This window comes from Osmerus eperlanus, chromosome 20 (assembly GCF_963692335.1).
Source record: "Osmerus eperlanus chromosome 20, fOsmEpe2.1, whole genome shotgun sequence".
Taxonomy (NCBI): Eukaryota; Metazoa; Chordata; class Actinopteri; order Osmeriformes; family Osmeridae; genus Osmerus; species Osmerus eperlanus.
Genome location: NC_085037.1, coordinates 102,141 through 174,229, shown reverse-complemented (window position 1 = coordinate 174,229; position 72,089 = coordinate 102,141). Strand labels below are relative to the sequence as shown.

General features: G+C 41.7%; 1 protein-coding gene and 3 long non-coding RNA genes across 4 annotated transcripts; 2 read left to right on the top strand and 2 right to left on the bottom strand.

Annotated features, from left to right (window-relative positions):
• Positions 1-21,923: 21,923 nt before the first annotated feature.
• LOC134041035 (uncharacterized) lies at positions 21,924-23,400 on the top strand. Its single transcript, XR_009932939.1, has 2 exons — positions 21,924-22,260; positions 22,764-23,400. It is a non-coding gene; the product is annotated as an uncharacterized LOC134041035 (long non-coding RNA).
• A 3,829-nt stretch (positions 23,401-27,229) lies between these two features.
• Positions 27,230-28,706, bottom strand: LOC134041034 (uncharacterized). The gene is made up of 2 exons (XR_009932938.1): positions 28,370-28,706; positions 27,230-27,866 (listed from the first exon to the last, which is right to left on the bottom strand). It is a non-coding gene; the product is annotated as an uncharacterized LOC134041034 (long non-coding RNA).
• Positions 28,707-43,574: 14,868 nt separating this feature from the next.
• Positions 43,575-44,456, top strand: LOC134040830 (uncharacterized). The gene is made up of 2 exons (XM_062486958.1): positions 43,575-43,999; positions 44,107-44,456. The coding sequence occupies exons 1-2, from the start codon at positions 43,621-43,623 to the stop codon at positions 44,454-44,456; spliced, it is 729 nt and encodes a 242-aa protein (XP_062342942.1). The 5' UTR covers positions 43,575-43,620.
• A 5,421-nt stretch (positions 44,457-49,877) lies between these two features.
• LOC134040595 (uncharacterized) lies at positions 49,878-50,545 on the bottom strand. The gene is made up of 3 exons (XR_009932895.1): positions 50,358-50,545; positions 50,162-50,264; positions 49,878-49,972 (listed from the first exon to the last, which is right to left on the bottom strand). It is a non-coding gene; the product is annotated as an uncharacterized LOC134040595 (long non-coding RNA).
• Between the last annotated feature and the right edge of the window lie 21,544 nt (positions 50,546-72,089).

Below are 72,089 nucleotides of genomic sequence, written 5' to 3'. Positions count from 1 at the left end.
ACAATTGTGACGTGTAATGTACAATATAAGCTGATTTTATTAAGGAAGTACATCTACTTTCGGAAACAGTAGTCTACTATTTCACTGAAGTATTAGCATCATGACATTACACACTCTGTTGCCCGGGCAACACATACTGCAGTGGTCTATGATGCATCTGTTTTCAATCGTTAAAATAAACATTCCTCACAAATACATTTTCGTTGTAGGATTTATTATTACATTACAAGTAAACGATTTGTGGGTGAAATTATCATTACCTGTGGTTTCAAACCAGTGTTGCTCACTGAAACGCTGTAGCCTACGCGAGACACTACAAAAACATCTACACAGCTGTAGGAAGTGAAACGGCGACAGAACATGTTCGGCACTCCCCTTACTTAAATCAAAAATCTATCTAACTACTAACCTTAACTTCATTGCCACAGCCTAAACTTTGTCAATCTGTTCATGAAAATAATTAATTTAAGCCTAAACCGTACAACGGAACGTTAAATCAAATTCAACCAACGCAATCGCTACCAAGACGAACACAGCAGTAGTCTAGTACTGTACCGTAGTAGTACAATTTACCGGGGCAGCTTCTCCACACAGGGCTATATCGCACTTGGCGTTGTTACTGACAATGATCGCTACCAGTGAGCTTTTTATGAAAGCGATTTTCCACTAAATAAATGTCAAGCTTATTTAGGTTTTGGGGGGCATATTTTCAGTTAGCAGATGGTACTGTTTGAATCGCGATTCCATCTTCTACTGCCGGTAACGTCGTACAATAATCTTCAAAGGGGGTTCTTTATTCATGAATGAATGCAATATGAGTAGGCTAAATTCCTTAAAATATCACGAGAAGGGAAAAACTTAAAAGGACGTTTAAGTCATAGAGATTAGGTCAATTTTTACACCGGTCTGCCAAATTTATTCATTTTGATTCAACGATGAGGCTGCCTCTTGCAGGGGAAATGAGAAGACATCTATTTAATTCTACACTTCACTCGTATTTTCAGTTGTAAATGAGCAGCAAAAAAAAAAATGCTTTTAAATCTATGTAATCTTTATAAATAATAAGTATGCATTTTTATATAAAATATACAGAAATATCAGTTGTAAAAATGTCATTCAAAAACGGACCCCTGTGCAACCGATGCAAGCAAGCACACCCTACAATTTCCCCAGAAATTGTACCCTCTCTAGTTACATATTGGAATAGACACAAAATTTCAGTCCTTCAGTATGTGGAGAGCCTAGAGTGCTGACTGAAACGCTTAGAGTGGAGGGGAGCTTCGAAATCTTCTTCAAAAAATATTTATAGTTTGCCAGCATTGCCACAATTTTCACTCTTCATGCTTCGTTTTTGGATCAATGGATAGATAATTTTGTGCTGGTCGTAGACGGTTGTCTGTGGATTCCAACAGACTTACACATTTGTTCAGAGCCCCACCAGATTGAGACAAAGTCCAACTCTCGCCCCATAGAGACCAATGCAAATCTGGTGACACATCTCAGAGAAAGCAGAAGGAACACGTTTTTGAAACTGCCGGTAGAGTCGTATTTCTGACCGCACAGACATAAAGGATATCTGTGGGTTCGGCAGAGTCTTGGGTCTCGGAAAATATCCTTATTTTTTGGATTGGACGTATAGTTTTGCGTCTAGGTTAACTTGTTTGAGGTGTGGATGCTAGGTAAATGTATGTTATTCTCTCTGCCCAGCTCGTTAGCAATCACAGCTGCGCCATCACCGTGGCAACCAAACAGACAAGCACCAGGAAAACATAAGGAACACGTTTTTGAAACTGCAGGTAGAGTCGTATTTATGACCGCACAGACATATAACGTTAAAGGATATCTATGGTTTCGGCAGAGTCTTGGGTCTTGGAAAATATCATTATTTTTGGGATTTGACGAATAGTTTTGCGTCTAGGTTAACTTGAGGTGTGGATTCTAGGTAAATTTATGTTATTCTCTCGCCCTTAGCGCGTTAGCAATCATAGCTGCACTATCACCGTGGCAACCACACAGACACGCCACTCAGTCTCTTACACAGGTGATTGGTATTGACCTTATTCCGCCCCGCCCACTTTCTTCATCTTTTTGCACTTCCGTTGTATTGGCACTTCCTGTTTACCGGGGATATCATTCAATTCAATGGAGAACTGCCGAGAGGTCCCGCTGCTAAAATATTAAATAATTAGGTCGATTTGTGCCAGATGTGCTATGTTCGTGTGCTACAACAAGTCATCAATAGCCTACACCCTTTCACTGGATGGCTTGAAAACGACTTTTAAGTGTTTATATAATTTGTTTGCCGGTCAGATCGCTGCCCTGCGCTCTGCTGTGCTGCGATAAGTTAACTACATTAGCCACAAACATAAGATGTTCTAACGATTTCACTGCAGGGCATATGCATTTGTTATACTTTGTTTGAAAGCTTTGGTCCTCATTCAGTCGTTTGATTAATTTTACAGTCAGTACATGTATTTGAGATTCCCCCTCAAAACCGACCAGCTAACATTGTTAGCAGTAGAACGTTAGCTTCTTGTTTATCTACTTGAGGCTCTACTTTTTACATCAGGTCTCTGCTATTAGCCATAAACTGCAAATGTATGAGTGACAAATTATGCTGTAATAATAAATAGTATTTTTGTACTTTGGTACAAGCTTTATGCAATGTGTTAAAACTGTGCACTAGTAATCTTCCCTCCTATCTAATGGCAATTAGAAAGACTATTAAATCATTTTAATGCTACGTTGTTTCAAAAGCTTTACATTACATGTAGATGCACTTGCAGCAGTTGTTTTGCTCACAGCCATGCCCATACATTTGGTTATAATCTTGTATCTACTAATATCATACATATGTATGAGAATACAAAAATATAACCTAGCTAGTTTATCTCTTATTACACACTTGATGTTGCAAGTGATACGAGCAAAAGGAAACTTCGGTGGGTCTTTTAAATTCAGCGCCTTCAGCCAGGGACGCAGATCCTCAACTTTGGTTTGAGGTCGATGCAAAGTATGTCGGCCCACAACACTCGGACCTCTTCTTTCCATGGTCAAAACAATGATAATACAGGGTCTGATTCCGTTTTCTCCAGCTGTTATTGCAGCCACGAACTGCAGTTGACGCTGGGCATCTTTATTAGCCTTAAATTAGTACCAGAGCCTGTTTAAGACATTCTCTTTTAGTACCATTATAAAGCGGAAAGTATCTAAACCGGAAATGAGAATACGCGGATGGCCGCGCCCATCGTGACTTCCGGAATAAGGTTTTAAGTCTATAAGAATAGAGGGTTTTCAAGACGCGTCATCAAACCGGAAGTCACCATATTGGAGGCACTCCGCATCACAACAAAGCACAGGCACTGAAGTATATCCCGAACGTCGTCAAGGAAAATGGTTAATTATTGCCGTGTTTCAGGTTGTACCAATAGGACAGATCGAGAAAAACATTTGGAATATTATCGACTTCCAAAAGTTATTAAAAACCAGGGAGAGGAATGCCAGAGATTATCAGAGGAAAGGAGGCGCTTGGCTACACATTGAGTATCGCAATGATATCATACAGTTAAGGTTAGGTTGACTACTGTATCTGCTACAGCTTTTAGTATCCCAACTATAATTTCAGCTACTAAAACGAATATTCTACTTCTTCTACTACTAGTACAGTTTAACAGTTCAGCTTTCAGCTTCTCCCGCATTCAGACATCCCAACCTGCAGACTCATTTCCGGGAGGTGGCTTCTCCACCTTCTCCTCCCCCCCCCCCACGGGATGCAATCCGCACGCATGATGTACCCCCTCAACCTGTACACCCCCCCCCCCCCCCCCGCCCGGGACGCAATCAGGACGCGGGATATGCACTTGTTTTGACCAGAAATGACCATTGCACAGTCACGTGCACGCTCAAAATACAAAATCCCAGAATTCCGGGAGATTGTATAGCATTTCGTCCGGGAGCCGCTATTGAAATGCGGGAGACTTGGGATGTCTGCGCATTGTATTTCAGCTCTTAGCATTGTTAGATGCTGCAGTTCAGTTTCCACACTGCCTCTTATGTGTGACTCACACATTTTTGAAATTCATTTCCAGACATTCCACGTCTCCCGGAAGGTCCGGGAGTCTCCCGCATTTCAATAGCGGCTCCCTGACGCCCGCAAATGCTCTACAATCTCCCGGAAATCGGGGATTTTGTATTTAGAGCGAGCGAGAGCATATGGGGGGGGTGTACGTGCAGGTTAAGGGGGTACATCCGGATTGCGTCGGCGGGGTGGGGGGGGGGGGCGAGCCACCTCCCTGAAATGAGTCTCTGCAGGTTGGGATGTCGGCATTTCAGCTTGCGGGTATTTTCTAATTTCTGTATTTTCAGCAATTAAAAAAAATATATTTCAGCTTTCAGCATTCCAACGCATTTTCTGCAGGAAATGCACTTTCTAGTTATTATTGGGTGCATATATATTTCTTTATTATTAGGGTTCCTCCGGTAGGAGGAAACCTATTGTTTTTGTTAGTATTCTTATTAGGGTTCCTCCGGTAGGAGGAAACCTATTGTTTTTGTTAGTATTCTTATTAGGGTTCCTCCGGTAGGAAGAGGGAGGGTAATGGCGGTGAGGATGAGGGCAAATGGGGTGGATGGGGGAGGTAGGGGATGTGTGGCATGAAGGTGGGTGTGTGCATGGTAAGGGGGTGGTTGGAAGGTGAAGGGGGTAGCAAGGAGGGTAAGGGAGTAGGAGGTGGGAAAGGAGGGGGAAACGGATCCCTTTTCGACAGATGAGGTTTCTCTCGGGTCTGACAGTGTCAGGTTCTGACAATGTGACAATAGTGCAGGGAGCCCGCTGGCTAATGGAGAATATACTATCTGACCAGGTTAATTTGGGGTCCATTTAATTACTTTGTGAATTAGTGTGATGTCATAAATGATGACTGGGCAGGTAATGAAGAATTGGAAAGTTTGAAATAAATAAGATATGTTTGGTATCTTCTCAGGCAATGAAGCGCAAGAGTTGCAACAAATTAAGAGGGATTTCTTTATTGGGAGAAAATTGTGGAGACTCAGGGAGAAGAGGAGGAGATAAGGAAGGACCAAATTCTACTGGGGGAGGTTCTGTAATACTGAGATAGAGAAGGGGAAAAATGGGAGTGATAGGGGAAAGAGTCAGGTAAAAGGAGGGAGAAGGGATGAGAGATGTTGATAGAGAGCAGAAAGACTATGGAGGGAGATGAAAGTCGGCTAAATGAGTTGAAAAGGCCAGAGAGAAATATAAAAGAGAAAGACAAAAGGAAGAGTGAGATGGAGAACACAGACAGGGCGAGGGGATTGTAAGAGAATGACAGGGGAGGTAAAAGGAAAGGAGATTTCACCTTGCCTCACCTTATTTCCTCCTAACACCCTTCAGCCGGTGTACCAGACTCATTAATCTCACATGACAAAAGCTTCTTGATCTGCATGGCAAAAATGCAAGCCTTCCAAGTCATAACCAGAAATGAGAAAATACAATTTTTTTCCACCTCTCTCTCTCATCCCCCCTTTTCTTTTTGTTTTTACAAAGCGATATTGGGCAGAACATCTGATTGTGCTGGGCATGGCTCGTGATTATTGTTATTAGAGTTTTCATTGTTTAGTTACACTTGTTTGCGCACATCTCCCAATGAAAGAGACTTTAATTAAGATAATCATCTCTGCTATGTCTCCCACAGTGCTGTCTAGGGGCTCTTGAGTATTGTGGTCTGGCCCGCATCCTCCCCTGGCAATCTATCACAAGCCACATAGGGAAACTTGGTGATTAAGGTGATAAATAAACATCAAAACCAAAAGAGAAACTATGTCAAAGGAGTAGCCATGCCAAAATGTAACTTCATTCAACAAGATGGTATTATTTAGTGTGATGATGGATGTTACCTGGATAGGTGGTAGTCTGATATTATCAAGGAAGGGAGGGAGGGCTATTTAAATAAAATTCCACCAGGTCCCTGTCATGATGTGAAGAGTAGAGTGTAATCACCTTAGTTAAACCATCCCAAAGGGCACTGTAGATGATAATCTGTAACCATGGAATAACCCTGGAACATTGGAACGTAGAATCATTTGAATTTTAGGACCATGGAAACTTGCTATCTCTGATTTTATTAACCTTGTAACCTTGGATCCCACACCATGTCCTAACTAAATCCTAACCCTAACCCGTCCAACTATCGCGTTGCATCGGACGCTCAATGTCCACACTAAATGTGTCATATTCACTTATGTTACATCATGTAACATACCGCGTTCCTATGACAGCATGTGCTACAGAGCTTTCAACACAAGTGACTAAAAATAAATAGAAACAATGGTGTCTGACACAAAGTTCAGCCCAAACTTTGCGCCACGTCACACTGCTCAGCGTCACGTTGCTTTAGTCCAGTTAGGACATTCCAATTAAAAACAAGGTAATCTAACTGATTTTGTCGCTAGTATCGCATTCAGTTAAAGGGGTCATTGATTGCGAAACCGATTTTACCTTGTCATAGTTGAATAACGACAGTTCGGTGGGACATACAGTGAACCTCAAAGTCCATTGACACCTCTTTCCTATCTAAATCTCACAACTTGAAACTGCAGCTGTAAAACAATCGGTTTCGAAAAAGCGGAATTTGTGATACCTTTGTCATGCCCCAACATTTACATACAGACCAGCCCTCTGGTGTTCTGGCCCAGGATCTCAGACACTAGTTTAGCTCCGCGCTGCTCTGTGTACTTCCACGCGAACAACAAAGGAGAAAGTTTTTAAAGTATATTTGAAATGGACCATCGTAAATGCAGTGTTCCAGGCTGTACTGGGAATGCTGACACTTTTCATAATCTTCCCAAGGAACCAGACGGGCATGGCTGATGTTTTTCTATGAGCAGATCCCTGTGAAGTTCGACACTCATTTATTCATTTGCTCAAACCATTTCACCAAAGACAGCAGGGCTCAACATTAACATTTTTTGATCGGGCCAATGGGTTTGAAACTTACTGGCCCCAAGACAGTTTTTACTGGCCCCCCCTCCAAAAGTTGTAATTTATCATTGTTACAACAAAACCAAAGACTTATAAGTTGTGTTATTCTGTTAACATGTTTAACCATTTATTAAACACATCCTGGATATAAAAAGAACTAAAATGAAATCACATTTCTAGTGATAAAAAATTAAAAGGTAATAGTCAGCAAAACAATTGACTTTTAACCTCAAACATGATGTGCTCTCTTCCCTGCTGACAGCCATCTCTGCACAACTCTGGCTGGCTGAAACTGAAACCTCTGGTCCCTCAATGCTAATATATAAAAGCTTCCATAGCATTTCATCAGTATGATACTAGGTACCCAAGTCGACACCATTCTTCTGCTGCAGTTCAATAGCCTGGGGGAACGAGACGAACGGCTAGTCCATCTTAATTACGTGATATGCCGTTGTTATAAGTCGTGCAATAACACGATGGGCATCTACATTTAAATTCCTGACCACTGACCAGCATGGTCAACGGCCTCGAAGATGGATTGTCAACCATCCGCTTAGCTGTCACGCAAACCAGGTGCTGTCTGCTAGCATGGCTGGTCAGTTATTGTTTTCGAAAATTGTCAGTGCCTCTGTAAAAATATCCACTTTTGTCTGCTTTAGACGGGAACATACGACAGACGACACAGTGCATCTTCGTTCCATAAAAAAAGTTGCCTCCGTTTGAGCTCGTAGCTCTACTTTGCTGCCATCTTGACTTTATTGTCTCGCGCCAGTCTCGCGCCAGTTGTTAAAAAATGTATCGACATTAGAGAATTACAATTTGACAACCAGTCAAACCAGTGACAACTCACTACTCAACTCTTGATTTGCCAACTGTTCGCCCCACGAGCTGCAAAGTTATTTATGCATTTAGCAGATAGCAAAACATATGAAGGATGTTAACTTTTACAATGCAATTTTTTTTTTCAATCAATAATTTGCAGTGGCCCGATCGGGCCAGTGACTTGCTAGTTTAACTGTACCGACGTTACTTTTAACTGGCCCCGGGCCATCGGGCCATCGTTATTGTCGAGCCCTGCATCTCCTTCAGGAGACTGTTGATCTGGGGTGTTCAGGCGACTGAACCCTTCTCTGGTCCTCTCCTCAGACGCAGGCAAGACATCTGAGTGATCTTCAGGTTCAGGGAGCTTCACAGGACTATGCACATCATCAACTCCACATCGAGTCGCATCCGGCTGAACGGACACTTGAGTCTGAGTGTGCTCTGACGTGGCTCGACCTGTGGCCATAGAATGGACTGAACCGGAAGACCGGACAGAGGACATGGAGGCCAGACCGAGAAGACTGTGGCACATCTTGAACAGGAAGAAAATTCACCAGCATAAACAGATTACGATGGACAATCCGTTCACACCCTGTGACAGTGTCTTGTATCTTATATGTGTGCGTTTGAGGATTACTCTCAGTCACAGTATAAACAACAGACTCCCATTGGTCAGCAACTTTTCTCTTTCCCCTCTCTTTCCACATTAGTGGTACTTATTAGCCACAAGCACTCGGTCTCCAATTTCAATTGTCGGTCCTTTTGCTTTCCTATTATACAGTCTTGCCTGTCTGTTCTGTTCCTTTGTTACATGCTCTTGAGCAATCAACATGGCTTCCTTAAGGTCCCCAGACAGCTTTGTGACATATCTGCCAAAGTTAGTCACATCAGGGTCAGTCAAGATGTTTCCAAACAGGATATCTACTGGAAGACGGGGCACCCTTCCAAACATCAAATAAAACAGTGCGTATCCTGTAGTTTCATGGGCAGTGCAATTGTACATGAATGTGAGCGTTTGTAAGCGTCTCAGCCAGTCTTGCTTCGATTCTGAGGGAAGAGCTCTGGTCATATTGCCCAGTGTTCGATTAAAACGTTCAACATAGCCATTTCCCATCGGGTGGTACAGAGTAGTATGAGACTTTCGCACACCAGATAACAGTAGAAGTTCAGCAATCAACTCGCTTTCAAAACTCAGACCTTGGTCACTGTGAATCCTCTCCGGGAATCCATAGACGCAAAAATACTTCTCCCAGAGGACTTTTGCCACTTGTTTGGCTGATTGATCCCTGCAGGCAAAGGCCTGAGCCAGTCTGGTAAAATGGTCAGTCATTACTAAAACATCCACAGATTTGTTGTGCGAATCTTCAGCTGACCAGAAGTCAATGCACACAAGTTGCAGTGGTCGGGAGGTGACAATGCTTTTAAGAGGAGCTCTTCCTACAGGCTCGGCCATCTTGCTTACTGTACAACGCTGACAATGGCGAACGTACTCCCTCACATCTATCCATGTGCAGCCAAAAAAATCTCTGTCTGGCAATGCCCAGGGTCCTTGACTGACCCTGATGACCTGTACTGTCATGCACTCCTTTCAAGACTTCAGCCTTCAGGCAATCAGGAACGACAAACTGTTGGCGTCTCATCTTTGAAATCTGATCACGAGACACTCTGTATAAGACGTCATCACTCAGAACAAACTTTTCCCAATGTTTCAGAAGCCTCAAGACTTGACTCGACTCCTGTGCTCTTTCCCGTCTGGATGGTCTCCGGGACCTCCCCACAAAAAAACAGATGCGAGACAACGTACTATCTCCAAACTGTGCATCACAGAGATCTCCAACAGCAAAGGCAGGCAGGCTAGGCAGACCATCAGGAATGATCTTGGGTAGGTGGCCTACCAGGGCTGTCGCACAAGTTCTTGCTCCAGAGGTCCATTCAGTGTGTGACTGAATAACAGCAGTGACCTCCTGGGTGGACAAAGACTGAGATGACGTGTGGAGGGACTGAGCATTTGTAGCTGCAAGACGTGTTGGCCCCTCTGCCATTATAGACAGTCGGTGGATAGTCGGTGGATAGTCGGTGGATTCCCTGAAACAGCTGTGTCACACAAAACAGCAGCTTCTCTGACAAGTTCATGAAGTGGTTCGCTGACCAGTCTGCGACCGACACTTCTGCAAAAAGGGACACGGCTGAAAGCGTCAGCAACAATGTTCCTCGGGCCTGGCACATACTTTATATCAAAATTGTAACTGGCTAATTTTGACACCCATCGCTGCTCACAACAGTCAAGTTTAGGTTTAGTCATAATATGTGTCAGTGGATTATTGTCAGTCCACACAGTAAAATCATGGCCTTTCAACCAGTGGCTAAACTTGTCACATACTGACCACTTCAGTGCAAGAAACTCCAATCGATGGGCTGGATAGTTCTTCTGTGACCGAGTTAAAGACTTGCTAGCAAATGCAATTGGTCTAGCCACAGAGTCACCTTCATGCACTTGAGATAAAACGGCCCCAAGGCCATCCAATGAGGCGTCTGTGGACAGCAAAAATGGTCGACTAAAGTCTGGGTGAGCCAAAACAACGGAATCGATGAGGGCCTGTTTGAGTTCAGCAAATGCCCGGTCATGGTCAGCGGTCCAGTCGGTCGACTTTAGTTTGCGACCCACCACAGTACACTTCGGCTTTCGGCCTTTCTTCTGTCTCTGACCAGGCAGCAGCGAAAACAGGGGCTTCGCAAGAGCTGAGTATCCTGGGATGAAGTGCTGATAAAAATTTAGCATGCCAAAAAAGGACCGCACACGTTTCTCAGATGGCGTCACTCCGTCAGCATCCATCACATCAGTCACAGCCATACTGCTTATGCTCTCAACTTTGCCTGGGTCAGTCGAAACTCCATGCTCGTCAACGATGTGGCCAAGGAATTTGACAGACTTCCTCAAAAAGTAGCATTTCTTAGGAGCCAATTTCAAGTTGTGGGCACGGAGTCTGTTGAACACCATCTCAAGACGTGCAAAGGCAGAACTTTCATCAGGAGCAAAAAACAAAATATCATCTAGATAGCATAACAGACTTAGATAATTTTGATCACAAAAAATGCAAGTTATCATTCTCATAAAGCTCCCTGGACTGTTACAGAGCCCCTGTGGCAGTCTGTTGTATTCGTTGAGCCCCATAGGTGTAGTGAACGCTGAATACTTCCTATCCTCCTCATGTAAGGGGATGTTATAAAACCCTGATGTCAAATCCATTGTGCTGAACAGTGAATTACCACCAAGTGCTGCCAAGCAATCGGCTTGATGCGGCAGAGTGTGAGCGTCCTTCAAAGTCCTCTTGTTCAGCCACCTGAAGTCAGTACACACACGTAAATCACCATTCTTCTTCCAGATAAGGACTAATGGTGAGGCATATTCACTAGTTGACTTTCGAATGATCGCTTTTTCTTCCATTTCACTTAAGACTTGGCGCAGCTTTTGGTACTGGCTCGGTGGTACACGTCTGAAAGGAAGTCTGAATGGCTTTTGGTCAATCAGGTGGATTCTGTGAACAAATTCTTCTGCTTTGCCACAGTCAAGGTGGCTGCGTGAGAAGACATCCTGGTAACGAACAATAAGTTCGGACAACTTGTCTTTACATTCAGACGACGCATCACACCGGCTGATATCCAGCTCACTCAGGCCAATGGACTCCAGCTTCCCCCCAGCACATCCCAGATCAGGACAGACAGGGGTGTCAGGCACGGTGGAAGTGCTTCGATGACCACTGACCAGGTCTAAATCTTCCAAAGCGACACAGGGCACCAGATCAGCAAGCTTAGCGTTACGTCTCAAGAACAAAGGCTTTTCAGAGACATTCATCACTTTCAAGGGAACCCATCCATCTGCCCACAAGGGTGTGACAACTCTGGCGACCATGAGACCTTTGGGTGCAGACCGTTCTGACGTCGGCTCCGTCATTACTGCACTACCAGGAGACACGTGAGTGGGCTTTGTCAGTTTTCCCCACAAGAGATATTCACAGCCAGGCTGAAGGCAAGTGGCTGAGTTGCAACGTACTGTGCCTATCTTGTCAGGCATTTCACCATCACCCCATCTATGCAAGCCAGCCAGCATGGAGAGAAAATGTTCGGTTTCAGTATCGGTGGAGGACGGTGCTGAAACTGCTGTCCAGTACGCACTACACTTCTTCGGCTCACGCAGTATGTGTTTGATCACATTGGTTCCAATAATCATGTCATCATGTTGTCCTTCAACTACAATTGTCGGAACAATCATTTTGCAGTCATTAACTTCCATGTTAATGTAGAATGCTGACTTTGGATGCACTCGCCGACCTCCAACACCAATGAGAGTCACATCAGTGGAGAACCTATCTGCTTCACACACTGCTCCAGCAGAGAGCAGGTTACACATAGCAGTATCACTGACTGTGCATGCCATTGAGCCACTATCTAGCATACCCCCAAGGGTCACTTTGCCTCCCACCTTCACTTGTACGTAAAATAAGCTGTCACTGCCACCCACATTCTGAGTATTCTGATACACAACGTTTGCTGATTGAAATTGAGAAGAATTGGCAAAATCAAAAGCTGAATCAAAAATATCGAGCGACTGGGAGGATTCCTTACGACCTGTATTTCCTCCCTCTGAATACAGGTCAGCTAGTTTCCCAAGGCTGGGCTGAGTCAGGGTGGGGCATTGTTTGGACAGTTTTGCTTTGAGTGACCAGGGGCCAGACACTTGAAACAGAGACGGTCAGATTGGCAATGAGACATGGTGGAGTGATTAGCATCTCCACAAATTCCAAACGGCGGCGAGCTGAAAGGGCTGGAGTGCTGACTAAGTACGTAGCGCTGACTACGCTCAGGATTACGCTGCTCCACCCTGGCCAAGACTCTCTCAAGCATGCTCATCATGCGGCCGAGGACCCCATCATCAGGTTGCTGAGCACTCTGTAGCGGCAGGATGTGCTGCGGGCGCTGGACATGCTGCTGGACAAAAGCAGAGTCTGAGCAGGAGCTGGAAGTCACTGCATGAGAACATGGCGGATAAATTGACTGGGAGTCCCATGAGAATCAGAGTGTGCAAAAGCATGTGAATCATCGTCAAGCACAGCTGCAGGATAACTTTTCAGCTGTGGGACACTGTAAGACATCACAGACGCTCCCGATTCCCTTTGATACTCATCTATCCTGAGCTGGATGTCCTTAGAAGTCCATTCACGGCTTGCATTTGAAAATAGAGGAAAGCTGCGGATCAGTAAGTAAGTAAGTAAGTAAGACTTTATTTATATAGCACATTTCATACAAGAATTGTAGCTCAAGGTGCTTTACATAAAATCAATAAAAACGATAATACAAGTGATAAAAGTAATAATTAAAATAGCAAATTATAAAAACAGTAATATAACTAATAAAAGTAGTAAAACCCTTCTGAGATAAAATTACTTAAATGCTTCGGTAAAAAGGTAGGTTTTAAGCTGTCTTTTAAAAATGTCTAGCGTATTTGCTTCCCTAATATTTATGGGTAATTTGTTCCATAGTTTTGGGGCGTAATTGACAAAGGCCGAATCACCAGTCTTCTTATGACTGCTTCTGGTGATCTCTAATAGGCCTGCATTTGATGATCGCAGTGTTCTAGCTGGTGTGTAGTTTATAAGGGAGTTAGCAATGTAGCTAGGTCCTTGTCCATGTAGAGCTTTGTATGTGAGGAAAAGGACCTTAAAGTCAATTCTGAAGGTAACGGGGAGCCAGTGTAAAGTAGCTAGGACAGGACTAATGTGTTCTCTCCTTTTAGTTTTGGTTAATAATCTAGCTGCAGAATTGTGAATGAGCTGTAGTCTTTCAGTGGTTTTCTTGGGAAGACCAGTGAAAAGTGCGTTACAGTAGTCCAGCCGGCTGGATATAAAAGATTCAAATCTGAGTCCAGGATTACACCGAGACTCGTCACCTCTGGTTTAAGACAGGGGGTTAAGCCTCCTATATTCTTAGTAAGCATCTCTCTTTTGGATTTGGGGCCACATAGTAGGACTTCGGTTTTGTCTTCATTTAATTTAAGAAAGTTATCATTCATCCATTTGTTTATTGCCAACAGGCAGTTGGTAATGGAATTGATGGCCGTTGCATCGTTGGGTTCAGTGGATATATATAGTTGTGTGTCATCCGCATAGCTATGGAAATCTATGTTATGTTCTCTGATTATGTCGCCGAGTGGTAACATATAAAGAGAAAAAAGTAATGGACCTAAGCAGCTTCCTTGAGCAACCCCGTAGCAGTTCTCATGTTTCTTGGACCTATGGTCTCCTAAACTAACATAAAACTTCCTTCCTGTGATATATGATTTCATCCAGTTCAATACACTATCCGTGAACCCAATAAGCTTTTCCAGTCTATTGATTAGAATGTCGTGATCAATGGTATCAAATGCTGCACTGAGATCTAACAGGATAAGGATAGACTTTATTTGCATCAGCGTTTAGTCTGAGGTCGCTAATTATTTTGGTGAGAGCAGTTTCAGTACTGTGATATTTCCTGAAACCTGACTGCGAGACTTCCAGGATGTTATTTTCTTCAAGAAAGAAATTTAATTGGACTAAAACTATATTTGGGTGTGCTCAAGCCTTCGGCGAGAGCACAACCTTTGTTCTCTCACATATATATTTATTATTATTTATTTTTGCCCCCCTAAATCTTTGGCAATATTTGGCCTACATAGACAACCTAGGTGTCAAAAGTTTCGTCTTGGTAGCGATTGAGTTGCTTGTATTTTTATTTACGTTCCGTTGCATGGTTTAGGCTGAAGTTAAGTTTTGTGGCGAAAAGTGAAGCTAACGGTGGCTAATTTGCTAGCCACAGTCACTGACGTTACTAACGTCACTACGTCACTAACGTCACGAAAACACGCGTGACTACCTTTGGCAGAACATTCGTTTCGCATCTGTTAACTTGGGGAATAGCTAGGCTAACTATATCTTTACTGCAAGGCAGCTGCAGAAACGCCACAAGCAAAGAGGCCAGGGTGATAACTATTTACTCATTTTACTTTGTGATATGACACACAATTGTGATGTGTAATGTACAATATAAGATGATATTATTAAGGAAGTACATCTACTTTCGGAAACAGTAGTCTACTATTTCACTGAAGTATTAGTATCATGACATTAGCCTGTGTTGCCCGGGCAACACATACTACAGTGGTGTATGATGTATCTGTTTTCAATCGGTAAAATAAACATTCCTCACATATACATTTTCGTTGTAGGATTTATTCGTAAACGATTTGTTGGTGAAATTACCATTACCTGTGGTTTCAAACCAGTGTAGCTCACTGCAACGCTGTAGCTTACGCGAGACACACTACAAAAACATCTACAGTACACAGCTGTTTAGGAAGTCAAACGGCGACAGAACATGTTCGGCACTCCCCTTACTTAAATCAAAAGTCTATCTGACTACTAATCTGAACTTCATTGCCACAGCCTAAACGTTGTCAATCTGTTCATGAAAATAATTAATTTCAGCCTAAACCGTACAACGGAACGTTAAATCCAATTCAACCAACGCAATCGCTACCAAGACGAACACAGCAGTAGTCTACTATACTGTACTGTAGTAGTACAATTTACCGGGGCAGCTTCTCCACACAGGGCTATATCGCATTTTGCGTTGTTACTGACAATGATCGCTACCAGTGAGCTTTTTATGAATGAGCGATTTTCCACTAAATGAATGTCAAGCTTATTTACGTTTTTGGGGGCATATTTTCAGTTAGCAGATGGTACTGTTTGAATCGCGATTCCATCTTCTACTGCCGGGTAACGTCGTAGAATAATCTTCAAAGGGGGTTCTTTATTAATGAATGAATGCAATGAGTAGGCTAAATGTCTGAAAATATCATGAGAAGGGAAAAACTTAAAATGACGTTTAAGTCATAGAGATTAGGTCAATTTTTACACCGGTCTGCCAAATTTATTCGTTTTGATTCAACGATGAGGCTGCCTCTTGCAGGGGAAATGAGAAGACATCTATTTCATTCTACATTTCACTCGTATTTTCAGTTGTAAATGAGCAACAAAAAAAAAAAGCTTTTAAATCTATGTAATCTTTATAAATAATTTGTATGCATTTTTATATAAAATATACAGAAATATCAGTTCTAAAAATGTCGTTCAAAAACGGACCCCTGTGCAACCGACGAAAGCAAGCACACCCTACAATTTCCCCAGAAATTGTACCCTCTCTAGTTTGGTTTATTTCTTCTGGGCTAGGCCCATTGATGGAGACCCAAGTGTTCTCCTTGCAGCTTGTAGTGACGATGGAAAACATTGCAAGTGTCTTGCTCAGGACCCAAGGACGAGCAGTGCCTATGTAGGAAGATTTGTGCCTAAATTAAATAATTAAATAATGAAACCCTATAAAAGTGAAATATTACCTGAAATAATGTAATAATTTAATGTAACACATAATTATTTGTGTCCATATTGAATGATTTATTTCAGTAGACAACACTAGAAGTACAGACCCAGTGTTGTGCCATCAGATGCACGGCTGTCATGAAAGGCACCCCCTCGCGGGAGCGCGCACGAACCAGTCAAATCAAAAAGTGAAGGATTTCTTCTTGATATCGCAACATTGTAAAAAAACCTGGAACAATCTGGCAGGTGGGACGCCAGATTAAACCCATTAAATTACAGTACAAAAATTGTTTTCAATTAACATTAAGTAACCGTAAAATAATTTCAATTTTCCTGTACCATATTTACAAGATATATCTGTGATATTACATTACAGGCTGTTCTTTACCGGTAAATACTACTTTTATTAATTAAACTTCAATGTAAAAATACAGCATTTTTTATAAATACAAATATTCAATAAAGCCAAAACACGATATCACGATTTAACATGTTCATTCAAAACAAGTCGTGTGCACAACATACAGCATCCAGATGCTGTTACCAGAATCCAAACTGAACGAACACAACAACAAAACTCCAAACAATGCTTATCTAACTAAGCTTAAACCTTTAACTCTGTAGCTTTTCAGCTTGCCGCGGGGCATTCTGGGTAACAGGAGCGTTGCTGCTACACAACTATCTAATCAACTTTCCTTCGTCCTACTCTGGAGTCTTTACATTTATTCATTTAGCAGACACTTTTATCCAAAGCGACATCCAAGAGAGAGCTTTACTAAAAGTGCATTGGTCAATGATCATAAACGAGATAGCCCCAAAAAGGCTTTTGCAGGCTTTTGTAGTCTTTGATATTGACTCGTGCATGCTGGGATTGCATGACGTCAACTATCCGAGCTCAGTTCACAATTCAAGGTTCCTATGTCTAAACCAAAGAAGTTATTAAGAAGTTATTTGTCCTTGGGATGAAAGTAAATATCTGTAAAATAACTGTTAAAATAGCTAGTTTTGATAAAGTGAAATTATGTGTTTTACAGAACATTTTGGTGAAAATGTTATTAATATTTGTAAAAAAAACTTGTGTATTTTTAAGTAACAATATTTTGCTGTAATTTTAATGTAAATATATACATTTACATTATGCCATTGTCTTTCTATCTGTATTTCCTGTCATTCAGAAATACAGAAAAAAACGTACAATTTACAGAAAAAGTACTGTAATCTTTATTTTTTATTTTTTACAGTGTATGTTTTGGAAACTGCAAAGGCAGCTCGAGTCTAAGACGGATTCGAGAGACCGCAGATAGATTGCGACTAGTCTGGGTTGTTTTATGTTTTTTGTTTTTTATATATGGATAAGAGCGTCTGCTAAATGACTAAATGTAAATATATATATTGAGAAACCACAAAGACTGTGGCTCGAGATACCGCAAAAACTGTGGCTTATGTGTATTGGATTCCCGCAAAGACTGCAGCCTGTGATTTTGTATTTATATTGGGAAACCACAAAGACTGTGGCTCGAGATACCGCAAAGACTGTGTCTCAAGATACGGCAAAGACTGCAGCTTATGTGTTTTGATTCCCGCAAAGACTGCGGCCTATATATTTAGTTGAGTTACATTTACATTTTTTATTTATTTGTATTACTTTTATCACTTGTATTATTGTTTTTATTGATTTTATGTAAAGCACATTGAGCTGCAACTCTTGTATGAAATGTGCAATATAAATAATGTCTTATTATTATTATAACCGACCATTGTTGGTCAATTCCTTTGTTCTGGCTAGCAGAATACTGGCAAGGTTTAGCCATCTCTCTGCAGGGCGAGAGACGTTAGGTCTGGCATTGCTCCTCTGGGCTGGAGAGGTTGACCTCCCCCCCTTGTTTGTTTGGTTATGCCCTGCCCTGGGGCCCGTTCTTCGTACGTCACAAACTCAGTGAGCTGGATTTGATTGTTGACGATTTGTCATTATCTTGGATTGTTCGGTTCTTCGAAGCTTATTCTAGACTTGCTGTCATAACAACAAGTCCTTTAGCTTAAACCTGCTCGGGAGCAGGCTTATTTTATGTAAACAAGATTTGATTGAGGCTTTATAAGCAGAGGTGATACAGGAAGTCTGTCACAGCCATGTCTTGTCCGTTTTTACATTTACATTTAGTCATTTAGCAGACGCTCTTATCCAGAGCGACTTACAGTAAGTACAGGGACATTCTCCCTGAGGCAAGTATGGTAAAGTGCCTTGCCCAAGGACACAATGTCATTTTGCGTGGCCGGGAATCGAACCAACAACCTTCTGATTAATAGCCCGACTCCCTAACCGCTCAGCCATCTGACCCCCAACAGGTTGTTTACGACAACAACCTGTTGCAGAAGGTGCAAGAATAATGAGCAGAATTTAACATGAAGCCGAATTAATCGTGCATTGCGTGATAGATAGGGTTGGGTATCGTTTGGATTTTTACGATTCCGATGCCGAACCGGTACTTTTAAAACGATTACGATTCCTATTACGATTCTTGAAAAACTGAAAAATTACATAAAAGAAAGGCTCTTTATAGAGTTTTAAAAAATTTGAAAATTATTTAAGTTTAACAATATATTAACGTTTTAAAGTAGCCTACTTAATATATGATAAGTAAACCTAAGTCACCTAACACACAACTACAATAATTTAACAATAAATAACAGTTACACTATTAACAAGTAACAACAAAATAAATGTTGAGTTGGTATGCTAACTAAACCAGCTTCAAACTTTAGCAGTTCTTTTGCAGAAAAATTACCATATTTGCCTTCTCTGGCAAATATGGAGGCCTGTACACACAGATACCCCCCAGGACCAGGGACTGATGTCCGCAAGCTGTCGAACACGGTGCATCTCTCTGCTTTAAGAAGTATCCCATGTGCTGTTGCATGTTTCAATAAATTCGACATGCTTCCCCCTTTGCACGTAATCATTTTAAAAGCATTTGTTGCATTTTGCGATGTCGGAAGCCTTGGCTGTGAAATAGCCACACTTTCAACCGCTTCGCTTTAGACATTTTAAATGCACTAAAAGCTAGCTAACCAACGGTAGACTAGCAGAGCAAGTGTAATATGTTTACTAGCGATCACGTGCAGTGAATGGTTAATATGCTTTTACGTCTGTTTTGGTGAGCCCAGAGGGAAAATTTGGCATTTTAAAAGTAGCCTACATTTACGGTAGCTAGCTAGACTACAGAGAAAGTGTGATATTTTTACTTCCGTTTCAGAGCGACAGAGGGGAAATATTTCAGTCGACACATTCAGTGGAACCGGAATGAGGAACCGAAATTTGCGTTCTAATCCGGTCCGATTCCTACCGGTTGCGTAGGAACCGGTTCCATAGAACCGGGTTTCGGTACCCAACCCTAGTGATAGACAGATCCTTTAGCACAGCAAGACAGGCTACTATACTTTTTAGTTATTGGTTTTCTTGTGAGGGTGCCATTTACATCATTCATTTGTTGTAACCACATTAAATTATATGACAGTAAAGATGATAAACAAAGTAATGATGAAAATAAGAAAATACAAAAACAAATAGGCCTAGCCTACTGTAATAAGCGATAAAACATCTAACGTGGTCACTACTATACATTTAATTTGTCTGGTACTTTTTGCCAGCCCTTTCTCCTGGTTTTTACCAGACTTTGAGGTGTGCCGTTCTGATTAAATCTTCAAATTCAGAGTAACCTTCGAGCAAGCTCTTGCTGTTGTTATTGGCTCTGTTGCGGAAAAAAACGGGGCGCTCTTTTTGTCCATGGTGAGCAGCCAATAGCAGTGTTGCTGATCAAGGTTTCTACTATCAATACATACCCCCTTTTAGACCAATGCATATCTCAATCGAGCTATATTAATCATAAACAACAATGATTAGCTATACTAATCATAAAGAACCTAGCCAGATCATGATTAGCAAGATGATGTTATCTTGGATCTTGGTGTCATTTGATCTCGGATGTAATAAGCGACGTACGAAGAACGGACCCCGGGGGAACGTGTGCATTCCATAACGTTAAACTTTTGTTGCTGTATTATTTTAGTTGCAACCATGGCAGTGGCAAACGATCGTGGGAGCAAATAAAAAATTAATATAAAACCATAATTCAAAACGGTAACTAGCAGTAGGCAATACTTGCACATATTTTAAGGCCAACAAGTACAAGGCTGAATTGCCTGAGTCAGTCCCTTTTGTAGGATATTGGTATAGCTACAAAGGGCCTATAGAACAATGAAATTGAGGGGGTCCTCCTCCACAGGACTTCACTCCTGCTGAGGAGCTGGCCCTCTCCAGCTATCAGGGTCGCCCTATGATGGAAGGAGTGGAAGGGGGCATTTCTTCAGACCCTGGTGGCAGCAGCTCGGAAACCCAAGCATTTGTATGTTTCAAGTAATCTATGTGACCATGTTCATTCAACAATTATTTATGAATATTGTAGGAGTGAAATGTATTACTGTTCTCTGCAGTGACAGGAAATACAGTGGTGTTGCTGCCACCACCCACTGTTGTCCCACTGTGCCATACAGAGGTAACAGTGAAACTAATAGTCATACGCCAGTATGTATGCCATATGTGGTTGCTGAATATTGATAAAATATGCCATTTACTTTCTCAAGTGGAGGTCCTAGATGATCAGGAAACTGTGTCTGCCTGCTCAGAGAGCATGTTGGGGGTACACTTTTGAGTTTTATTTACCACTTGCAACACAGATGGTGAGAGTGTGTGAACGTGTGGCCTCCACTTCAAGGCCAAGACAAAGACACAAATTATAAGCAATGAACCTTGAAACACAGTAGTCAAATGGACACCTTCAACTTTCTCCAAGTGTGCCTTGCAAAGGGACAGTGTTCTTTATTTGTTTCAGGTTGGAGCAGACAATGTGAGGGCCCTGTATGAAAGAACCCTGGAGCTCGATATAGAGTATAAGATGCTCGATATAGAGTATAAGAGGCTTTTAATTTAAAAAACAAGGCTGGCTGTTCTGTGTTCCTAGGGAAGGGAGAACACATAAGGATGTATTTGTTAAACTTTTTTCAACGTTTTGGTCTTTTTATACCTTTTTGTGGCTTTTTGTTGTGCATTTTGAGTCTTTTGTGGGGGTTTTCACCATTTCTATCTTTCAATTTCTTATTTATTCTTTTTGAAAAATGCTATAAAAGTGAATGAAACATCCAAATTCAATGAAAGTAGTGAAATTATCATTTATTTAACTTGTGAAGAGCATTGTATGGTACCATACACATTGTTCTTTTTGGTTTGAAATGTTTTGGTTGAAAGAAACACACATTTCTGATATGGAAATTATTAGAAAAAGGCGCAAAGCAACCCAAGGACAACAGAATGGGTTAAGGGGAGACACCCCAGTGAATTATGGAGGACCAAACCTGCCAAAATTAAAAATAAATAAATAAATGTATTTATACATAAAAAAATGTAAATATATAAAAATAAATGTATGAAAACATCTTAATTACGTATTCATTTATTTACATGGCCATTTATTTCAGTATTTATTTATTTTTGTATTTATTTATTTCTGTGTACATTTATTTCTGTATTTATTTATTTCTGTGTACATTTATTTCTGTATTTCCTTGTCCTTAAGCTAATGAGGTAAGCTGTCAATCAATGTATGTCACGGTGTCACCTTAACCCCATTGGTTGATCGGTATCAGAGTGCGAAGATGGACTTTCCATGCCTGGGTTTGCTATGACTACCTTAGTAAACAAAAGACTGCACACACGCAATAGATAGCGAGATATGAGAGTTTTGGCTAGCTAACCTTGCAAAAAAAAAGTGCTAGTCAAGATGTTTAACTTTTTCGCGTTGAGGCTCTGGATACCAATTTGTACCATTTAGCTGCCTGCAGAGTCATAAAGAGAAAGAGTTGCGTCAATTGCCTTTACGTTCATGGTACTGTACTGTAGGCTAGTTAGAACTAGAGCGAGCTAGCATCAGTTTCAAACACAGCAGCATCGTCGTTGAGGAACAGTTGTACTGTACTGTATGATGGAGTTGTGCCAAGGTAAGAATGTGGAAGTTCTTGGCCCATTTTCTGGCATCTAGTACATTTAACATTTCAGTATCTTAAAGTGCCGAGATTTTTTGATGCTAGCTAGACATGTAGAAGCCAGAACGTAGCAAAAACAATGTGCTACGAAGTGAGTGATGACCTGTTTATGTAATGATCAGTGTAGCTAGCTAATTTAGTGCACTATTTATATTTATTGAGAAACTAATGCCTACAAACAAGTTTGTGTGAGAGGAAAGCTGTATTTAATTATTAATCCGTAACTGTGGTCGCTTATTTGCACCATAGTCTGGGGGTTGGTACAGTAAGAAATTGGATGATATTATACAGTGTCAAGGAACCATCAAAGAACATAGTACAACATGGTTAATCTATTCATAAAGTGAATGTTTACTAAGCAAACTATGAGTTAGAGACCATTGTAACATTCAGTCCATCATGTGATTATCATTACAGCTTACTGTCTGTTTATGTGTGTGTGTCTATGGCCCTTGCAGTCTGGCATTGCTACTGATGTTGATGTGAGCTGAAAAGGAGGCCCAGTGCCTTGGAGGTGGATGTCAGACCACTGGACGAAGGAGCGCTGGATGGGAGACCACTAGTTGAAGGAGCGCTGGATGGGAGACCACTGGATGAGAGATTTCTGGATGAGGGAAAATGTGATGGAGTGGGCTGTCTTATATTTAAACCACAGTATTTTTGTCATTACTATGCTTTTAATTGTGGTCGTTATTGAGTTATATTGAGTTTGCTCCTGTTGACTTTAGCAAACCACCTCTTTCTCCTCTCACTATCAGCTGGGAAGCCGTAGCCTACATCACGACTCCCTATTTGGAGCATGCAATACATCCCCATGCATCACACCCAACCATTATGAAATCCAAGATGCTAGGTGCAAGACCAAGACAGCGCGGTGTAGACAAAAGCGTTACCTTTATTGTGTCACCCTTTACACTCTTTTCATAGCAGAGACTAAAATAACATGTGTACATATTTGAATAGTCATGTTGACTATCATGTAGTTGTACTGTAGCCTTTCACAACCAAGTCCTTGAGGTTTAATCATTGTGCACTACACATGCATAAAATGATACTATATAGTAGGGAAAGATTAAATAAAGATGCAGAACAAACTACTTGTTTCCAAGTTACATTTAATGACAACACATGAAGGGTATGAAGAGATTCTTAAAGAGATTCTTGAAGACATTCTTAAATTGGAATACAGCTCCTATTGCATCGGTTGATTTTCCAAATCCTGTTGATAATGACATGTGCAGCACGCTCCCTTACAAATGCACTGCTTGAACTATGAGTATCGGTGTACCTCAGTAAATTAGAATATTGTGGAAAAGTTTGTTTATTTTGATTAGTAAATTCAAAAGTTGAAACTCATATATTATACAGATGCATTACACACACAGTGAAATACTTCAAGCGTTCATTTTAATTTTGATGATTCTGACTTTCATCTAATGAAATCCCAAAATTCAGTATATCAGAAAATTAGAATATTACACAAGACCAATAAACCTAAGGACTTTTAATACAGAAATGTCAGCCGACTGGAAAGTATATGTTCATATAGGCATTCAATACTTGGTCTGGGTTCCTTTTGCATGAATAATTGCATCAATATGGCATGGAGGCGATCAGCCTGTGGCACTGCTGATGTGTTATGGAAGCCCAGGTTGCTTTGATAGCGGCCTTCAGCTCGTCTGCACTGTTGGGTCTGGTGTCTCTCATCTTCCTCTTGACAATACTCATAGAGTCTATGGGTTCAGGTCAGGCAAGTTTGCTGACCAATCAAGTGATACCATGGTCATTAAACCAGGTTCTGTTACTTCTGGCAGTGTGGGCAGGTGCCAAGTCGTGCTGGAAAATGAAATCAGCATCTCCATAAAGCTTGTCAATGGAAGGAAGCATGAAGTGCTCTAAAATGTCCTGGTAGACGGCTGCATTGACTTTGGACTTGATAAAACTGTGGACCTACCAGCAGATTACATGGCTCTGCAAATCATCACTTGGAAACTTCAAACTGGACTTCAAGCAACTTGGATTCTGTGCCTCTCCACTTTTCCTCCAGACTCTGGGACTTTTATTTCCAAGTGAAATGCAACATTTACTTTAATCTGAAAAGAGGATCTTGGACCACTGAGCAAGTCCTTTCCCTTTTCTCCTTCGCCTGGGTAAGACGCTTCTGACGTTGTCTCTGGTTCAGGAGTGGCTTGACACGAGGAATGCGACAGTTGTAGCCCATGTCCTGGATACATCTGTGCGTGGTGGCTTTTGATGCACTGACTCCAGCCTCAGTCCACTCCTTGTGAATTTCCCCCAAATTCTTGAATGACCGTTGCTTCACAATCCTCTCAAGGCTGCAGTTATCCCTGTTGCTTGTGCACCTTTTTCTACCACAATTTTCCCTTCCACTCAACTTTCTATTAATATGCTTGGATACAGCACTTTGGGAACAGCCAGCGTCTTTAGCAATGACTTTTAGTGGCTTACCCTCCTTGTGGAGGGTGTCAATGATTGTCTTCAGGACAGCAGTCTTCCCCATGACTGTGTAGCCTACTGAACCAGACTTAGAGACCATTTAAAGGCTTAGGAAACCGTTACAAGAGATAATCAGCTGATTAGAGTAGGACATCATGAGTCTACAATATTTAACTTTTTCAGTCAAATGTTCTAGGATACTGAAATTTGGGTTTTCATTAGCTGTAAACCATAATCATCCAAATGAAAAGAAATAAACACTTCAAATGTTTCACTCTGTGTGTAATGCCTCTGTATAATATATGAATTTCACCTTTTTCCATGATATTCTAATTTACTGAGATTCACCTGTGTCGGTCTAACTGCAGAGTATAGTAGTATAACCATGCTTATAAACTAGACCGCACCATTTCAATGATATGCAATCTACATAATGTATTTGTGACCTGCTAGGGAAGTTACCCGGCTACTTATGTAATGTTACAACACTGGATTAAAATCAAAATGATTAGAGCTACGTCTAAATTCATTTATTCATACACAGAAATAAATACAGACAGAAATAAATACAGACAGAAATAAATTACGTAGAAAATAAAAGACTATAGTAAATTAATTGTAAAATTATTTCTATGTATGCAATATATTTATTGATAGATTTATTTCTGTCTGTATTTATTTCTGTATTTATTTATTTCTGTGTACATTTATTTCTGTATTTCTTCATCCTTAAGATAATTAGGGGGCGGGATTGGGGCGGGATCAGGGCGGGATCGGGGCAGGACGTTCAGACAAGCATTATGCCATTATACAGAGGCATTACACACAGAGTGAAACATTTGAAGTGTTTATTTCTTTTCATTTGGATGATTATGGTTTACAGCTAATGAAAACCCAAATTTCAGTATCCTAGAACATTTGACTGAAAAAGTTAAATATTGTAGACTCATGATGTCCTACTCTAATCAGCTGATTATCTCTTGTAACGGTTTCCTAAGCCTTTAAATGGTCTCTAAGTCTGGTTCAGTAGGCTACACAGTCATGGGGAAGACTGCTGTCCTGAAGACAATCATTGACACCCTCCACAAGGAGGGTAAGCCACTAAAAGTCATTGCTAAAGACGCTGGCTGTTCCCAAAGTGCTGTATCCAAGCATATTAATAGAAAGTTGAGTGGAAGGGAAAATTGTGGTAGAAAAAGGTGCACAAGCAACAGGGATAACTGCAGCCTTGAGAGGATTGTGAAGCAACGGTCATTCAAGAATTTGGGGGAAATTCACAAGGAGTGGACTGAGGCTGGAGTCAGTGCATCAAAAGCCACCACGCACAGATGTATCCAGGACATGGGCTACAACTGTCGCATTCCTCGTGTCAAGCCACTCCTGAACCAGAGACAACGTCAGAAGCGTCTTACCCAGGCGAAGGAGAAAAGGGAAAGGACTTGCTCAGTGGTCCAAGATCCTCTTTTCAGATTAAAGTAAATGTTGCATTTCACTTGGAAATAAAAGTCCCAGAGTCTGGAGGAAAAGTGGAGAGGCACAGAATCCAAGTTGCTTGAAGTCCAGTTTGAAGTTTCCAAGTGATGATTTGCAGAGCCATGTAATCTGCTGGTAGGTCCACAGTTTTATCAAGTCCAAAGTCAATGCAGCCGTCTACCAGGACATTTTAGAGCACTTCATGCTTCCTTCCATTGACAAGCTTTATGGAGATGCTGATTTCATTTTCCAGCACGACTTGGCACCTGCCCACACTGCCAGAAGTAACAGAACCTGGTTTAATGACCATGGTATCACTTGATTGGTCAGCAAACTTGCCTGACCTGAACCCATAGACTCTATGAGTATTGTCAAGAGGAAGATGAGAGACACCAGACCCAACAGTGCAGACGAGCTGAAGGCCGCTATCAAAGCAACCTGGGCTTCCATAACACATCAGCAGTGCCACAGGCTGATCGCCTCCATGCCATATTGATGCAATTATTCATGCAAAAGGAACCCAGACCAAGTATTGAATGCCTATATGAACATATACTTTCCAGTCGGCTGACATTTCTGTATTAAAAGTCCTTAGGTTTATTGGTCTTGTGTAATATTCTAATTTTCTGATATACTGAATTTTGGGATTTCATTAGATGAAAGTCAGAATCATCAAAATTAAAATGAACGCTTGAAGTATTTCACTGTGTGTGTAATGCATCTGTATAATATATGAGTTTCAACTTTTGAATTTACTAATCAAAATAAACAAACTTTTCCACAATATTCTAATTTACTGAGGTACACCGATACTCATAGTTCAAGCAGTGCATTTGTAAGGGAGCGTGCTGCACATGTCATTATCAACAGGATTTGGAAAATCAACCGATGCAATAGGAGCTGTATTCCAATTTAAGAATGTCTTCAAGAATCTCTTTAAGAATCTCTTCATACCCTTCATGTGTTGTCATTAAATGTAACTTGGAAACAAGTAGTTTGTTCTGCATCTTTATTTAATCTTTCCCTACTATATAGTATCATTTTATGCATGTGTAGTGCACAATGATTAAACCTCAAGGACTTGGTTGTGAAAGGCTACAGTACAACTACATGATAGTCAACATGACTATTCAAATATGTACACATGTTATTTTAGTCTCTGCTATGAAAAGAGTGTAAAGGGTGACACAATAAAGGTAACGCTTTTGTCTACACCGCGCTGTCTTGGTCTTGCACCTAGCATCTTGGATTTCATAATGGTTGGGTGTGATGCATGGGGATGTATTGCATGCTCCAAATAGGGAGTCGTGATGTAGGCTACGGCTTCCCAGCTGATAGTGAGAGGAGAAAGAGGTGGTTTGCTAAAGTCAACAGGAGCAAACTCAATATAACTCAATAACGACCACAATTAAAAGCATAGTAATGACAAAAATACTGTGGTTTAAATATAAGACAGCCCACTCCATCACATTTTCCCTCATCCAGAAATCTCTCATCCAGTGGTCTCCCATCCAGCGCTCCTTCAACTAGTGGTCTCCCATCCAGCGCTCCTTCGTCCAGTGGTCTGACATCCACCTCCAAGGCACTGGGCCTCCTTTTCAGCTCACATCAACATCAGTAGCAATGCCAGACTGCAAGGGCCATAGACACACACACATAAACAGACAGTAAGCTGTAATGATAATCACATGATGGACTGAATGTTACAATGGTCTCTAACTCATAGTTTGCTTAGTAAACATTCACTTTATGAATAGATTAACCATGTTGTACTATGTTCTTTGATGGTTCCTTGACACTGTATAATATCATCCAATTTCTTACTGTACCAACCCCCAGACTATGGTGCAAATAAGCGACCACAGTTACGGATTAATAATTAAATACAGCTTTCCTCTCACACAAACTTGTTTGTAGGCATTAGTTTCTCAATAAATATAAATAGTGCACTAAATTAGCTAGCTACACTGATCATTACATAAACAGGTCATCACTCACTTCGTAGCACATTGTTTTTGCTACGTTCTGGCTTCTACATGTCTAGCTAGCATCAAAAAATCTCGGCACTTTAAGATACTGAAATGTTAAATGTACTAGATGCCAGAAAATGGGCCAAGAACTTCCACATTCTTACCTTGGCACAACTCCATCATACAGTACAGTACAACTGTTCCTCAACGACGATGCTGCTGTGTTTGAAACTGATGCTAGCTCGCTCTAGTTCTAACTAGCCTACAGTACAGTACCATGAACGTAAAGGCAATTGACGCAACTCTTTCTCTTTATGACTCTGCAGGCAGCTAAATGGTACAAATTGGTATCCAGAGCCTCAACGCGAAAAAGTTAAACATCTTGACTAGCACTTTTTTTTTGCAAGGTTAGCTAGCCAAAACTCTCATATCTCGCTATCTATTGCGTGTGTGCAGTCTTTTGTTTACTAAGGTAGTCATAGCAAACCCAGGCATGGAAAGTCCATCTTCGCACTCTGATACCGATCAACCAATGGGGTTAAGGTGACACCGTGACATACATTGATTGACAGCTTACCTCATTAGCTTAAGGACAAGGAAATACAGAAATAAATGTACACAGAAATAAATAAATACAGAAATAAATGTACACAGAAATAAATAAATACAAAAATAAATAAATACTGAAATAAATGGCCATGTAAATAAATGAATACGTAATTAAGATGTTTTCATACATTTATTTTTATATATTTACATTTTTTTATGTATAAATACATTTATTTATACATTTATTTATTTATTTTTAATTTTGGCAGGTTTGGTCCTCCATAGTGAATAGGGATAACATATCAACATGAAACCTCCCCAGTTGATAACTAATATTATTGTACAAATATTGTTTTCATTACTAGTTTCCTGTAAATGTATGTTTAAATGAGCAAATGATGCATTAAGTTGTAAAATATGATATAATGTGCATACATTTCCAGAACGGAAATCAGAACATTGCATGAAGACAGAATGAAAATCCTTGTTTCATTTTGTCAACATATTAGAGTCCAAAGTTTTTACAAAGGGCACTTTGGATATCTCTTTTCATCACTCCATTAAAGATCCTGTAAAGTAAATTCCATGTTTTGCTTCTAAGTACATTATATACATGTGAAATGAGTTCCTGAAAGCATGTGCAAAGCGCTAAAACTTTGTCGCACTGAAATGTGGAGTTAAACCGAAGAACAGTTTCTCTTCCATTTTCAGATCAGGTTTTAATGGGCGGAGCCAAAAATTCCCTATCTACGTCATTTCGCCCTATCTACGTCAGATCACTGAATGGCTCCTCCTGCTGTACTGTTATTGTAGCCTACATCAGCTAGCTAGCTAGCTTCAGGATGTCTCCCACCAACCGCAACTGCATCTTCCCTGGATGCAAGAACTCCAGCTGCGCTGCAACGCCATTTAAGTTCCCTATTGATAATGAAAGGAGGTGGATAGATTTTGTGAAGAGCCACGCTGATGGAAAGCTTTGGATAAACTCAAACAGCAGTGGATAAGAGAGTCTGCTAAATGACTAAATGCAGTGACCATTTCACAGCGGATAGTTTTAACATGGACCAGAGACAGACGGGGTTTTCGGACACACGGCTTCTCTTGCAGCGCAGAGCCGTACCGAGCATCGCCCTCCCGGCCGTTCCTCCTCCGGTCGCACCTGGACAATCCACCGCTGCCAGCAGTTCATCACTCTGTTCTGTGTGCTTGTTATAATTATACTAACTTTTCCAGAGGTATCTCTGCTATGAGTTAGTGCAAACCGCTAAATTGATATTAGGCTACTCGGTGTAGAATGATGGTATTTTCGTGAAATGGTAGCTAATGTGTTAGAAGTAGCCTAGTTGGAGAGCTCACTGTCTGCTGTTTCTGGTGTCCATTTTTACTGTTATAGCTCAGGGGAACATTTCATTTATATGCATCTATATGTTTCACTCATTGAACAAATAAATTCTAATTCTATATGGTTTTGTTCGGCTTGACATAGCGTCTATTAACTGGGTCGGAGGTAGGCACTAGGCAGCGAGGGGCGGAGCTTCAGCTCCTTCATGCGACACGCCCCCCAGTCTCAAGCAGAGAAGACTGCTGATTTTTTCACGATTTCAAAGCCTAATTTAACATACTTGTCGGTGTTATTTTTTAATCCGAATTTGGATGGGTAGTTAATAACACATTATTCTGTGGTGTGGCGAACTTAAAACTCGTTTTCAGGTCGACTTTACAAGATCTTTAAGCACAGCGCGATATGCTACTAGCCTATAGCTACTTTTTGAGAGATAGCCTATCGTTTTTTTGTGAGGGTGTCATTTACATCATAAATTTGTTGAAACCACATTATATTAGCCTACATTAAAGATTATAAACAAAGTAATGAAAATATAAAAACATAGGCCTAGCTTCTAAGCGATAAAACATCTAACGTGGTCACTACTATACATTTAATTTGGTCTGCTACTTTTTGCCAGGCCTCTTTCTTGGATTTTGCACTTTGAGGTGTTCCCTGGCGTTCTGATTAAATCTTCAAATTCGGAGTAACTTTCGAGCAAGCTGTTGCTCTGTTGGCTCTGTTGCGGAACAAACGGGGCACTCTTTTTGGCCATGGTGAGCAGCCATAGACTTATGTGAGCAGCCAATAGCAGCGTTGCTGATCAAGGTTTCTACTACCGATACATACCCCCTTTTAGACCAACGCATAACTCAATCCAGCTATACTAATTATAAACAACATGGATGTTCGAAGAACCGAATTAGCCAGATCATGATTAGCAAGATGATGTCATCTGATCTCGGATGTAATAAGCGACGTACGGAGAACGGGCCCCGGGTGTTTTCCTGTGTCTGTCATTGTCTTCACCTGTGTCTCGTAGAGTGGTTTCAGTTCTCGTTAGTTTTATTGTGTCCACCTGTGTCTTGTTTGGTTCTGTGTATTTAGGTTCCTGTTTTGTGTCCAGTATTTGTCTTTGTCAATGTTTCTGTGAGTATCCTGCCAGTATCCTGCCTACTGCGTTTGGGTCCTACCACTGCACTCACCTGTAACATCTTGGTCCAATTGTTTAAACTAAATATTGATCTAATTTTCAGTTCGGAGGGTAGATAGGTTGGTTTAGGATTTCATTTATTCAGAGAACAGCCCTTGACAAAATTGTGTGGTTATTTATTTTATAGACCACTGAAGTGGCATTGGTTTCTTTGTTGCTTGGTCTTCAGCATTGTGAATGTTGAAGACCATGATTTCTAGATTGGCTTAATCATTTTGTCTAATTTGAAGTATATACTCGGTATGAGTCCAATACCGTTCTCTCAGTGATGGTCCAGAAGATTTTTCGCCACATGGGATCACTATTGGCTGATTTTGCTGATCTTAAGCCAGGACAGCCCCACCTCGCCTCCTAAAGCACCTGGTACCATCAGGTACTTTAAAAGGTGTGTGGGTACAGCATTTTTGTATTTTGCCTGTATTGTCACATGTGAGGTTCTGTATTATGTTCCATGGTTAAGTCTTAGGTTAACTGAGGTTCTGTGGTACTAATATGGTATTTCATTATATCTTGAAAAAATGCTTAGGTCTATAGAATTTGAGCACAGGGTTTTAGTTATGTAGCTACAGTAGGCAAAGTAATTGAATGGGAAGCAAACTTCCCATGAGTGGAATCAACCAAAGGGTGTTGGACACATTCCCTAAGTACCGGTTAGCGGCCAACATTTGTGTTAGCCTGTCTGCACAGTTTCAGTGTAGCTGGAGGGAATGCAAAAATGCTATTAAGACCAGTCCTGAGAGCTATTTCAACGCCCGGACTGCTTCCGGGCCTGAGGCCTGTAAACTGAATGTGGCATGTTATTCGTCACCTGATGCTTTTATTGTTGGAAGGGTGAGCAGCTGGGTGTGTGCACATATGTGGGTGTGTGTGTGTTGAGATGGTGGAGGGTGTGTGTGTGTTGAGATGGTGGAGCTTTGATTCAAACTTGAGAACCTTCAGGATACAAACCAGATATGATTTGGTTTGAGATTGGTTTCCATTGGATTAATTAACCTAATTAGAGAGCTAAGGCAAGATGGAGACGGCGTATACTTTTGTGAATTGCATAGCTGTTCCTTTGACGTGTGTTTTTGTGAGAGAGATACTGGAATATGGAAGTCAAATTGGAGTCAAATCGTTTTCTGCTCCTGCTAATCGTTTTCTGCGACTACAAATTATTATTGACCCTAATTTGACTCCATATACAACGGCACTTATGAATGCTTGGCTGGACCTGATGTTAGTTTCCTCCAGGATCCCAATGACTCGTATTGAGAGACTTGTTGCTCTTGTTGGTTAGTTGTAACGGTTTCAAATTATTGTACTCGCTGTGAAATATTTTACTGTTGATTGTTTTTTCTACTTTGGGGATGTAACTTTGGGGAAGCATACTGTGTCTCATTCATTCCAGGTGATCAGGAACTGCTCTAAACCAATCATTAAAGGTTTGGACTTCTTATCTACTCACAGGATGGTGGTAAATGTGCGGGACATGACTCTAGAACTAGGTGGGGACTTTTTTTTGTTTAAATCAACAAGTTCCCAAACTGGTGGATGTTACGGTGTCTACCACCATGGTTATACCTGCTTTTTCAGAGACGGTCATTTTGGCCAAGCTTGCATCGCCTCATAAGGGTTTGCAGCAGTGTGCGAATTATACAATGACAATCGGGGGGGTCAACTCAGTTGGGTGATGGCTTATATCAGTTTAAGGTTATGCCTATAGTCCACCAATGTTCCAAAGACTGATGGAACTGGTCCTCAGAGGACTACATTGGACGAAGTGTGTCGTTTATTTAGATTACATAATCTGCATGGGAAAAGACTTTGAGGATCATATGGCATATCTCACAGAGATTTTGACCAGGTTTAGAGAAGCAAGTCTCAAGCTCAACCCTAAAAAATGTCAGTTTTGTCAAGCATCTGTGAAGTACATGGCTCACATTGCGTCAAAGGAGGGTTTGGCTCTTGACCCAGCTCATAGTCAGCGCGTTAGAGATTGGCCAACACCTAGGTCTCCCACTGAGGTACGAGCTTTTCTGGGATTGTGTAGTTTTTATCGGCGATTTGTTCCAAACTATGCTGTTAAAGCTCAACCCTTACACAGACTGACTCATAAGGATGTCCTCTTTGAATGGACAGATGACTGCTCAGTGGCATTTCAGCAGCTAAAAGATGCTCTGACTTCGCCTCCTGTCATGGCGTTTCCAAACTTTGATCAGCCATTTACCTTGAGCACAGATGCATCTAATCTGGCAATTGGTGCTGTTTTGTCCCAAATCCAAAATGGCAACAAACGTGTTGTGGCATATGCTAGCCATGTATTGTCTTCTACAGAAAGAAAATGGTACACTTACGATAAAGAATTATGGGCAATAGTTTGGTCGTTTCGGCATTTTCGTCATTACTTGAGCAACTGCCCTTTTACAATCGTGACGGATCACAAACCTCTTGTTGGTCTTAGAAAATTAAAGTTTGACATTGATCCCACAGGACGGAGAGGTCGGTGGGCTATGGACCTAGACCCGTATGAATGGGTTATTGTACATAAGGAAGGACGGAAAACACACTAATGCAGATGCTGTGTCTAGAATTCCTGTGGATTTATCTAAACCACTGGACGCTCTTACAAAGACAGTGGCTATACAAACTGAAGAGTTAACTGACATCTCTCGGACAGGCGTTGTTTCTGGAGTCAGTTGTTTGGACAGTCGTACTAGTTTGCAGCCTCTAAGTTGCTTGACTCCGGGTGGTAATGATGATACAAACATTGAGTCTACTGTAAACCCTTTGCAGGTTTCTCTGAGTAGTGAGGGAAAGGACATTTCACAGTCCCAGACTGTGAAAAGGCCCACTTAAACGAGCTCGGAGTTGGTGTTTTTGGCCAGGAATGAGAAGTGCAATTGAACAATATTGTGAGTCATGTGAATCTTGTGAATCTAGGAGGAAGCCGGTTCCTGAACGACAGGCACCTCTTCAGTCTATTAGTGCTGATAGGCCTTTTCAGCTTGTGTGCACTGATATTACCGAAATGCCTGTTACTTCTAGAGGAAATAGGTATGTGTTGGTAGTACAAGATCATTTCACTAAATATGTTAACGCATATTCCATGGTAGATCAGAAGGCCAGCACTTAGCACAGCTGTTCTGCGAACAGTATATACCTGAGCATGGGGTTCCAGAGGGAATATTGTCAGATCAGGGCCATCAGTATGAATCAGAGATCATATATGACATTTGTGAAAGACTACAAATAAAAAAGAAAAGGACCACCCTGTATCATCCACGTGGTAATGGAATGGTAGAACGATTCAATAGGACGCTGAAAGATCAGTTGTCCAAAGTTCTCTTCAACAAGGATGGTGAATGGGACCAATATTTACTATCATTTAATGCTACACCTTATTCTAGCAGTGGTTACTCCATTTTTCCTAGCTCATGGTAGGGAGCCTCGTTTGCCTGTACACGTACAGATTGAATCCCCTATGGGAGTTAATTTGGAGACCACTCAGAACTATGGCTCTACTCTGGTTGAGCGCATGGAAACTATGTTTAGAGAGGTGCTTAGTAATGGGATGGATCAGAAACTCAAATGGGAATATTACTTTAACAGGTATGCAAAGTCTCGTCCCTTTAAAGTTGGAGACATGGTGTGGATGAATGATCCGACCACACTAAGAAAGAAGTTAGAGCCTAAATGGAAAGGGCCATATCGTATAATTTCTGTGAACATGGATGGTATAATGTACTCAGTGTTAAACTTAAGGGATGAAAAAGCAGCACTCAAAGTTGTGCACTATGATCGTTTAAAGCCGTATAGATCCAGCTGGAATATTCAAACTAACCAGTCCAGGGCTCCAGACTAACTTGTTTTACTATGAGCACAGTAGCCCCTGACTGAAAATTTTGGGAGCACAAGCAGAACATTTAGGGGCACACCTTATATTAACCTGCAATGCAATTATTAATGTCACTAGAGAGGGTACAATTCAGTGGCAATTTTAGACCCTTTTTAGGGGTCGCCAACCACCCCTAAATTTCATCTCAGCACCCCTAAAAAAATCCATGTCCTCCACCTTCCTTTGCAGAGCCGCAAACTTATCCCTGTTGTAATCAATGCTGCGTTGTAAGTTCACAGTCTGAGCTCCAACAACTCTGCCCACCGCATCAATCATATCGGGCAGCCTAACGGGGCTTTTGATGGCTGCAGCCGTTTCCTTGATTTTCCGATATACAAAGCCAGCGCCTATTCCAAACAGCAGAAAGCCTGTATTCATGGTTCCGAATATGAAGATGTCTTCAACGTCCTCCACGGAAAGCGCCGCTAGACACACGACACGCCAATTCTCCCACGCGTCCATCGTGTAGCCAGCTGCGAACGTCCAGTCCGGACAGTTGGGTTCCCCCAAACCCGATGCATCTGTATGTTTCACTCATTGAACAAATAAATTATCTGGGTCGTAGATACTTGACAGGCGGCGCCTTCCAGCGAGGGGGCGGAGTTTCAGCTCCTTCAGGCGACACGCCCCCCCCAGTCTCAAGCAGAGAAGACTGCTGATTTTCTCACAATTTCAAAGCCTAATTTAACATACTTGTCTTTTTTTTTATCCGAATTTGGATGGGTAGTTAACATCACATTCTTCTGTGGTGTGATTAATTTAAAACTCGTTTTCAATTCCACTTTACAGGATCTTTAATGTTAATGGAAACGTGTGTCACGTGCAGTGTTGGGGGAAGTTACTCAAAAAAGTTATATATTAGTTATTACTTATTATTGTTCAGTAAGAGTAATGTGATTAAGTAACATTATTACTTTCTGTACAAAATAATAATATTATTTATTATATTACTATTACTTTTAATATTAGCGAGTTTGACTTTGTAAAAGATTTGCAAGAACATAGGCTACAGACGCAAAATTGTGTTTCTTTAAAGAACAACGTTTATTTCAAACAATCTTAAACATCTAAAAGGCTTATAAATTCAAAAATAATAATATATTTGAGTGAATAAAATATACTATGTCAGCATCCACTTGTGGAAATGGGTCGCCATCTCTCTTAAAGATCCTGTAAAGTGGAATTAAAAACGAGTTTCAAGTTCACCACACCACAGAATAATGTGTTATTAACTACCCATCCAAATGAGAAAACACAGACAAGTGTGTTAAATTAGGCTTTGAAATCAATGAGGAAAATCAGCAGTCTTCTCTGTTCAAGACTGGGAGGGGGGGGGGTACAGTAAGTGATGTGGTGACGTCATTGCCTACATATAAAAAATGAAAGGTTGATACAGAATGTGGAGTTTTTAACAAGACATGGACTTCTAAGTATCTGTTTACTGAAGTCAAAGGCAAAGCTGTGTGCTTAGTTTGTGGAGAACAGGTCACTGTTATCCCTTTTCCACCAAAGCCGGGGCGGTGCTGGTTCCAATTCTCGAACCAGTTCTTCGGTTTTCCACACAAATAAACTTGGCTCCGGTTCCAAAAAACAGGTTCCAACTCACCAACTTTAAGGTGGGCCAGAAACAAGAACCGGTGACGTCGGGTACCAGGGGGCGGGATTATCGTCCCGTCCCGTGCCAAAACAAATACACATTACACCGCCACTTCTAAAAAGACCAGTACAACAGCTAATAAAATGGAAGGTAAACTAAAACAGAAATGGTGTGAGGAGGAAACGAGATGTTTACTGGCTCTGTGGTCCACCACAGAAGTTCAAAATGAATTAGACGGTGCCGTTAGAACAAAACCAATTTTTGAAAATATAAAGTTGGAGATGTCCGCGGCTGGCTACGACAGAAGTGTAGAACAACTAATAAATAAAATTTTCAAAAGAATATAGGGACCAGAAAGAAAGACCTTGGGCGAAGTGGCAGTGGTCGTCTTAAAAAAAAAAAACATATTACGACATCCTGGAGTCGGTATTAGGTGACAGACCGGCTTGACAGGTGAGGGGGGCGCTGAATTCAGCCACAGCAATGCTGGAGGAATTGATGGATGACAGCGGACAAAGTTTCGCTGCTTCAGGTAGGTCTTCTCATTACGTCAAGTCATTAAATATATTTATTAACTGTGTCTCCTTTTAACATTACATTAAATCGCTTGGTAACGTTAAAGTTGTTGACGTTAGCAGCTGACGCTAGTTGCTAAAACAGCTGATAGGTTAGCTCTTGCTATTTAGCTAACATTCCGTAACCATGGCTACAAAAGTAAAAAGTAAATGTTTTCACGAGTTGACGTTTGTGACCACAAAAAGACTGAAGTTGTAAGTGTAGTTTGCAAGACTATTTTTAAGACACAATTCTATTGATTTGGCTATTTATAGAGTTGTCTGTCACTGATGTGGAAGTGGAGGAGGGTGAGGAAACAACTTTGCCGCTGCCACGGGTTCATTTTAGGACATCCTCAGATCTCAGACTCAAGTGTCCGACACAAACGAAAAGGCGTCAGACTCAGGCGAAACGGCTTCTCAAACCAAACGCCGTCATTCTCAGACAAAACGCTCTCAAACCAAACGCCGTCATTCTCAGACAAAGCGCTCTCAAACTAAACGCCGTCATTCTCAGACAAAACGCTCTCAAACCAAACGGCGTCATTCTCAGACAAAACGCTCTCAAACTAAACTTTGTCTGAATTTTTTTTGTCAAAGCTAGCTAGATGAGGGAGCTGTTGACTAGCTTTCTGAATTAGCTAAAGTAGCAGCTTTTAAAGTGAATACCATGGTGTTGTTTCTGTTAACTGGTACAGCAAGAACTTACTTTTGATATAATACGAAATAGTTGTTTTCTGCAAGCTAGTTCACTCGTGTAAAGTAAACCCACGTGTAGTCCTCTGGTTGCCATGGATACTACAAACAAACCTATGGGCTCTGGTATAAGTTCTTTGATTGTACTGGCGGAACCATAGATACATATATATATATATATATATGGGCGGAACAGTTGTTCAGATCGTCGCACCGCGTGTTGATGACGTTTATGATTCTTTAGCAAAGTTTGTTTGTAGTATCCATGGCAACCAGAGGACTACACACGGGTTTACTTTACACGAGTGAACTAGCTTGCAGAAAACAACTATTTCGTATTATATCAAAAGTAAGTTCTTGCTGTACCAGTTAACAGAAACAACACCATGGTATTCACTTTAAAAGCTGCTACTTTAGCTAATTCAGAAAGCTAGTCAACAGCTCCCTCATCTAGCTAGCTTTGACAAAACATTTTTTGACAAAGTTTAGTTTTAGGGCGTTTTGTCTGAGAATGACGTCGTTTGGTTTGAGAGCGTTTTGTCTGAGAATGATGTTGTTTGGTTTGAGCGTTTTGTCTGAGGATGACGTTGTTTAGTTTGAGAGCGTTTTGTCTGAGAATGACGCAGTTTAGTTTGAGAGCGTTTTGTATGAGAATGACGCCGTTTAGTTTGAGAGTTTTGTCTGAGAATGACGCCGTTTAGTTTGAGAGCGTTTCGTCTTAGAATGATGTTGTTTAGTTTGAGAGCGTTTTGTCTGAGAATGACGCCGTTTAGTTTGAGAGAGTTTTGTCTGAGAATGACGCCGTTTAGTTTGAGAGCGTTTCGTCTTAGAATGATGCCGTTTAGTTTGAGAGCGTTTCGTCTTAGAATGATGTTTGGTTTGAGAGTGTTTTGTCTGAGAATGACAGAGGTTTTTCTGAGACTGAAGCCGTTTCGCCTGAGTCTGACGACTTTTGGTCTGAGACTTGACGCCTTTTCGTTTGAGTCTGAGATCTGAGGATGTCCTAAAATGAACACCGTACACGGGACAGCAGCTCACCGGCACCATCTAGCTCTGTACAGCAAGCCAAAGGAGGTAAGATGTGTTGTGCATTAATGCAGACATCCCGACCTGCAGAGATTCATTTCCGGGGGGGTGGCTTACCCCCCCCCCCCCCCCCCATGGTGACGGCGATGGAGTCCCAAGCCAATAAATGAAATATGCATTGTTATATCTAACTATTTATGAATTTAAAATATAATTATCTATTTATTCTTGTTTTTATGTTTAACTATTTATTAATAAAAATATAATTATGTATCCATTTATTCTTGTTCTTCAATTTTAAATATGTGAATAACAACTCAAACTTGAATTGATGAGATGTGCAGCTTTTATCAGGTAAACAGAACAGAACACAGTTAAGGGAGGAGACTGTACGGGACTCTTCGCAATTGAATTATCTATGCAGTACAAACATTTATTCTTCTCTTCTGTTGAAGTAGCTCATTATGGCTGCCCTAATGTCTGCCCCTTCCAGCTCACCATGGTCAGGCAATGCCTGACCTGGAGGCTGAATGTTGAACTGCCTGTCGTGCTCCTCAATGAAATTGTCACCATGCTCTTCACAAATATTATGAAGTACACAGCAGGTCGTCATCATCTTGCTCAGCTCCAGCTTGCAGTCATTTCCTTTGAGGAGACATCTCCATCGCCCCTTTAGTCTCCCAAAAGCCATCTCTACAACTGAGCGTGCACTGCTCAGTCTGTAGTTGTACGTGTGTTGCTCTGCTGACAGTCTGCCAGTGTCGGAGAAGGGCTTCATAAGCCAGTTCTGCATGGGGTAAGCCGGGTCACCAATTAAATAGTGTCCAACGTTGATGCCAGAGATGGCCATTTTGTTCTTTCCCAGTAATTCCCCATCATTTAGTAGCTCGGACTGCCTTAGCACTCGAGCATCATGCACACTCCCTGCATAGCCCACACACACGTCCCAAAACAGGCCTTTCCCATCCACAACTCCTTGTAAGACGATCGAGTGCCACCCTTTCCTGTTAAAGTAGTCCCGGGGATACTCCTCAGGTGCAATGATGGGGATGTGGCTTCCGTCTATTGCGCCAACACACTGTGGTATTCTCCAGTGGTTATGGAAGAACGTGGCCATTTCAATGAGCTTGGCAGCATCCGGAGTAGCGATGTGTTGAGGAAGCAGGATATTTATGACAGCGTCGCAGAAATCCTCAACACAGTTGAACACTGTGCTTATACCAACACCAAAAAGGTGGCTGATGGACCTATATTTGCTGCCGGTGGCCAGCTTCCAGAGAGCAATTGCTACACGTTTTCTCAGAGGAACAGCGAGACGGTAATTTGTGTTCACTCTGCCCATGAGATGCCTGACCTGATCGCAAATGTATTCAAAAGACTCCCGGGACACTCGAAAGTTTTGAACAAACTGTGCAGGGGTGAAATCCGGCACAACTGTGTCCCACCAATAGCGTGATCGGGGGTATGTCCACACAACATGTGACCTCCGCCTTGCCCTCAGCCATAATACGATCTGCAAAGGTAAAATCATGTATGTTTTGGTTTGTTTACAGGTATAGTCCATATGAGCTGCTACGTTTAGCTATAATACTAACAGCCAAAATGTTCAAGATAATTAGCCTACCGTTCTTCTTGTACGTAACCTCTCTTCATAGCGACCACAAAGAACTGTAAATGCACGTCTACAAAGTGCAGTATACGTTTGTATAGTAAAGAATATATTGTGCTTATTAAAGTTATGCATTGTGCTTATTAAAGTTATGAACTTAGAAGTGTGCTCAGGCTTAAACATTGGGTCTCACACTGAGTGTGGGAAGCAGGCTGTTCTTTGTGTCTCTATCTCTTCATTTTCAGAAACAACCTTGAAACTGGGTGGAGATGGCACCCGAGCAGGTGGGACGCGCGTAGGCAAGAACAACTCCCTGACGCACGAGAGAACAAGCTCAACCCTTTTTTTGATACTTGTGTTTTCAATTGCATTGTATATGATATGCTGGGGCAGGGAAAGATAGCCAGTTGGACTTCGTGAACCAGCCCAAACTCTGTTGCGGGTAGGGAAACTTAGACAACCCCAGAGCTCTGTACTTGTTGATTTCCAACTGCTGCATTAAAGCTGATATTATCGGACCTCTGCGACTCCAGACCACTCTTTCTAGAACACAGATTTGTGTCATTGAATACCATCATTACATATTGGAATAGACACATATGAATCCTTCAAAGGGTGACCCCGACGCTGAAAAGAGGGAGTCCAGAGGGTTCCGGCCCAGAAAGACCCATACACCGGTACGAGGAGGCAGACGTAATCGTCAGAGGCGCCTCAACATAAAAAAAAGGTAAGCAGACACCTGTTAATTCAAAGTACTGCTATTCGGAACTGAGAACCAAATTTAGACTATTACTATGTTTCATCGTACCTAGTCAAACCAACAGTGGTGGGAAATCAACCGTTTAAATGTTGTCTTTGTCCAAGGGGAGGTTAGAGTCCTCTCCAAGGGTTAGAGTCCCTGAACACGTTGTCTTTGTCCAAGGGGAGGTTAGAGTCATCTCCAAGGGTTAGAGTCCCTGAACACGTTGTCTTTGTCCAAGGGGAGGTTAGAGTCCTCTCCAAGGGTTAGAGTCCCTGAACACGTTGTCTTTGTCCAAGGGGAGGTTAGAGTCCTCTCCAAGGGTTAGAGTCCCTGAACACGTTGTCTTTGTCCAAGGGGAGGTTAGAGTCCTCTCCAAGGGTTAGAGTCCCTGAACACGTTGTCTTTGTCCAAGGGGAGGTTAGAGTCCTCTCCAAGGGTTAGAGTCCCTGAACACGTTGTCTTTGTCCAAGGGGAGGTTAGAGTCCTCTCCAAGGGTTAGAGTCCCTGAACACGTTGTCTTTGTCCAGAGGGAGGTTAGAGTCCTCTCCAAGGGTTAGAGTCCCTGAACACGTTGTCTTTGTCAAGAGGGAGGTTAGAGTCCTCTCCAAGGGTTAGAATCCCTGAACACTGTCTATTTGTGTGGAGTCAGATTGAGTTTAATAAAAAGAGAGAGGAGTGTGGTGTGTCTTTTCTTTGTCCTCTCCGGTACAAGAGGGTTACAGTCCCTGAAAAAGTAATATTTGTGTGGAGTCGGGTTGAGTTGAACGGTATTTTAAACAGATCTGTCGTTCTTTAAAAAATAAAATAAAAAGATCCACTAGGTGTCCTCCAAGGACCATAATTGCCTTCAGTGCAAAATCTAACAAGTTGTCAAATTGTGAGATCACTGACTTTTATCAATCTCGTGCTTTTTTTCTTTGACCAAGAAGTTACAGAAATCCCGAGGAGAGTTGGAGAAAGGTGGGGGCTAAAAGAGTCCCGTTACTTGAGATCTTACAAAGGTGATCCCAGAGGGTATAGTTCTGCATAATTATGTGAGTATTAATGCTGATGTGTTCGTTTAGATGAATTCCAAGTTTGGTGGTTAACAAATGCGTGATCAACATTTGTTATAATTCCTAGCCAAACAGGGATTTATTTTTTATTTTTTTAAGCCTTTCCGACCAGAACTTGTATTTATAGGCGGAAAATCTGTGATGTGTGATGGTATTCGGTAAAAATGCAGAAATTTAACCCCTGGTTTATAAATTGGTTCTAATACAATTGGAAGAGTTATACTAAAATTAAGTGAATAGACGGTAAACGCTAACCAGCTGTGTTGGTCAAAGATAAAAGATTGGTTTAGAGAGGATCTTGGAAGGTTATGAAATGAAACATGAGAACGTTTTGTGGATGTGAAGAGATGATTGGTTTAAACACTGATGTTTTTAAGAGGAAACTATGAATATACTTTGAGGGTATATGGGATAACATTTTAAGTCAAAATAGTAAAATCTAGGGTTTTTAAGAGTTTTGATAAAGGTATTAGATATAATTTGGTTAAAAATGAGAAAGAGAAAATAACTAAATGTACTTTTATTTGAAGTTTAATTGTAATTTGGAGTCAGTTGGCTGAGCGGTGAGGGAATCGGGCTAGTAATCCGAAGGTTGCCAGTTCGAATCCCGGTCATGCTAACTGACGTTGTGTCCTTGGGCAAGGCACTTCACCCTACTTGCCTCAGGGGAATGTCCCTGTACGTACTGTAAGTCGCTCTGGATAAGAGCGTCTGCTAAATGTAAATGTAATTTGGTTTTAAGTTTTATTTGAGAGTTTTATCAGAGCCTGGCATACTGTTTGGGATAAACAGTTAGGCTGTGATAATGTTGTATTAATAAATGGTATTAGTGCATGAAGAGGGTTATTATAACATTCAGTTCTGAAATAATTTGGGAAGACTCATCAAGTCTGATAAATTGGGGTTATGATGGTTTGAGCTAATTGGCTCGTTTTGAACTGCAGCAAAACGAGTTATGAAGTTCTACCTATCTGACCTTTATAGAAAATATATTTGGGAAAAATGTTTGGTTAATAGCTACATTAAGAACATTATTTGGTCTATATTTCATTTAAGAAGCATACGGATTCTGAGAGAAAAACTGACATACCACTGCTGGTGGAGGCTCTTGGCATACCCGACGAGTTCGTCTGCGAGCAGAGAAGTGTGGTGGCTGGCACAGAGGCGCTCTGCATGCTACTAAAGAAGCTCACATACCCATGCCGTTATAGCGACATGATGCAGCGATTTGGGCAGCGACCAGTACCAGTCTTGTGCATGGCAACAAATTGCGTGCTAGATTTCATTTACGATGTTCACCATCGCCGAATTACCGAGTGGAACAATACAATTTTAAACCCAGTTGCTTTGCAAACATATGCTGACTGCATACAACAAATGGGCGCACCACTGGACAACTGCTTTGGCTTCATAGACGGCACAGTACGACCTATCGCCAGACCAGGAATGAACCAGCGGGTGATGTACAATGGCCACAAAAGAGTGCATAGCTTGAAGTTCCAGGCAGTTGCCATCCCAAATGGCTTAATTGCCCACCTACATGGTCCAGTAGGTAAGTTCCCTGACTTATGTGACAAAGTGTTACAGAAAAAAAACACATTTAGGCCTACTCCTAATGCTGAGTTTGATGTAATAAATAATACCTATTTTGTTTTGCAGAGGGAAGGAAACATGATTCAGGGCTTTTAGCAGACTCTGGTTTACTACCTGTAATGGAACAGCATGCAGTGTCCCCAGCCGGCCATCCAATGTGCCTATATGGAGATCCTGCATATCCACTGCGTGTCCACCTCCAGGCCCCATTCAGAAATGTCAATCTCACTCCCCAGATGATGGCATTCAACAAATGCATGAGTGAAGTGAGAGTGTCTGTAGAGTGGATGTTTGGAGACATCGCCAATTATTTTAAGTTCATGGACTTTAAGAAAAATTTAAAAATTGGGTTGAGTAGCGTAGGCAAACATTGTATCTGCTTTATTAAGAAATGCACTCACTTGCCTGTATGGTAATCAGACATCCACATTTTTTAAATTGGATCCTCCACACATTCTGGACTATTTTTCATGAATTATTTACTCTCTGTCGAGTGCATATGTTAACTAAGGCTAAAGCCTTAACCCACAAATCCATTGAAATAAATTACTAAATTCTATACACCTTTGACATTTTTATGGTATTAGTGTGAATATATATAATGATAAGATTGTAGTATAAAATTGTATTTAATTGTTAATCAAGACATGTTATAGTAGCAAGACTATAAGATCTCACCTTAATAAAGAGCAATGTCCCGACATGCATGTATAATATTTTGTTTTATTATTAAACATCGGTCATCTCAAAATGATTTGTTTATATTATTATTTATTTTATTATTATTTATTTATTTTATTTTGTGAGTTTTTCAATTAGAGCAGGATGGCAAGACACTGAATATGCTCCAGTCCAGTTTCACTGCAAGAGAAAAAAAGAAAACACAAGTTGCCTGACATGTTTCTAAAAGTAACCAACATGATATCAAATGTCAACAAGATTTGTAAGACACCAGCCAAAGTGTTCACAAGTAGAATTTACAGTGTACATAAAGTGTAATAACATTGCTTTCATCAAAAGCACAGCTGACAGATGCTACATATCTAGTGCTTCAGACATTACCTCTTAAATTGAATCACTGAATCACTATTTGGTTAATCTTTCAATTACAGCAAGCAATGCTTGCCCTTGCTGCTGCTGAAGGAGCATGGCCTGGGTAGCCTGCATTTGGGCCTGCTGTTGCTGCATCATTTGTATCACATGGTAAATGGTAAATGGACTGCATTTATATAGCGCTTTTCTACCTTAGCGGCACTCAAAGCGCTTTACAATGTTTGCCTCTCATTCACCCATTCATACTCTCACTCACACATACCGACGGCAGCGAGCTACCATGCAAGGTGCCGGCCTGCCAATCGGGAGCAACTTGGGGTTCAGAGTCTTGCTCAAGGATACTTCGGCACATAGGAGGAGTCGGGGACTGAACCGCCAACCTTGCGATTAACAGACAACCCTCTCTACCCCCTGAGCCACAGCCGCCCATCACATCTATCATCTGCTGCTGCGACTGTTGTGCCCTCCTAGCTTGCTCCTCCATCTCTTGCTTTTTATATTCTAGCTCTTTCTCTCTCAGCTCTCTGTCAATTTGACTTCTCTCTCTCAAAAATGCAATTGTATCATTGCCACTTCTCCTATGCTTGTTGCTTAACTCCTCTCCATCCTCACTCAGCCTTCGTTTTGTCTGGCCTATCCTCTCCATGGCCCTCTTCCTAGCCTCCTCTGCTTTGGCCCTGTCTGCATCGATCTTCCCTCTGTCACTACATCCTCTCATTTCTTCGACTGCCTTCTCCTTTTCTGTTATTTCCTCAATTAATTGATCTAATTCTGTGATTTATATTGATGTCCCGGTACTCCTCTCATCTTTACTATTTTTCTTCTTATATTTGTCCTGGATCAGGGCAAACCTCTCTCTCACAGACCTTTGTGAAACTTTAAATTGAAGGTCCAGGGAACTATTCAGGGCGTCTGCTATAGTAGACCAAGTCTTCCCCTTGTCCACACTCCCCTTCTTGAATCGGAAAGGCTCCGAAACTAGAATTTCTCTTGCGAGTATCACATCATGCCTCTCTGTCCACTCCATGGGGGCACTAGATACATTTGGGCAACTAGTTAACCAAGCTTCAAAATATGACCTGCTACATAGTTTTGGATATAAAGTATGCTATAGTTAAGATACCTGTCTTGATAAATAATTCTAATAAAAACTGTTGAGAATAGCCAATTTGTTAGCTACAACGTTAGACTGGCTAACTAACGGTAATGTTACTTACCAGTACTGTGGTCTAGCATCCTCTTGAGTTTTGGCAAATGATGACATGTCTATGAACAAAGAGGAAAATCGGTCAAATTAGCCAGTATCTTTAACAAATATACTAATAATCCATAAAGCTACTAACGGTAGAATGGAATGTAAACGAAATGACAGTGTCAAATACGATAAAAACGTATAATCACCTGCTTGAAATCCGACGTTTTTCAGAGTACGGCAAACCAGTCGCTCTCACGTAGTAGACAGTTGGGCTACAACGGCAGGACATTTCGAGATAGAATCGCGCATGCGCAAAGTGGATTTTAGTTTTCTCGAACGCCGTAGCCGTCCCTTCAACCGTCGCTGCTTAAAGTCCCTATTAGCTAGCTAGCCAGGCTGCAGTGTTGCCAGGTCCGCGGTTTTCCCGCGGAATTGGGCTACTTTTGAAGTGTTGCCGCGGGTTGAATTTTTTGTCCGCTGTATATGTATAATATCAGAATGACAGAGGAACTGACATAGCTTGCAAGAGAAGCCCACCAAGCTGTGGCCTTTGGTGAGTTAAGATAGTCTTAAAAGCCACAAGAAACTTGGTTTGAAATAGTAAAAATTGATATATTAGTGATCTATGGGCATAGATTATTTTTTTTAATCTAGATTAATCTCACTGTAATCTAGGCGTTAATCTAGATTCATCTAGGTTAAAATGGCTCATTTGTATTCCGCCGAAGGCATTCAGAATATGTGTGCTACCCAAATAATGACTAAAAGTAAGTCTTTGAGAACGGGTTTCTCAAGCCAGGTGGCGCATTAGACCAGGAGCTCATCTCCTGTTTCCAAAATGCATCACAAACTGCTTGAGAAAGCTGTTCTACTATGATAATTGGTGATGAAAATAAATTATGTTCAATAAGATGTACTTGTGTTTATTAACTGTTTATTAGATTAGTTAGCTTGGCTGATAGAGCTGTGCTGACGGGCTTGCCTCGGTTGCACTTAAACATCGTAGTTTGACGACGACTCTTCGCCTGCGCTACATCAGTGCTTGGCCCGGCATCTTCCGCATTAGCGGAATGCTTTGCGTTTAGGTGGTATTTGAAACTGGAAGAACTCCTACAGTAAACTAATTCCGCATAGCACAAGTTGCAAACTATGGAAGCAAATTGTTACCAAAATTCAAATGCATTTCCAGAAATGCATTTGCATTTTAAGAATGTGGCTGCATTATTTGACTCATAAATGAAATTAGTAATCAATCATCCTATTTGTATTTTAATTTTCTTCTTCAAGAGTGCTCAATCTTTCACTTAATTAAAATGAAAAAGAAATAGACATTTGAGATTTAATTTTCAAAACATGCCCCAGCAAATAGATACCAAAATTCAATTTGAAATGTAAAATTTGAAAATTAAAATGCATTTCCAGAAATGCATTTTCATTTTAAGAATGTGGCTGCAAAATCCTGACCACAATTCAAATTCAAATGCATTTCCAGAAATGCATTTTCATTTTCAAGAACGTGGCTGCAAAATCGTGACCACAATTCAAATTCAAATGCATTTCAAGAAATGCATTTTCATTTTAAGAACGTGGCTGCAAAATCGTGACCACAATTCAAATTCAAATGCATTTCCAGAAATGCATTTTCATTTTAAGAACGTGGCTGTAAAATCGTGACCACAATTCAAATTCAAATGCATTTGCAGAAATGCAAAATGAACGAAAAAGCATTCTGAGCGGCGCAGCAGAGTGACGTCAGTAGCCGCTCTTCTTCAGCTCCCTGCTGACCGAGCTACCCATCTTGTTCGGTAGGGAGCGGTGTGCACATCTGCATTGCAATTACATTGCAAATGTGCCGGGAAATTGATTGAATTGCCGGGTCTTTAGAGGACGCATCACAGACTGAGCAACTTGATGTCAAACAATGACTAAAACAGTGGCAGAGCTACTATTAATGTGTAAATCTGTGACGGCAGAGTATGCAGCCAAGCTCTCTATGACTTGTTCTACTCGGTCACGGGCATCAGACTCAGATATATTATTAGATTCTACCTGTTCAGCTAATTCTAACAGTGTTTGCACAATTTGAGGGAGCGCCATGGTCTGTGATGCGTCCTCTAAAGCAGCGGTCCCCAACCTTTTTTGCGCCACGGACCACTTTCATGTAAGACATATTTTCACGGACCGGCAGAACGGACTGGGAGGAAAGATAGGCCCTGGACAGCTGCGCTGCTAATGCATGTACATTCTGGGTTTGATCCTAGTTAGTGACTTCCACACCTAATGCGAGCGCGCGGAGCGCGCGAGAAAAATAGTTTAGCTGATTTGAGCGAAAAATAGTTTTGGGAGTTTTATGTAAAATAAACAGCCGTTTTGACCCATCTTTAAGTTTCTTAGCCTGGTTTTCCATCGTTATATTGTTACTATCTAGCTTTCGATGTGTCAGTCCCACTGTTGTGTGTGACTATAAGCTACGACAGTGACACCCGAAGTGCGTTCCTTATATCCAGTTCAGGCCTATTCCATAATTTTGTTTGATTGCTGTCACGGCAGAAAATCCCGCTTGATGTTGGAAATGGAAGCAGGGTTTTCAGTGCTTTAGTGGCGATCTCAGGATAGCCTTCATCCAAAACACCGATAGAGTTGTTGTCTCAAACAGGCTTCATTGAGTGGTAACTGTCACTTCCCAGCTAACACAGTTACGTTGCCCTTACGTTGCCGCAACGTCACTCGATGATCAAACATACGTTGCCGCAACGTCTTTGGCGACGTTGCGGGACCGTGCATCTGTGGGACGCCAGAACGTAACCGCAACGTAATCTTGTGACGTTGCCAGTCCGTAACCGCGACGTCGTGGCAACGTTATTTTTCCGACGTTGCCAGTCTGTAACCGCGACCTCCTAGCAACGTCATTTTCCGACGTTGCCAGTCGTAACCGCGACCTCCTAGCAACGTAATTTTCCGACGTTGCCAGTCTGTAACCGCGACCTCCTAGCAACGTAATTTTCCGACGTTGCCAGTCTGTAACCGCGACCTCCTAGCAACGTCATTTTCCGACGTTGCCAGTCCGTAACCGCGACCTCCTAGCAACGTCATTTTCCGACGTTGCCAGTCTGTAACCGCGACCTCCTAGCAACGTCATTTTCCGACGTTGCCAGTCCGTAACTGCAACGTTAACTAAGTAACCTATATTTCTCAATTCTACTGCTTATATTGGGGCGGTTCATATGCAGACCTCATTTGCCCAAAATGCTACTTGTTCTTGTATAACCCTTGTGCTGCCTTCGGGTCACATGACCCAAAGGTTCATAACGAACCACCGTTGTGTTTACCCAATACAAAAACAAATAAAAATTATTTTCTTTTAACCATTGCAATGTGCGGGGTCTGAGACAGCCCGACAGTTAAAAGAAAATGCTTCACTTTGTTTTTGTAGGAGGTAAATCTGTCGCAATACGACGGTGGGTCACAATGACTGATGGGTCAGAATGACCCGAAGATAACACAAGGGATAATAGGCTACATGGTAGCCAACTTTAGGAGGTTTGTGTGATGTGTAGCCTAACTCCAGCTAATCATAAACAAGGCAGCATTTCCATGTAACATTGTCATTTTATTTCAAACAAAGTGCCAAACAGTGAATTAAAATCTTCTGCCAGTCCCCGCTACAGGTCCTGTCTGTTGGCCCTGACAATGAAGCACAAAATAAGTTAGTGTTCTATCAACATAATTGCACGTGTAAAAAGGCGCTATACAAGTCATAAAAAAATCACATCTAAAATAATATACATCATCAAAAAAACATGTGATTCTAGATTTGTGTCACATAGCCATGTGAAAGGTTGGATATGGAAGCTGCAATCATGATTCATTCACCTGGCTTGTTTTGAACGGGCTGCCGGGTTGTGTTTGAGTGTCTCCTCTATGAGGAGCTCCACAGCTTTCTCTCCCAGTCCCGTCTTCCACTTCTTTACAGCGTCTGGAATTAGAAGTCATGAACTTATTGTCAGCACCAATGTGAACGTTGAACGCTGCGTGTAAGCCATAGTTCATGGCATCTCCAAACACTTACCACTCTCTTTCGCAACTCCAGCACCTTAAGGCGCTCCTCGCTTAAGGCGTCTTGGAGTTCAGCCTGTGTTTGGGCCACCTGTAGGTCCATCACTGGCACTGGCAGTGTGTCTGCCCTGTAGTCGCCTGAATAGGAGAGCCTCTCGCTGGTTCTCCTCCAATGTCTCCATCTTCCGGAGCATAACCTGTAATGTGTCTATCATTAAAGACAAGTAAAACAAGTTTACAAGAGTTAGCATGATTGGCATACACTGTGGTTCTTCTAGATTAGCTGTAACATTTATGTAAATAACAAATGTTACCTTGAATGGTTGTATACAAAGCATATATTTTTTTGAGTGTCTTATATTTGCACTTGCCTGGCTGCCAGCTGTTTTCCTGGGCCCCCAATTGGTTCACCTCCACCAGACCAGAGTTGACATCTAGGGGTATGGAATCTGGTGATGCAAAAGTTTTAAGTCATGCTTTTGCTTCAAAACATAGCCTTTAGGTTGCCATGGCTCATACAATTATTGTCACTGTTTTAAACGGTCATTCATTACTTTACCATCATTTCCCAGGGACACAGTGCTAGGCCGTGTGACGGTGGTAGGATAATCTGTACAGAAATGAAAATGGAATGTAGTTTATGTACATAGTTATAGCATATTGATATAAAAGGAGTAGCATTGCACATATGTGATCGTTCGAAAGCAGGGCCCCACATCGTAGCGTCGCACATGTGTGATTCTGAACATTCCAACCGACTGTTTTCCGATAGACAAAAACTATATGACAAACGCTATAGTATGGCTTCAAAATTTACAATTAGTAGGCTAACAAGTAACACTAGCAGGTAGTAGCATTGCTACGAGTATTATGCTAGGTTGCTAGGTAACGGAAGCTAATTAAAGCAACCTAGCTGCCGTTTTGGAAAAATAACTGGTGGAAGCGTCGGAAATATTTAAAACTCACGCATCTAAAAGGTTAAAACGAATAAACTTATCCAAAAAAAGATGTCATGTACAAATTGGAAAAATTAGTGACATGATACTTTTATAGACGCCATTGCTGTGATTAAAACGTGATCAGCCACGCTAGCTCCACAGTCTTTGAAAATTCCGGGCTAAATAAACTATTTTGGGACAAGGTTTTTTAACAGTTCTGAACGTTTATTTTCACTGATTCTTTTGTGGGTGATTTGTGAGAAGCTAAACTTTGAAAACATGTAGGCCTATGCATTTTCAGTATTTCAACATAACTTTCTGGAGGGTTTAACCTCTACAGTACTGTACTGTAGCTATCGAAATCCTAACGTAAACAATGTGAATCTGATAGCACATAAACAGGCTAAATGGCCTACATTTCAAACATATACGTATAAGTATGCCCCATCAAATTTCTTAAAATATGTTTATATATTTCTGTAAAGAAACTCACCTTTGAAGTAGCTAATTTCCAGTTGAAATCCAATGCGTACAAGACGGTGTTGAACCCCTGCAAAATCTCTTCTGAAACCCCAATTTGAGCGATGCGTTGAAATGGGCATGCGCAAAGTTGTTGCTCAGGGGCAGACTGAGGGGCAGGTTTGCTAAGGAAGAATTGTAATATTCTGTGATGACTTGCCTTTGGAAATGAAACTCTTAAGAGTCGCTTACCTTTTGGTCACATTTAACAATTTTGTATCACAAAAATTATTGGAGCACAAATTTGCATTGTGTGTCATACAGCTTTGGTGTGCTATACAAAGAATGTTTGCTTAATCATGTTACACATCACACATTGATTGCTTTTGTACATGTTTATAGTAAAGAATGAAAGACTAAATTATATTCCAGATTCAGTCTTATTTATTAAAGCTATGTTTCTGCATATGAGAAAATTGATGACCAATGACATGCTGGGGCTGAGCTGCACATGAATAATATGCATTGTCTACATTTATACGTGCTGGGTGCAACATTTAATATTGTGTGTGATTGAAATTCATGTAGACTATGGGTACATTGCAAAAGTGTCAGAACTGAGAGCAGTCCAGTGTGATCTCTCCATCTCTGGATAAACCACTATATGCACTCGAGATCCGTTGTCCTGCGACCAAAGAGCGACTTAGCCGCAACTTAACCCATGGTACCAAAATTAATGTATCCAGCCGACCAAGGTACAACGTCTCGGCAACGTTGTCCACGGGTCTAAAAATAAGGTAATTAGCCGACCAATGTACAACGTCGCGGCAACGTTGTCCATGGGACCAAAAAATTACGTAACCAGCCGACCAAGGTACGACGTCGCGGCAACGTTGTCCAGGGGACCAACAAATAACGTAACCAGCCGACCAAGGTACGACGTCGCGGCAACGTTGCCCACGGGTCTAAAAATAACGTAACCAGCCGACCAAGGTACAACGTCGCGGCAACGTGGTCCAGGGGACCAAAAAATAACGTAACCAGCCGACCAAGGTACGACGTCGCGGCAACGTTGTCCAGGGGACCAACAAATAACGTAACCAGCCGACCAAGGTACGACGTCGCGGCAACGTTGTCCAGGGGACCAAAAAATAACGTAACCAGCCGACCAAGGTACGACATTGCGGCAACGTTGTCCAGGGGACCAAAAAATAACGTAACCAGCCGACCAAGGTACGACGTTGCGGCAACGTTGTCCAGGGGACCAACAAATAACGTAACCAGCCGACCAAGGTACGACGTCGCGGCAACGTTGCCCACGGGTCTAAAAATAACGTAACCAGCCGACCAAGGTACAACGTCGTGGCAACGTTGTCCATGGGACCAACTGGCAACATTCCCTTTATAACGTAGCTACGACGTTGCCACAACGTTGCCAGAAGGTAACGTCGCGGGTTACCAACTGAGCACTTACTGGCAACGTTGCCGCAACGTCATGTGTTAGCTGGGTTGTCATGTGTCAAGAGGAAGAGACGCGCATGATACTGTTCAATAAAGCCCACAAACTTGCTAAAAAATGAGTAAACACACGTCTTTGCAGAGCTTTTTTGCTCAGGGGAAAAGGCCCGCGGAGAAGGAGAGAATCAGGTCATTTTTCAGAATAAAACGTCTTTAAGACTCTGATAATCAATTAATTTTTTGTGCGGCCCGGTACGAAATGACCCACGGACCAGTACCGGTCCGCGGACCGGTGGGCACCGGTTGGGGAACGCTGCTCTAAAGACCCGGCAATTCAATCAATTTCCCGGCACATTTGCAATGTAATGCAATGCAGATGTGCACACCGCTCCCTACCGAACAAGATGGGTAGCTCGGTCAGCAGGGAGCTGAAGAAGAGCGGCTACTGACGTCACTCTGCTGCGCCGCTCAGAATGCTTTTTCGTTCATTTTGCATTTCTGCAAATGCATTTGAATTTGAATTGTGGTCACGATTTTACAGCCACGTTCTTAAAATGAAAATGCATTTCTGGAAATGCATTTGAATTTGAATTGTGGTCACGATTTTGCAGCCACGTTCTTAAAATGAAAATGCATTTCTGGAAATGCATTTGAATTTGAATTGTGGTCAGGATTTTGCAGCCACATTCTTAACCCTTGTGTTATCTTCGGGTCATTCTGACCCATCAGTCATTGTGACCCACCGTCGTATTGCGACAAATTTACCGCATACAAAGACAAAGTGAAGCATTTTCTTTTAACAGCTAGGCTGTCTCAGACCCCCCACATTGCGATGGTTAAAAGAAAATTATTTTAATTTGTTTTTGTATTGGGTAAAATTGGGTAAACACAACGATGGTTCGTTATGAACCTTTGGGTCATGTGACCCGAAGGCAGCACGAGGGTTAAAATGAAAATGCATTTCTGGAAATGCATTTTAATTTTCAAATTTTACATTTCAATTTGAATTTTGGTATCTATTTGCTGGGGCATGTTTTGAAAATTAAATCTCAAATTTCTTTTTCATTTTAATTAAGTGAAAGATTGAGCACTCTTGAAGAAGAAAATTAAAATGCAAATAGGATGATTGATTACAAATTTCATTTATGAGTCAAATAATGCAGCCACATTCTTAAAATGCAAATGCATTTCTGGAAATGCATTTGCATTTGAATTTTGGTAACGATTTGCTTCCATAGCAAATAACCTTAGTCTTGTCGAGGTTTCCATTAGGAAGCTTCTTAAAAATAAATTTTCCCTGAAGCAAACCAGGCGGCTTCATAGCTGCATCCATGTTAGCACGTCACGTTTGATGTGATAATTTCTTACACAAGGCATACACACAGGTTCGAAGACTCGTTCTCGCCCCCTACAGTGCAATTCGGCTAGGTATACATCCGCGCTAAAACATCAAGGTGAAAGTCATCATAGTTTGTGTAGTATAGACCCAGCTCCCAACCCAACTTTGAGAATAGATTAACGGCGATATTTTTTTTAATCACCGATAAGAGTCACAGCGCGTTAACGCCGATAACGGCCCACCACTAATAAAAATCCATATTTTAAATGAAATTATTTATACCCAAATCCTACCAAACTGACTCCAGATCAGCACGTACACACATTGACATGGGACAAGCCCTCATACACACACGCACTGTGCATGTGCACACGTGCCTAATGCTCTGTCTCCTGAGAAAACCTCCTGCACTGCTTTTAATGCTGGCATACTAAACATTTGGTGTTACTTTGTAGATATTACAATACATTTGGCAATGATAGCAATGCTGTTGGACTTTAAAAGCAGTGTATACGGTTCGGCAGGGGCATATTTTGAGTTCTGATATTGGTCTGGTTTTTGGGCTGGTTTTATTGGCCATTGGGCTGGTTTTGGGCTGGTTTTGATTGGCCATTGGGCTGGTTTTGTCACACAGACCTGGCAACCCTGCCCGGCTGGGACTCCCTACAGTAGTCGTATCGACAGATTAGTAGAGACTTCAAGTAATATAATAAAACGTGTTTACACATGTCAACTTGTATGTCTATTAAACATTTTTTGTATTTTGTATAGGCTACAAGTTGTATTTTGATCGATATTGCAAGTACGTAAACCCAAGTCTGCACACTTTTCCATGACGTTACACGAATTACAACAGTGACTTTAGAGAACTACAACTCTGCATTAATCTGTCTGACACCCCCCGAGCGTGGTGCACTGTGGGAAAGCGAGCGATGGCAAGCGATTCGCGTCGCTGCAGTGGACACGCACTGTTACGGTTGTTTTCAGCGACAGGCTTCAGCCATTGTATTGATTTGATTCACATGACGTCACTGTAGCTTTGCGCCGCCATCTTACCTACCTACTCGGCCTTAGAAATGCCTGCAATATGCCTGCTTTTTCCCTCTGTTTCGGTGAAGTTCATCTCAGTGAATTCTGCTCAGGTCGAGGAGGACAGCCTTTAAGAGAGAACGCGATTCCCCATTGATCTGTCGCATCAGAATTTTGATTTGGGTCACGAAAGTCATGCAATTTGAGTGAGAATGCGTCGCCCGCATAGTAGTAGGCGGCAGCCATGCCTTGGTCCCCCGGTTTTGACGTTAGCCTCAGAGTCAGACTCGGGCGCTCACTGGCAGTGTTCACAATGTTGTATTCCAATCTACACCACAAACGTCAGGGAGGACTGCTTTTGGTAGATACGAGCCTACCGAAGATAGCCAGAATATTGGATTTCTTTAACCGAGCCTGTTTCATTCGTCATTTGCCTGAGAAAGCGACCTCCGTTAGCCAGGCTAGTTTTGACCGTTTCACTAGGTCAGGCTATTTAAAGGTTTCGGACAAATGACTTTTGTGCATAGAACGTAAGTGCCTCAAAGTGCCTCAAAATTTCAAGCCCTGCACCTGACATTAAAGAACATTGTCAAGATTAATGAGAGCTAGCCGTGAGCTTAAGTGGCACTAAGATGAGTGCTAGCTAGCTCTTAGCCACTTAGCTAACAACTCGCTACCTAGTCAGAGTAAACTACGACCAAAAACATACATTTGATTTCTTTCAAATAATAAATAACTTTCCCATGATTAAATATAAGTCCTTGGTGGCCATGTGCCGCACTTTCACGTCATTCACCCATCCAGCCACAGCATACTGATAAACATCCGTACTCTTGAAAGCCTTCAAGCAATCCCCACTGTATGGGGAGGGTTATGTACAAGGTAAGTGTTTATAGCTAGCTCTGTCATGGAAAGCCAATTGGGACAAGCCTGGGGCAGATAATAAGGAACCAAAGAAAACTGGGGGTAACAAATAGGCTAAGGATCGGAGCTTCAAATTGATTTTTTTCCGACATATCTCTGTCTCACTTTCTCATTGAAATTGGCAGTGTGGGCGGCCATACTGGGCGAGATCGGTAGTGCATATGGCGGCGGTCTGTTTGGAAGTGACGTAAGTGGCATCTATGAATAGGCTAAACTCATCCTTCTCCAACTAGGTGGTGGGCCGAGCCCACGTATCTGCTTTAGTTTTTTAAATGACCTGTCCCCGTCGATGGAGGAGCTGGAATTTTGATATTATCAACGTCGTTTTTTTCTTAAAACATTTTCGTTTGTTGGCACATCCAATTCTTGCACATTTTTTCTGTAGCTTAGTTCAAAGTTAGCAATTTTATCAGGCAATCGTCTCAACTACCTAACTCTCCAACCAACCAGAACTTGTGTATCATCTTGTTAGCTAATCGAATGGTTCGTAACAGGATCAGCTGATAGTAAAAACAACCTAGGTGACCGTGTGTCGAGTAGCTAGCCTAGTAAGCCTACAAGTCTCGGCACCACAATGGTAGCTCGGTGAGCTTTAATTAAATACTTGCTTTCTGTGTCACTGTCTGTCTTTAATTTACCTGATTTTCTTCATTTTTTTAATCAGTGGCGGTGATTAAAATTGTTGGGCACTCACTGACCTGGAGATTTAGCTAGCTGAGCTCAGGATAGCCAAAAAACACAAAGAAATATGAGAACATTATTGAGACGTTTTTATACAACAAATACCATAATATGTAGCATGTTGAAAGTGTTTATGTAGTCTTGGCTCTTCCTCTTGTGTTTAGTGGAGACTTAAAATCGACACTGGCTGACCCTGAATGGGGTAGCCCTGGCAAGTGATCCCCAAAAACCCTGTAAAAAGTAATACACAACATCCGAGTTGGACTGTTTTTAAACATCTGATGCTATAATGTGTTCCAGGTAGAGGGTGTAAGCTGTCTTGTGTCTACCTCTTGTTGAGTGTACTGTAGACTGAGCTGGCTGGTGATGGTAGACTGAGCTGGCTGAAGATGGGAGACTGAGCTGACTGGAGATAGTAGACTGAGCTGGCTGGTGAAGGGACCCTGAGCTGGCTGAAGATGGGAGACTGAGCTGACTGGAGATAGTAGACTGAGCTGGCTGGTGAAGGGACCCTGAGCTGACTTGAGATGGTAGACTGAGCTGGCTGGTGATGGGACCCTGAGCTGACTTGAGATGGTAGACTGAGCTGGCTGGTGATGGGACCCTGAGCTGACTTGAGATGGTAGACTGAGCTGGCTGGTGATGGGACCCTGAGCTGACTTGAGATGGTAGACTGAGCTGGCTGGTGATGGGACCCTGAGCTGACTGGAGATGGTAGACTGAGCTGGCTGGTGATGGGACCCTGAGCTGACTGGAGATGGTAGACTGAGCTGGCTGGTGATGGGACCCTGAGCTGACTGGAGATAGTAGACTGAACTGGCTGGTGATGGGAGACTGAGCTGTGTCAACATAATCAAACGAGCGATAGGTCTCGGTCTGCTCTAAAAGTTATTTCCCGACCTTTAACCTTCGTCATTGTCTTTTTTGCTCTGTCCTTAAACATCTAAAGATTATGTTTTTTAATCTCTTCACTCTATAGCCTTTATTGTACAAAATACATGGGAGCAGACACTGACGACTAGAGGGGCATGGTATTCCACATCAGATTATAGGTCTTCTTTGTCCTGCCCATCCTCTCCTCTGCCCTGCCCGTCCTGTCTGTGCTTTTAATAAGCATGCAATGTATGTTAACTAATTTTCAAATAAAGATTGTAACAGCAAAATTGATTTTGCAGTAGGTTATTTGTATACACTGACCCCACTGTACATCTTGCCATACAAAATACAGAAAACCTTCTCCAGAGCTGCATTTTCACTCTTACGTGCCTTAGCTATATTTGTTGTGTTGGTGAAGTTACTGCAACACCCCTGTGAAATCCAGCATTACCTAGCTCCTAGCATAATGGTTCTGAGGTGCTGAATTTAAGTTGAATCTTTCCACTGCTTTTTCTGCAAGAATGCTTTCCTTGCTATCAATTTTGCAATTGCAATGGACTCTGAACAAACTTGGACCAACTAGCTTCAGTAAATGGGTAGATTACATCTTTTGGTTTGCTACCTACATGCATACAGCAAGATTGCAACTACTTGTGGCCTTGAATACACTGCTAGCAATACAATTAATTGTGCACATGCGTGTATTATGCTAATGAGGTTCGTTTTCCAAGTGTGCAGAGATGTCAATATGTATTGATAAGAGTTACTGATGTGGTATACATACTCTTGACCAATTATAATTACGTATGTCATTGATTTATGTCATTATTATATGTTTAGGCAACACACACATAAAACAATACTGTACATTCATTTGACCAATGTTCTGCACATTTCATTATCACCTGTTAACTTGCTCTGATGACTAATAGCAGCGCAATAATATAACAAATATGCTCGTTTAACCCTCGTGCTGCCTTCGGGTCACATGACCCAAAGGTTCATAACGAATCATCGTTGTGTTTACCCAATTTTACCCAATACAAAAACAAATTAAAATAATTTTCTTTTAACCTTTGCAATGTGGGGGGTCTGAGACAGCCTAGCTGTTAAAAGAAAATGCTTCACTTTGTTTTTGTATGCGGTAAATCTGTCGCAATACGACGGTGGGTCACAATGACTGATGGGTCAGAATTACCCGAAGATAACACAAGGGTTAAGTGTAATGTTGCAATGTTTCTTTAGAGGATACCTGAAATTAGTCATTTGTTTGACTTTTTTCCATACATTTGAAGCCCAGTCGACCACTGACAATATACCGGCTCACCAAAATGCACATGTGAATGTTTACTTGCTACTTTACTCGTCTTGAATATCGGGGTATACGATTGGTGGATTTTATGAAGGTGTCATGTATATGAGCTCTTATTGGATGCGGACCATAGTTGTCCGGAAAACATGCCTGTGTCGATAAAGAAACAAAATGTTTGTTCCTTGAAAAATGTGCAAGAACTGGACATGCCAATAATTTTTTTAAGGGTTGTAGAAGAGTTTTAAAGCGATACAGAAAAATCCAGCTCCTCTATCGCCAGGGATCGTTCAAATGCACGATTTTGAGCTTCGGCCCACCACCTAAACTAGGAGTCTGCAAATTTACATTTCCCCATTTCGGAGTCCGTTTCGCTGCGACATGTAGAGGGCGACACATCACCTAACCGTGCATTTCGCAAAATATGTGACTCGCTGACCGAGCATGTCGTTGTTTATAATATGGAGGAAAATGCATATATTCAGGCACTTTTTGGAGTCAAACTCTTTGGACAAAGCTTGAACAAAATTGAATACCTCATAAAATCGGGATTAAGACTTGTTAATACCTTTTAAGGGCCTTAATTTTCCCAAAATGGATTTATTAACTTTTAATACTTTTTAAGACCCCGCGGATACCCTGTCACTAACAAAGATTTAGACAGATTTGTGAACAATATTTGAGAGAAATAGGCCTTTTGTGTATGTAACCCTTGTTAGTTAGGGAGTCAGGTGGCTGAGCGGTGAGGGAATCGGGCTAGTAATCCGAAGGTTGCCAGTTCAATTCCCGGTCATGCCAACTGATGTTGTTTCCTTGGGCAAGGCACTTCACCCTACTTGCCTCGGGGGGAAGTACTATAAGTCGCTCTGGATAAGAGCGTCTGCTAAACGACTAAATGTAATGTAAATGTAGTTTCACTTGCTAGAAGTGGATGAACCTTAACTCTAGTCACATTAGTATTAGTACTGGGTATTGTGAGACACTCCCTAAAGGCCGATATATGCTTCTGCGTTTTTCGAAAAACGGACACATGGGAACGCCCTTGTCTCCGTGGAACGCCCTCTACGAGCTCTCCGTCAACCCTCGGAGAGCCCCGGAGAGCTTGACGTGCACCTCCTGAATTTTATAACTATCCGTCGTAATTTCGGAGAGCGACGGAGAGCTACGGAGACCCCCTTGGCTGTGATTGGTCAGTATTAAGAACCGCTTGCGTCAGGGGCGGGGTTGTCGTGATAAACAGGACGAACAGAATCCTTTGACCGCCATTGCTGTAAGTTTTCACAATTCATATTTCAGCTAAACAGTACATGTAAATCAGCATCTGAATTAAAATGTGACGAGAAATGGGCAGTGTAGTTGCTGAAAATGTGCGTATGTTATTGATGAAACGGCTAATTTGTAAATTTGCTCCGACTTCTCGATAACCTAGGTAAATAAACACTCCACGACGACTTACAAAAAACCGTTGCGCCACCTACTCTTCTGGCGGTGAATTGTTTTCAGCACCCACAGCCTACGGAGAACCATAAACGAAGTCTATCCGTCCGTATCCGTGCGCCCGCCCATCCGTAAACGTAGACGCAGAAGCATATTTCGGCTTTTAGCCCTCCCCTTTTGCGTTCCCGCACTCGCACCATTAACGAAGAGACCGATACACAGAGTTAAGATCAACATGTTGATGTGATTGATGCCAAATAAGTGGCTTAGATAAAACATAGAACTTTTTACCACAGACTACAAATAGAGACTGACTACAGGAAGATTTTGTAGAAGAACTGTTGGTTTATTTTGAACTTATCCTGGTGAGTTGATGTTGTCTAGCTATGATGTTAAAACGTTAACACTTACGCTAAATGTTCACGGCAGATTACGTGTTGAATGAAATTAATAGTAATTTAAACCAGTCAGGATAGGTGACAACTATTGCAAGTGTGATGTTCCCTGTCATGAAATTTGTCAGAAACTTGTGTAATTACCGTGTTTTATGTGCATGTAAACTAGCTGTGTTAGTGTTATGAGCCTATGCCTGTAACGGAGGGAACCTGACCCCTGCCACCGCTCAGGGACTCTCAAAGGCCAGTGAAGGGTGCGCAGAGCAAGGAGTGCGAACGAGGACACAAACAAATGGTACCAATGGAATATTAAGGCTTTATTTTTGCCACAACGGTATAGTAAATAATAACGGTTAGGGGGAAAATAATAAACAGGGACAAGGGGAGGGCTGGACAGGACCAAAGAAAAGAAATCTACATAAAGTTCCCAAAGCTAAACACAAAGCAACTGACACACGAATGAGGTGTCCTAACCAAAAAATACAGCAGTGGTCTGCCCAGGTCTAGCTGGTGTATATAGACAGTAAGTAATTCCTACGGGTGATGTATACCCCGGAGCAGCTCTAAACTACTCCCCAGCCCCTGAACAAAAGAACAAGAAAACATTCTGGACAACACTTAACACTACAAACAAAGCAACTCAACACAACAGGACAAAGAAAAACAAGTCAAAAGGACAATGGTCAGCACAGAGGGGAATCCAAACAACTGAACACAAAAGTAGGCCTTACCCACACACAATACAGCCAGTGACTCATTCCCCCCCCCAAACAAACACAGAGTGGCACAATATATACAGGTGGAGGGTTGGTTGATGACAGGAACCAGGTGAACCAGATTATGGAGAGGAGGAGTCATGCGTGGGTGTTGATGGTTTGATTCGCGCCACCTATGGGGAACAGACAGCACAGCAGGGAACACACACAAATGCAACACAGAACATCACAGACTGGGGGTCGTAACAGTTAGCCACATGGCTATGGTGCTAAACGTGAATAAGGTAGGAGGCATATGTAAATGAAGGAGAGAAATACCTGTGTCTTTTGACATAAATACACACTGTATGTTCAAATTACGAAGTAATGCCAGGGAATGAACTATTTAGTCCTAGTGTTGACGATGAAGTTCTAAAATGTAATTTTGCTAATCGCCACAAACATGTGTGCAGGCTGGTTTTTCCCCCACCCCTGAATGCCGTGCATCGACGGTTATAGTGAAGGATCGAGGTGTGCCATTTTGCTGCGCTAGCCTGTGTTCCATGGACTGACTGATTCCCGCTAAACAGTAGAACCAGAGAATGTCTAATATAGAGAGAACTGCCACTCTCGGGAAACTTCCGGGTTCTGAACTGGTTGCAGTTTCACTCTAGTTCCATATGAGGGCGCTAACGGTCGAGTGCAGAATGAATGGAGGAGCTATACCCATCAAAATCCACTTTTCTCAGGATATAATTTTTTGTCTAGTAATTTGAATTCTGAATTCGAAAGGGGAGGCAAAAAAATACACACCGCTGGGTGATGGATTTTTTTAAAGTCGCCTTTCTGTTCTAAAAAGCCTTTTAAAATGTCATTGACGTCATACACATTGTACGGCCCGAGATACTGCTTGACGGCAAGCTCTGATTACTTCCACTTTTCTCTTGAAGCATCGACAACACAGCTGACAGGTTAGGCTCTCCCTGTCAATACACATGCTAGAAAGAGTTTTGGTTTGCTAATGTTGTTGCTAATGTTGCTAATGCTCTGACATTCTGGTTCTGCTTCGGGTTTGCCATCAAGCGGGATCTCTGGTCGTAGTCAGTCCTTCACTAACCAATCAGCATTCGTTAGCAGAATGCTAGCGTGTTATGGGCAACAACGACTTACCCTGTAAGAAATCGAAAGGACATAAGTACTTGTTCATTCAACTTTCGACCTGTAATCCATGTTGAACATGCAAAAACTACAATCAATCGGCCACGATCACTCCCAGTGGAACTCTGGTGGAACTGCAACAAAATTCGGTACAATGGGGCTTAATAGGGAGTGGCCAGGCTCTCCTTAAACAAGCTCTGGTAGAACGTTCTCCTCTGGACTATCCCACACAGGAGCGTGGTAGGACGGGACATTGCGTTCACACAGATTTTTCCCCTCTCTTTTTTGATATTGACATCAGCTCGAGCTTTATTTTTTTAATGAGATCTCAGGTTTAAAGACATTACATTTGTTTTGGTGTTGGATCCAACATAGGGTGATTGTTTGTATATTTAATGTGCAGGGTTTTTCCTGCATAGAGAAATTTTTGGCGCGCGCCAAAGCCGTTTTCCCGAGCGCCAATGACAAATCCCGAGCGCCAAAGGCAAAAAAAAGTCTGCGATAAAAAAGAACAAAAGCTGTGTTTATCACGCGTGCAATGCATGTCAGCGAATGTTCTCAATAGTATGTTTCAAGTAGGCTACAGCCGAACCCTCGTTCTGTTTTGATCAATAATAGGCCTAATCGAGTTGATAAGCGTGTCTTCTTGTCTGATCAATACGCGACTGTGAGGTGCGCAAGTGGCCACTAAACTGTCGTTCTCCTGCGAGGGCCAGCCCGACGTGCACGAATACACCTGTACAAATGCAAATTAAATCTCCACTCAAAATGCTGACAAAAGTTTGATTTACGATTTCCAACACAGCCTCCATTGGTATTCTTAACCTGGAATGATAATATATAGTGCAGTGTTTCCTCTATGGCTAAATGTCTGCCGCCACGGTATCAGAAATCAGGCTGTACAAAATTTTAGGCCGTCTATCAGCAGTGATTGTTAGAGTGCATGTTTGGAGAATTGCACGGACACGCGCTTCACACCACAGTTGAGATTGCGTGTGTGCGTCCTTGAGAACTGTAAGTCGTATAACTTATGTTGTCAGTTCATTTAAGCCTGTTATTGTAGTAATTGTAAGTCTATAGTTCTTGCAAATTTAAATAAAGTTAACTGGTGATTTTCGTTGTTTGTATTCTTCCCCTGCTAGCTAAATTGCACATGTCTGTTGATTTGATAGCGATTGCTGCCCTTGCTCAGGTTTGTATTTTAGGTGCATTATTATGCTGAAGTAGTTTTAATTAATAAAAAGTGGGTTTACTGTTATTATTTGCTACAGAATGCTTAGCCTATCAAGATCAAATGAAGCAGGCAGTGTACATGCTTCAGAGTGGCCTACCTTAATCGATAGACCAGGCTAAAGATGATTTAAAATTCCTACCATTCCTACCTGCCATTTCACTCACTGACACTACATTACATATTTTAGACCGTGACTATACCACACTGAATGTTCTAGATAATTAAACTTGACACCAAATATCCTTATCAGCATCCCCCCCAGACTACTTAATACATTTAAAATTCAAACTTATGGTTAAATATAACACACACTTGCATATTACACACTTGTATTTTCTTTACATTCATCCTGAAATGATATATGATGTATTGCTACTTTTATAAATATAACTTCATACTTTTTGAAACATGATCTGATTGGTTTGCTGTTGTTATCGTGGGTTTGGGTGGATATCTTGATATAATTAAGCACTACTGCAGTCCTCCTATACGAGCCTAGAGATAAGATACCCCTGAGTGAATCTAGTGACAGATATTTTAGAGTTTCTTTGATAATAGTGTCTACCCAGAGTCTCTCTGTAGACACGGGGTTACATGAACATAGAAAAAGTGTTATATCTTTGAGTTCAGCTCAATGAAATGAGGGCAAAAACAAGTGTTTATAATTTTGTTCACTGTATCCCCCCATACCACAGCCAGCGCTTCACCGTGTCGGATAACTAATTTACATTTAGTCATTTAGCAGACGCTCTTATCCCAAGCAACTTACAGTAAGTTCAGGGACTTTCCCCCCGAGGCAAGTAGGGTGAAGTGCCTTGCCCAACGACACAATGTAATTTGGCACGGCCAAAAATCTAACCGGCAACTGGAATCGGGCTATTAATCAGAAGATTAATAGCCCGATTAACGCCACGTCATTTTATGTGGCCCGAGGGAGCTTAAATGGTGTATCGAAATAAGTCTATGCTGCTTTACAGCGTGCATTGACCATAAACTACATCTCTCACAATGCATTTCGATTATGTTACAGCAAAGTGACGACATCCCGCCAGTATACACATCAGTGTTTAACGCAAAGTTCCAAATTTAACTGTGTGTGAAGGCGAGCATGGTTTGAATGACAGCACTCCAATGCAGCCGGTTCTGCAAATGTACCCCATGCGCATTTTCAGCCAAGGTCCTCTGGCATTCAACCCAAGTTGGTATCGCTCTCGAACTTGGTTAGTTACTGGCTGGTACTCAGCCAAGCTAGATGAATGTTTCTGCTTCCCCTGACGACAATTTGGAGCCAGAAATGATAAAGACATCACTAGACAAGGTTTTACCAATTGGAAAACAGAGGTGTTTATTTTACAATAAGCTCAAAAGGCTATTTTGCGCTGAAATGAAGGCCCAAAAATTTCACTTGCGCATAGTGTATCTTGCATTAGCCTGGTCCTACCAGACTCTCGTACATTTCATTTGTACAGAGAGTCTGGACTCGGACCGTTGACAAGCGTTAACCTCCTTGAAGGAGGTTATACCACAGACCGACACAGAGCATTGAAGCAAAATTAAAATTGTACTCTGTTGAAGTTTAAAACTATTGGATCTGCCCAGAGCCACTCTGGATCTGCCATAACCAATCGCTAACGTTCGCGTTAGCCAACTCCACCACTAACAGAGCTAGCAGGAAAATCAAACTTTTCTCGAACCCCGTGGGGAGGAGGGCCACAACATCATGGTCACGAAGCGTTGCAACAACGGACCGAATGGCTTCGCTCGCATCTTTCTCCGCCACCATTACTGAACTACAACTAAAACTAGCGCACAACATCAACGTCATCGTTCTCAGCCACTCCCTAAAAACTAAAACTATTAATATACCACAGACCGACACAGAGTATAGACCAATTATCACCCTACATCACACGACTGTCAAGCATGCTCAACTGCGCATGTCGGATGCAAAAGACGAACTTCTCCCGGGTATAATACACTTGGAGTGTCGATCAGGTCATCATATATCTCTGGCCACTGGATTTCAGGGCTTGACATTAACTTTTTGAGGCACTTGTCCTTTGGACAAGTACATTTACGTTTCATTTGTCCATGCACAAAAGTCACTTGACCCCCGATACCTTTAAATAGCATGACCAAGTGATAGGGAAAAACTATCCTGGCTAACGGAGGTCACTTTCTCAGGCAAATGACGAATGAAACGGGCTCGTTAAAGAAATCCGAGATGCTGGTTATATCTTCAGCAGGCTCGTATCTACAAAAGGCTGTCCTCCCTGACGTTTTTTGTGTAGAATGGAGTGAACGGGCAAAACTAGGCTGGCTCGGGCAAAACTAGCCTGGCTAACGAAGGTCGCTTTCTCAGGCAAATGATGAATAAAACAGGCTTGGTTAAAGAAATCTGAGATGCTGGCTATCTTCAGCAGGCGTGTATCTACAATCTACAGTCCTCCCTGACGTTTAGAGTGTAGAATGGAGTGAAATAGAACATTGTGCACACTGCCAGTGAGCGACCCGAGTCTGACTGAGGCTAACGTCCAAACAGTGTAACGGGACGCAGTCTCACTCAGATTGCCAGTTTTACACAAATCACAAAAATAATCGGACCAGCTGGCTAAAAGCTAAATTCCCATATCTCTTTAAAGCTGCCCTGCTCGACTTTTTAGGTGTAGAACTGACTGTAAAATTATGAACTTTGTGACATGATGTGGAGACATGGCTGCCACATAAGACTATGCGGTCTACCGGGCGACATTCTCACTCAAATTTCAAGACTTCCGTAACCCAAATCAAAATTCTGATGTAACAGATCAATGGGGAATCGCTTTTTCTCTTATAGGCTGTCCTCCTCAACCTTTTTGGTCTTTTTAAATCGAACTATTTGTATAATCTGTGTACTTCTCTAGCCATTATAAAGGCTATCCTTTCCCGGTTTTCTGCAGCCATATTGCGCGCGCATCCCGAATGTTTACAAACAAATAATTGGAAGCAAAATGAAAATTGAGCGGAAGTACGTAGGTGGGCAGAGCCAGGGTAATCTAGCACTAATCACATTAGACCCAGAATACGTCCTAGGTTTGGGCTAATCCCCGAATGTTTACAATGTCTAGCTCCGCGCCTGCATCCGGCCTCATCCGGCATCTGGGAAAGTGAATACATGTTTGTGCTTCAAGGAGAAAAAACTATGTATTTTGTGTTATGAGGCGATGTCGGTCGTTAAAGAGTACAATGTCCGTCGGCCTTTTGACACCACCAAACACGGAGCCAAATTTAACCTTCAAGAAAAACAGTAGATTGTCCAAGAATTTAAAGGCTGACTGCAATCGCAGCAGAATATGTTCACAAAAACTACAGCTATGTTTTTACATCGTAAACATCTTAACATCGTAGTTACAACTGGCCCTTTGAAGGCAACCATAATGCTGATGTGGCCTTCGGTGAAAATGAGTTTTACACCCCTGGTGTAGACTAATGACTCTGGACTACACAAAGTCACATAGGTTTAGCCTAGAAAGACAACAGGGATTTGATTTTCATTGCTTTAGGCATCATGACTTGCTGGACAACCTTTCAAATGGCAATTTAATCGAGAATTTAAATTGGGATCTGAGAAATATAGGTACAAAAGCCACTGAGAAGAACTGTCATCACCAGCTGCATCATGGGCACTGCACTATCTAGAATTCCAAAAATCTGTGTGTCACAGAAAGTTTAAGATGTAACCTTCTATCCTGTATAAGAATTAAACTGTGTTCAGCATTCTTTGTGTGCAAAGAGAGGCCTACCCCCAAACTCTAGGCTTTTCTTATTACCCTGGGGGATGGGTGAGCATTTGTTACCAACTAAGACTACAAGATGTTGGGGGTTTGTTTGTTTTAAAGATACTGTTTGACAAGGGCTAGATAGAGACGCAAGGTCTGGTGACCATTAGCTTGACACCCATGTGGAGGAGCTTTTACGACACCAGGACCGGAGATTCTGCTATTGTGTTTCAACCAGGGTTGATGACGCAAACATGCATGCACACACACGCGCCAGGTCTATGCAAGGGAGCCATTGAAAGAAGAGCCATGAGACATTTGCATGCCTTTGTTTTAACCAATGACTGTCAAGAGCGGTTCTGTTTAACCCTTGTGTTATCTTCGGGTCATTCTGACCCATCAGCCGTGTGACCCACCGTCGTATTGCGACAAATTTACCTCATACAAAAACAAAGTGAAGCATTTTCTTTTAACCGTTGGGCTGTCGCAGACCCCCCACATTGCAAAGGTTAAAAGAAAATTATTTTTATTTGTTTTTGTATTGGGTAAAACTGGGTAAACACAACGATGGTTTGTTATGAACCTTTGGGTCATGTGACCCGAAGGCAGCACAAGGGTTAAATAGGTAGCTAGCACAACATGCTAGCGTATCACCATGGCGTGTGATGTTGTGTCTCCTTGTGGGTGATGAAGAAAGTGTTTTGTCCGTCTCTTCATAAACGGAGTGACTAAATTCAGTTGAGTTCTGGATTTTAATACGTATTTATCAATCTGCAGATTGGGAGAGAAAACCAGACCTCTGACAATAAATGACAACACAACACCAGGCTTAGGTCTCAATCATGTCTCTCTCAGCCCTGAAAGCCGGAGGACCATCTTTTATAGGGCACAAGAATGTAAACATAGATTGTGACAGTCAGGCAGTAATGACGTTTCAACAGTCTCAGAGAAAGAGATTCACTGCTCCCAACACATGACAATTCTCAGACTAGAGAGTTCATAGTTGGAGCTCTCCTTGTAGTCATGACAAGGAACGTTTAGCCAGTACTTTCTCCTGACCCCGAACATCTATTAACCCTGACACACAATATACTCTTATTAATAGGAAGCTTACATGAGAACGTACTAACTAGTATCCAATGACTAGTTCTATTGATTAGTGTATAATGTAAGCACACAGGAAATCCCAATTTCTTCCACATGGGCCGGCCGCAAGCAATAAAGCTTTCTTAACTTCTTCTGTTTGCACCTTGTGCTATGCGGGATTAGTTTACTGTAGGAGTTTTTCCAGTCTCAAATACCACCTAAACGCAAAGCATCCCTTAGCTAATGCGGAAGATGCCGGGCCAAGCACTGATGTAGCGCAGGGGAAGAGTCGTCGTCAAACTACGATGTTTGAGTGCAACCGAGGCAAGCCTGTCAGCACAGCTCTATCATCCAAGCTAACTAATCTAATAAAACAGTTAACCCTCGTGCTGCCTTCGGGTCACATGACCCAAAGGTTCATAACGAACCATCATTGTGTTTACCCAATTTTACCCAATACAAAAACAAATAAAAATACTTTTCTTTTAACCTTCGCAATGTGGGGGGTCTGAGACAGCCCGACGGTTAAAAGAAAATGCTTCACTTTGTTTTTGTATGCGGTAAAGTTGTCGCAATACGACGGTGGGTCACAATGACTGATGGGTCAGAACGACCCGAGGAGAACACAAGGGTTAATAAACACAAGTACATCTTATTGAACATAATTTATTTTCATCACCAATTATCATAGTAGAACAGCTTTCTCAAGCAGTTTGTGATGCATTTTGGAAACAGGAGATGAGCTCCTGGTCTAATGCGCCACCTGGCTTGAGAAACCCGTTCTCAAATACTTACTTTTAGTCATTATTTGGATAGCACACATATTCTGAATGCCTTCGGCAGAATTCAAATGAGCCATTTGAATCTAGATTAATCTAGATTAACGCCAAGATTACAGTGAGATTAATCTAGATTTAAAAAAAAAACCTATGCCCACCACTAATATATACATTTTTACTATTTCAAACCAAGTTTCTTGTGGCTTTTAAGTCTATCTTAACTCAACAAAGGCCACAGCTTGGTGGGCTTCTCTTGCAAGCTATGTCAGTTCCTCTGTCATTCTGATATTCTTTTGTTTGAGAATCTCAGAGTGCTTTTCACCTGCCCAGTTACAGTTACAGTGTGCGTAAGTGGTAAACTGTACAATAATTCGATAAGGTTGTGCATGCCCTTTTTCACCAAGCCTATGGGTGACGTCAGTGGAAGATTGGAGAACATCTGCCAACCCATGTGCAACGTAAACCAGTATTTCTATCACAGCTATTTTAACATTTTCACCCTCCTTTTCAGGGATACCGGCAATCCGAAGATTCCATGGCCTTTTGTACGCCTCTGTTCGTCCAACTTTCCCCCTAGTTGCTTATTTTTTTGACAGCAGGGAAGCAAGTTGATCCTTAATCATGTTAGAGTTGGAAACGGCACAGTCAGTCTTGTCAGAGACAGACTCCAATTTAGCCCAGAGTTCATCATGAGATGAGTTACATGACACAGATTTTTTATTGCAATTAACTTGTTTTCAATTAACTTGCCTCTCAATTGCCTCCAAAATAACTGCATTTGATGGCTCCAGTGTGTGACGATTCTTCGTAGGAGTATCTGGGAATAAAGTTCAATTATCTGTTCCAATCTCCTCAGCAGATGCCTTACCCCTCTGCCTCATCCTATCTTGTTTGAATTAAGGTTAAGAAATAATATAAATTGGCAGTGATATTATCAACAACTGTATTTTGTAAACTACTGGTTACTTATTGGAACAAAAAATTAAGCTTGAATACTATATCATATTCACATTTAAATCAAGGTTTACATTTAAGTTGTTTGCTTAAGTGCCCACTAGATGGCAGTATGAGAGCACAAATGGCAAGGGCAGAGCCTCTGGGCAAGGTGATGGGTATGCCCAAGCATAAATTGTGGCGGAACAGCAAGCAAGATAAAATAAAGATAAAACGGATTAGAAATAATCCGAGTTGAAGACAGCTGGGATGTATACAGAGTAGGCTAATTCAATAAGTAATACCCAGGGGCAGCATCTCCGCTTCCTCCCACTTCACGAAAATGAAGCCAAAATATCCTGGATATGTGTGCTGCCATCTTGCGCTGGTAATGTCATTTGGAGCCAGAGTCTGCGCAGTAGTGATCGGGTGGTGGAGCGGCAGTATCGAGGTCCCAATCAACACTCGCCTGACCCAATCACAAGCGCACACTACCCCCTTTTTCTATCGTCAAATAATGAAAAACAAATTTACCAGAAAAATAAGCAATTGAACAGACATCAGCATTATAATAACTACCTAAAATGACAGAAACCATCTTTGAAAAAGATGCACTTAGTTTGGCTCATCTACCATCCGCAAACATGGAGGGGGCAGGACCTATTTGACCTATACTGCAGCCAGCCACCAGGGAGCGACCAAGATATTTTGTCTTCCTCATTGAGGGGCTGTTACTGGCTGTTTATCAATCCGAAGAACGCTAAGAACGTACTTGCGTTCTTGAGAAGAACGTTCTTGCCAAGCGTCTTGCGAGAACGGTCTTGCAAGACCGCGAGGACGGAGAACGATTTAAGATGCATGCTCTTGCAATGACTTCTGGGAAATCAGATGCGTTCTCGCTGGCCAAGTCACTAACCGATGCATCCTCGATAAAACACTTCTGGGTATTTTTGGCATTCTTGGTGACTTGTGTTCTTTGGATTGGAACCGTACTAGGGCAATGAAAGATGACGTCAAACGAGTTTGCAAGAACGGAAAAAAACGTTGATTGATAAACAGCCACTATGTCCATTCTTTTTACAGTCTTTGGGTAATACACATCTTCTTTGGTTTTCAAAGGCAGTTGGCAAACCAGGTGCATTGCCACCACCAACTGGACTGGAGTGTGATACAGGATTAAATCGCTCAAGTTTATCTCCCCCACACAAATAGACTGAATACCCAAATACTGAATGATAGCTACATAAGAGCCCACAT

Coding starts and splice junctions, on each gene's coding strand:
- LOC134040830 (XM_062486958.1), top strand. CDS start 43,621: ATGCTACTAAAGAAGCTCACATACCCATGCCGTTATAGCGACATGATG. Junction 44,000..44,106: donor CCACCTACATGGTCCAGTAG/GTAAGTTCCCTG, acceptor TTTGTTTTGCAG/AGGGAAGGAAACATGATTCA.